We start from the raw sequence: 72,089 nt of genomic DNA on the forward strand, positions 1-72,089 counted from the left end.
AAATAATTGTAATAGAATATCAAACAAAATTAAGAAACCGTTAACGGTTAACATCGTGAAAAGGTGATGCTTTCAACAGCGGACGATAAAGGAGATGTGCAATAAGAGAGAGAAGAAAGGTAAGAAAGACAAAGTGAAATAGATGCCGGTTTAGAGAGGGAGGAGACAAGTAAGTATGCATACCCACGTTCCTGTGTGCTCACTCGCACACCCCACATGCACACACAAATATTTATTTTGCGTATGTTACTTTTCACTACTGTTCGCGCGTGTGCTTCTTACATAATTGCGATCATCAGAACGTCATTTATCAGAGATGCGATAATCTCTAAAGTGAACTTTAAGTTTAGGTGATAAAACTTCAGAATAACAAATAAGAAGGCAAAGACAGATAGAAAGGCTTATTAACAAACTAATGCATAGATTAGGTAGATGGGCATTTTGTCGGAAACGTTTTGCTGTCCCAATTGACGCTAATGGCTCAATTTTTGAACCTCCTTATATCTTGAATGTTTGTTTCTCCGTTTGTTTGCAATTTATTATTTAACAAAAATGAAGTTTGATGACATTTTAAAGACGGTTGGAGAGTTCGGACCCTACCAGCAACGTGTCTATGTGATCTCACTGATATTTAAGTTCACCGTTTCTTGGGCTACGATGATCTCAGTTTTCATGAATGCTTCCGTTGACCACTGGTGTGCGGTAAGACCATTGATGATTACCATGAAGAAATAATACAATTTTTGTTAGATTTTGTTGTTTTCGATATCATATGTAAAATATTATGAAATGTTCTAATTAGTATTATTCGGGCAACCCACATGCTTCTTAGTTGATATGATTTTTATTGATGAGCTGTCAACAAAATCTGTCTTTCCATGTGAGATTATGCTAGAAACAATTTAACGTAGTTCATTTCTGGTAGATTATACACAATATGGAAGTCCACATCCATAGGAATATTTAATGAAACCCTGATAATCACAAACATGACAAAGGATACTATTTTTTTACATGGAAGGAGCCGCAAGCGGTGAAGATGTGAGAGCTCCAGTGTCCTTGCACCCCCCCCCCCCCTCCATTTATCATATAATTTTGAACAAAAACGTAACAAAAATCGCCATGTTCTTTTAGTGTTAATTTTGCATGTTCAGCATATAGAATATATTGGAAAACTCATTTCAAAAGTTAATGCACCTTGCACATTGTACAGTATTCTGTCTTTGCTTCCTTATAGGTCAAGTCCACCTCAGAAAAATATGATTTGAATCAATAGAAAAAAATCAGACACGCAAAATGCTGAAAATTTCATCAAAATCGGATGTAAAATAAGAAAGTTATGACATTTCAAAGTTTCGCTTATTTTTAACAAAATAGTTATATGAACGAGCCAGTTACATCCAAATGAGAGAGTCGATGATGTCACTCACTCACTATTTCTTTTGTTTTTTATTGTTTGAATTATATAATATTTCAATTTTTACGAATTTGATGATTAGGACCTCCTTGCCTGATGCACAAAATGTTAAAATAATTGAATTCCACGTGTTCAGGGAGGAATGAAACTTCATTTCACATGACAATGACGAGAAAATCTAAATATTTCATAATTCATATAATAAAATACAAAAGAAATAGTGAGTGAGTGATGTCATCAGTTCCCTCATTTGCATACCGACCGAGATGTGCATATAACTGTTTTGTGAAATGAAGCAAAACTTTAAAATGTCATAACTTTCTTATTTCACATCCGATTTTGATGAAATTTTCAGTGTTATGCTTGTTGAATTTTTCTCTTTTTATTCAAATCAAGTTTTTGTTGTGGTGGACTTGTCCTTTAAAAGATACTGCAAAGTCCGTTTACTGAAGAAAGCAGAGTGATGTTTGAAATAGAGCAGCGATCTTGAGTACGAACTGAGACGGGTCACCATTTCGTTGAATGTATTATGCAAATAAATCAAAAGTCCAGTGAGATTACCATTGAGTCTAAATCTAAAATTAATTGTAAAAAATACAAGTGCGTTATAAAGTAATATGTACACACTACTTTCATGTTTCGGATAATGCCTATAATATGTATGATAAGAAAAAACGAGAAAACAAAATGTCAATGTATGCCAATGCACTTGTATGCACGATGTTATGTATTAAACAAAGGTTAAACTAATTGTGGCGTCTATTATTTTTGCAGAATAATTTGCGGAAGGTATTTAAATTTCGCTAGCACAATTTCTTCAATATGGATTTTACACGACATTTCTTACTTAACAGTCGATCAAGTCCACTTTGTAGTTCATCGTTGTCTGTTAAAGCAGTGTAGAAAAGAGTGGGAATGATCTCAAATATCCATAGTTGACAAAAAGTGAGATTCCCTCTAATCATGTTAACCTCTTAATCCATTCAATAATGGTCTAAATAACACAAGGATAGACAAACAGTCAGTCGGGCCTCGGCCAAAGGTCGGAATTATTTATTTTTGGACAATCTTGATTTGGTTTCACGATAGGGTATGTTTCATAAAACCTATCGATGATTATATAATAATTCCAATCCGTACCACAATCACTTTGTCATGACTGGCCATTAAAACTCAAAGGGCTTCTGCAGCTTTTAACAGTAAGTTGGGGAATGATTTTACAGAAAGTTTTTAGACATCTCCATGATCATTGACAAGTATGTCATAGTATTTTGATGGAAGCAAGACAATTTAAAGCTGATTTTATTTTCATACATGTATTTAAAAAATTCAAAATTAATATAACAGGCAAAATTACATTTTTTTTTCAACTCGTTCATCACTGAAATTAGTAATGTTTATTATTATTATTAAGTTGGTTATATGTTATCATTATTACTACTTGAGGACTATCATTCTCATTTTCGTCATTATTGTTGTCATCATTATCATTATCATCATACTATTATTTTAAACAATTTTTTTGGGAAGACTCCTGAATGGGATCCTGGATGTGACAAATATGGATTATCGGATGAAGCATGTGAACAAGCACAGAAGAACGGCAGCATCCCGTCCAACTATACATCAGATGGGGAGCTGGTCTACGCACAGTGTGAGAAATATAATGTGTCAGGAGTGGGATTCTGGCCTGGCATAGATCCGTCCAATTACAGCAGCGCAACGACGTCATGTGATGATGGATGGGTATACGATGATAGCCAATACGAGACGACGACAGTAACTGATGTAAGGTTTTGTTTCATTTCTAGTCATCTATATCGAATGACTTTAAAAAAAAACTGTAAACCTACACAATTAATGACTGCTTAATTCTGTAATCGTTTGTGAATAGTACACTTTCAAACTTAATTGCAAGTGCTAAATTTCGTAGTAGTCGGAGAAGTAGTAGTCGTAGTAGTAGTCGAAGTAGTAGTAGTTGTAGTAGTAGTAGTAGTAGTAGTAGTAGTAGTAGCAGTAGTCGAAGTCGTAGAAGTAGTAGTCGAATTAATCGTCGTAGTAGTTGTAGTAGTAGTAGTAGTACTACTAGTAGTAGTAGTAGTAGTTGTAGTAGTAGTAGTAGTAGTAGTAGTAGTAGTAGTAGTAGTAGTAACTACAAACCACAAGAAGGATAATACTGATGACAATATTGTTATAACAAGCATAATACTCTCCAGCGCCTCTTTGTTCGTAACAACAGTTTGATCTGGTATGTGGCAAAGGTGACCTCACCCAAGTATCTCAATCAATATACTACGGAGGTTTCTTGGCTGGATCTATATTCTTCGGAATCCTCTCAGATGTGTAAGTTCTTTCTTTCACTTTGAAAATGAATTCTCGCTTCGCTAAGCTATTGCATTTTACAGACTGATGTTAATATATTGTGAAGGGAAGGATGTCTTCGGTCGGATACTGAAAGCAAGCAAAAAGAGCCAGTTTCAATAGTTTCCGCCATTTTTGTTCAATTTTTTTCTTATAATAAACTGTTGATTATATGTCATCAGCGCTTACCAATATTAATATAAAGCACCAATAATGCGTTTTATGATTATTAGAATCATTATTGCGCTTAAATTATAGATAACAAAATAAATTGTCACTATCATTGCTGTCATTGGTGTTATATCTATTATGACTAATGTTTAATTGTTTTTATCATTATTATTATCATTTAGTTATTTTATTTATTAGTTTTATTACAGTTATCATCATAATCATTGTGATTTTTTATTATCATTATCACCATTTTCATTATTATTCCTGCAGAATTGGTCGCTGGTGGACACTCTTTCTTACTAACCTTGTTTCTCTTATATCTGGAGTGGCTATCGTCTTTTCACCGACATGGTGGTTCTTCGCCACGATGCGTTTCTTTATGGGTTTCGGAAACATTGCCTTCAACATCACCCTGTATGTGATAGGTAAGAACATTATGGTAATGGACAGAGAGTTGTCAAACAAAGGTATTTTCAGTATTACGGTTCGCGTTTTCCCCATTTACGATAAGGGCTATTTAGAATAAATAATACTCAACAGGGTTTGTTTTGTTAGACTACGTCTCGTGAATTTTCATGGTATTCATGGAACAGGAGAAAGCGTAGTTTCCAACGTATTGCTCAACTGGTGCGGCGCGAACGGTAAAACGATGCGCCATTGTGAGTTTACTGCAGTCAATATCATTGACGGAAGTTCGAGTCTTGCCCAGAACGAAATTTCAAAAGCCTCTCTGGTTATTAAAAAGGTTTGATTCCAATCTGGCACCATAAATTTATGTCCCACATATCGGCATATGCGGGGGGGATGGGGGGGACCTGTCCCCCTCCCCTAAATTTGAGGTGGGTTAAATTTTGGTTGATGACCTTTGTTTTGTTTTTTGTTTTTTTTTGCTTGTCAAAATTTTTTGCGATCCCCTCCTTACATTTAGGTTGATAATTTTTTTTTTTTTTGGGGGGGGGGCTTGTCAAATTTTTCCCGTGTCCATCGAAACATTTCAGGTGCCCCCCCCCCTAAATTTGTTGGCTTCCGCCGCCAATGCATATCGGCAAGCGCCCATCTCTTATCCCATGATCTCGGTACACACACACACACTCACACATATACTCAACCTCTCTCACTCTCACCCTCGCTTTCTCTCGCACATCGACCCACCCACAATTTCTTCCACGCCTGCAGATGCACAAAAAACTACTTTACCTTCTCCGCTACATCCATCTTTCATATCTATGTATCTATCGATCTTTCGCTCACTTTGTTTAATCTTTTCTTTCTATAAGTATTGCTGTCCTCTCTCTTTCCCTATTATATTAACCTTTAAAAACAAATCTTATTATCCATCTCTGTAATATGATAACGAGTTAGAGAGGGTGCGTTTAAAACAATGAACCCAATAAAGTGATTATATAAATAAAGAAAATTATTCATCATGATACAACCTCGGTCTGTATACTTTACACACACACAAACACCCTCGCCCACACATACACCCTCACACATATGTATATTGTGATGTCTTTATTTCAACTTTTTTTGCTAAATAATTAGTCTGTGTGGAGGCGTAAGGCCTTGTATGCTAGAATAAAATTGAATTTCAAATGTGAATAGCGTACATGTACATAGTGTCTCCTTTTTCTTATTTTGCATATTTAATTTGTATAAAATAACTTATTCCCTTTTACATATTTTTGGACCCCAGGGACGGAGTACATCGGACCATCAAAGAGATCCCTGATCATTCTCGTCTCTACCACCTATGCTCTTGGCTACATGTTCCTTGCCCTTCCTGCTTATTTCATCCGATCCTGGCGTCTTCTAACACTCATCTTGACGCTGCCTCTCCTATTTCTATTCATATGCTTTATGTAAGAATATACTGTATGTTTCTTCGCATGGGTGTGTTTGGGGGAGAGGTGGGGTGTGAGTGTGGGTGTGTGTACGCTTGCGAGAGGGACCGCGTCTGTGTGGAAGAGGTGTGACCGCTTACGTGTGTGTGTGGGGGGGTGTTTGTTTGCGTGTCTGACCATGTGATTGTGTAGGTGGGTGGGTGGGTGGGTGTGGCCGCATTCAATCTCGCCTTGGCGTCGGTTACCCAGCCTCGCTAACGGTACACTGTTGGCTGTAACCCGTTGTTACATCTTTATGATCTCCGGATATGCGGACGAAGAACTGTCGACGCCAATATTGGCCATTCCATTGTGAATTATTTGTCTTGATGAGGAAAAAGCGATTTCACCAGTCTTAGGGTGTATTGCAAGAAAATATATGCAATCAACATGATCAATTGCAAATATTATGTTGCAATTTAACAATTAAAAGATTAATTTTAACTGTAGAAAATCATACACTGCTTGTTTCGAGAAGCAGATTAGAAATCAATCGCATATTCGCAATTAATTTAGAAACTTATGATTGACTTAGGGACCAAAAAGAGACTTGCAATTGATCGCAAGTTTCTTGCAACGCCCCATAAGTGTATCATTTATCTTCCCACTGACTGGTTAGAAGTGAGCAGAAGTATTACGCGTATCGGCTTGCAAAACTGTTATTGGGTTCTTATTCAAAACAAAATGCTTTGTACATATTCGCGGCGCGATTAAACTTTCCCCATTTAGAAATGCGATGCTGCAGCAGCAGCTTGAAATTAATTCAAATCAAATAGACTAATAGTGAATGCATAAATTGATATTTACATCAATAAAATAAATAATGGAAAGTGCAATTTCAAGCTGAAGTTATATTCGTCTCCCAATATTCTATATACGTCTAAGATTGTAACCACTTACACATTTTCTTCTGAAAATATTTGCATAATACATTTAACTTTTGTTAACGTGGTTGTATTATTGCGGTTTTTAGATAAGTTAAACTTCCATGACAAACAAATATTTCATAATTGTGGTTATGAATAACTTTTGATTATAATTGTGGTTTATGTGCTGCACTTGTATGATTAATGAACCATTCTCAAAAAAGGAATTTTGAAAATAATTACTTATGGAGCGTGTAACATACGTAGTTTTTCCTATGTACTTTTATTTTTCCTTCATCTTATTCATTTTTTTCTGAGTAATCTACTTTTATCAATTTTATCAATGTTGATAATTCTAGCAGATACAGAGGGCCTACTATAACTTTTCATGATTAACGCATCAGTTGCTTAAAGACACAAATATATTTTTTCAGATTACCTAATATGCCTAAAGCTAAGATACCTCCAAAAATATACTAACCGTTTATCGGATATTAAATTCTTTTACTCCATTCGATTTCAGATGGCTACCCGAGTCTGCAAGATGGCTTATATCTGTGGGGAAATATGACAAGGCCGAAAAAGTTATCAGCAAAGTGGCCGAAGTCAACAAAGCCGAACTACCGAAGCCATTGTTTACAAAAGAATACAGGGAAGAAGAGGTAAAGAGAGAACGCTTTTCTTTGTCATTCTCTCTCGTGTTTTTTTATAGAATAGAGATCAAGGCGAATCTATATTAGATTACCCTTCTAACCAGATTTGAAAATCAACCCTTCCTCATCTAATTTTGTATTTGTCCCTGAAAGCACATATTGAATTATTTTTATATTATATTCGACACGCAAAGTTACACAATTGGCAGTCCATTGATGGTAAACATGGCAGCAACTCGGATGGCGATTTTGTCTGTGTGAGGGTGTTTTAACATTGGAATAAAACGACTGGAAGTGAACCTAGCATTACTGATGTATGGGGTTTTACGGGTTTTTTTTTTTCAACTACTCACCTTGCAGAAAACTTTGACTTGGATATTGGTAGACACAACTAGCCTCATGTGATCAATTTCGAGTACCAGCAGTTAGGTTTTCTTGCCGATTATAAGTTTCTTGATGAAATTAATGATAAGGTTAATGACAAGGTACAATACAAATGCCAGTCTCTTACCGTCGATAGCGTAATCACTGACAAAGCAATTCGAAAGGAAGTCAATATGCAAGCGCTTATTTTTTTGGGGGGGTGTTGTTTTTTTCCTAAGGGAAGTTCACCCTGACATAAATTTTATTTTTAAAGTATCACAACAACGATGAAAAATATTGGTGGATTTTTGAGGAAAATCAGTCAAAGAATAACAAGTATAATTTTGTTTTCGATATGATAAGTCATTGGCGAGCTCAATTCCACAATGCAAAACTATGTAATTTTTTTATTTTTTTTTTTATTGTACTTTCAGTATATCAACATGCAAATCATTTCACATCCACTCTTGAAAGAAAAAAATAGTTATCATAAACCACTAGAAGATTGAAATTTATGCATTTAATCATTGATGGATTTACCTTAAACCTTTACCAATATTATTTTTCTGGTATTTTTGCACAAACTTTTCTTCAGCATGTTCAGGGTGGAAAAATCAAGTTGCGTTGATGTTTAGAGTTTCGTTTGATTGCAACTATTTCTGCAAGGGGCACAGACCGACAAAGCTCTCGTGGTATTTTCAATGACTCATACCGCTTTCAGTAACTAGCTGGTCCAGACCAGCTCCGGACTAAGTCGTAACATTGTGAGCTTATGAATGCCGCGTGCTAAAATAGCCAACGCCAAACCGATGCAATGTTGACGCTGTTATTTGTAGCACCATACAACCGCCATCCCTTATCTGCCCGATTATTCGAATGGGTGATGGTAAAAGTAGCGCCGCTCTGCTATGTAGTTACTAAACGCTCAGTTGTGGGGACTATTTTATTGCGGGCCTGGTGCAAAAAATAGAGTTACTGAAAACGGTTATACGATCGGTTGGTTGTTAGTCAGTTTATTTCGTGTGATTTTTCAAATAAAGTCATTATATTCAGTCGTATAGCGTTTGCAATCTTTAAATAGTGGTCACTTTGGATATCCTTCCTTTTCCATGTTTTCCCATCAGGATCAAAGCCGCAAGGCACATCGACCCTCTGGTCTCGATCTGATCCGCACACCTAGAATGAGAATGAGAACCATAAACCTGATATTTATATGGTAGGTCATCACTGAAGCAAATTTAATTCATAGTGCACCCCCCCCCCCCCTCCTAAGAAAGATCTTGTCGGTATCAGCAGCAACCTAGCTCTCACAAACATTGTTTGACTAGTAAATAAATATATATATATTAGGCATTTTCATAGAAATAATCATTTCCAAAGAGCATTGGATCATCGGTACCCCAGTATTCGCTCGAGCTGCATTTCTTGCAGTTTTCAGTGCTCACTGCACTCACGTTTTTCCTGCTAGGCCTTTACAGGTTGATTGAAATATAAAGCAGAAGCAAAGATGCCAAATGATTTTATACAAATTTTATATAGTGTGTTGACTGAAAATAATCTATTGTGCAGTCACGAGCCATCGATTTCGATTATATATAGCTTACATCTTGTCAGAATGCTCTTTCCTTAAGAGTTAAGCGTAACCTAGAGTCACGCTTCAAGTTTTGAATACAGTATAAAAATATGTGTATACGTAATAATATCCTGGGGGTATTTCACATAAACTTAGATGTGAAAAATGTTGATTTGAATAAATAGAGAAAAATCAAACTAGCATAACGCTAAAAATTTCATCAATATCGGATGTAAAAAAGAAAGTTATGGCAATTTAAAAGTTTCGCTTATTTTTTACAAAACAGTGATATGCACAACTCGGTGTCATGCAAATGAGTCAATCGATGATGTCCATCACTTACTATTTTTTTTTTATTATACAATGTTTCATTTCTTACATATTTTACAATAAGGGCCAACCTTCACTAAACCATATAGTATTAAACAATGCAAATTCGGCATGCTCAGGGAGGAATTGATCGTTGTTTCACTTGACAATGAGAAGATTAAAATATTTCATATTAAATAGTGAGTGGATGACGTCATCAGTCTCTTCGTTGGCATACCGACCAGGATGCTTGTGCATATAACTGTTTTGTGAAATTAAACGAAACTTTATAATATCATAACTTTCTTATTTTACATCCGTTTTTGATGACATTTTAAGAATTGTGCTTGTTGATTTTTCTCTTTTTTATTAAAATTAACTTTTTGTTGGGGTGGTTTTGGCCTTTTTAATAACGCAAACGCACACGTGATATTCAGCGCAGTAAGCAGTAGCATACGTCCTCTGAGCATGATTTGAACTGGGCAATGAAATCGCCAAGCTAATTGCTACACTTTCACTCTTTGTGAAATACTACTGGACATCATCTCTCCTCCCTTTCTCAATCTTTCCCTTCTCTAGGATGGTGAATGCTATGGTCTATCACGGTCTGTCTCTGAATAGTTCAAATCTAGGCGTCAACGACTACGTCGCCTTCGTGATCACTGGTGGTATCGAAATCCCAGCTTACTTTATGGATATTTTCATCGTAGAATTCTTTGGTCGGAGATTCAGTCTCTTCTTCTGCTTGATGGTTGGTGGTTTGGCTTGCCTGTCAAGTGCCTTTATACGTAAGATTTTATCACTATCGTATAAAAGAAATCAACAAAATAAAGTAGTATTCATGATCCGACTGAAAATGAAGAAAAAAAGGCGAACACATTATTTCATGAGACGGGGAATTATATAAGGCACGTATTTTTGTTCTGTCCGCCCTGACTCAACCAATAAATATTTCCTTCGGGAATAAAGGACCCGACTACCAGAAGAGGTCTAGAGGACAAAATATGCATTCATAACGGAGATACCCACATGATTTTTTTTATTGCGAACGTCTGGTAACGGATCAGGTGAAGAAATTGTTTAAGAGATTGTAATGAAGAATTTCAATTTATTTAGATGCTAATGTCTTTCGGAAAATGTATAATAATAGGCGACATTTTAAAATCATGAGACTAATATTACATTCATCTAATACTCTATTCCTTGTAGCCTCTGGCGTTGCTTTGACAACTGTTGCTATGGTAGGAAAGTTTGGCATTACCGGTTCATTTGCAATAATATATCTATACACTGTCGAGCTTTATCCAACAAATATAAGGTAAGTACTACGTAACCATATCGCAACATAAGCTTCATTTTTACCAAAGTAAATTGTTATAAAGTTTTCGGGTTTAAATTGAATATCTGCTCAAAATGTTTTTTTAATTCAAAGTAGGCATGATTCGATAAAAGTTTTTCCAAAACAAATATAAATGACCTAGGTCATAACCCATAACCATGATCATGTTTGTTTTAGTTGATAGGTTTTCGGAGACAGGTATTTAAGGGAGATTCTTCATCCATAAACAACGGGTTGATATTTTTTTTTTTTTGTTAAATGTTAATGCGGCACACCGACATTGCTGGTATTCCTGGTGGTTTCTTGATTGTGGAAATGAAACAAAGTGTATGGTTTCATTTTTTTTTAATATAATAAATAACGACCACTTGTTTAATTTATTTGGTACGATCATTAATACCAGAAATAACTTAAATATTGTTCTTTTCTTCATTGCATAATCTTTGTCCCCCGAACCCAACTCCCCTCTCGAAATGAATAGGGGTGTGGCCATCGGCAACTGCTCCATGTTCTCCAGAGTGGCAAGTATTTCAGCACCCTTGGTACTCATCTTGGCGAAGTATTGGGACCCTCTACCCCTTGTCATCTACGGGTCTCTGTCTGTCATTGCTGCTCTGTCGGCCCTTGCTCTGCCAGAAACACGAGGAAGGAAACTACCGGAGACGCTAGAAGAAGGGGAACAATTCGGACTGAAGTAATTGACTTTATTTGATTTTATTTCTGTCATGTCTTATTTAATTGCAAACACGAAAATGACAGAAGTTCATTTTATTCATTTAGTTATATATATTTCTTATTCAAAGATAAAATGATAGACGAACTTCAATGGATTTGATTTTACAAATATATTGTGATTTTGCGTATAAAAGCTTGAATTCGATAGACAAGATAAGGAATATAGGTGGCGCCATCAGCTACTGTACTACTTGCCCCTTCTGAAATAATTAAAATCATGAGTATATTTTCAATACGGTGATATGGCTTCCTGTCATTTTATATACAATTCTAAGTATTTCAATTGAAGTTAACCATTTCCCTAACATTAATGAAGGAATGAATGTCTGACTACTGTTGCCTCACTGACTTGTTTTGAGAGGGGCTGCAATTAGATACATATCAATGTGTCATTTCTTGTCGAAATTAATAAACTTACAAAAGGTTTGAAAATTTTATAAAGAAGGAATATCACATCATCTCTCGGAAAGTTTTAATCTTTGGTGCATTAGAAATTAAGCTTCAATTATCACAGAAAGGTCTGACATAGTTTCCCTAGAAATTATATATCCGCCTAGTACCCGATTCCCTCAATCAAGCTTCTCTTAATTATTCTCTGCCTTTGCAGAACTACCCATGTTGATGAAAGCACTAAAGAGCAAGACCACGACGCTTATGAGAATGGGCTCACTCATAGCGAGAAAGGCATGATGAGTTCAGGGACAGCTCATCAGAACCCAGCATTCATTATGGAGGACGACAAATGAGGGCGCTACACCTAAATCATTGGAAATTCAGAGCTTCATTCGATTTAATATATGGAAAATTAATGGGGTAAAAGGATACTGCCAAAAATCAGGTGCTTATGTGACCTGTCATTGTCGAGTAGTTATTATTATTTTTTTTACATCATCATCAGCTATTTAACAAAAATCAGCCGATAACTATGGGTTAAGCCTGCCTGTACCATTTATTTAGAAATTAATAATCCGTCCCTGATATATTAAAAAAAATAATAATAATAAGGTAGATTACCGTGCTAAAGCCATATTTCGTTGGTCAAATTTGATAATTATACATGCATTTTTTTATTTTCAAAATGTAGATTAAACTTGCAATTCAATATGGAGTAATGGAAAGTATCCGTAATTTCGCTTATCAAACTAGTCTTGTTAGTAATTTAAAGAAAACGTTTCAGGAGAATGAAAGAGAAAGGGGTGAGATTTGAATTTTACAAACTGCCTGGTGGGTGTGAATGCAGTCGTACACTCATCTGGAGATTTATTATATATTTTTTTCAAGCTATGCAATAAATGAGATCCATTTGTATTTTCAAAACTGTTACGTAACTTAAGACCCAAATTCATAGATAGATATATAGATAAATGGTTTGTCAATAAAAAAAATCAAGACATCATTGCGGCTAAGGCCGAATTGCGATGTATTTACAAGGTAATAATGACATTAAAAAATGTTTAAACAAGACAGATAATTACAAAATAAATAATACGGATAAAGTATGGTATTGAAACTACTTGTGTTGTGGAATTCTATATTAACTGAAAGTAAATTGTATGTCTGTATAATAAATAATCGGAAATAATTAACAAATTAACGGAAACATTAAACAATTTGGCAAAAGGTATTTCAAATGACGAAAACATAAAATGATAAAAGACGTACAAACTATAAGATTCATGCATGTCCTATTATGAGTTTATGAAAACGTGGGTAGCGTCTGTGTTAATAATTCGTGTAGTATGCTGCCAGTTATCTATTAAACACAAACATAATAACATAATGAACAAATCCTTTTATCGGTGAAAAAATATGAAGATTATAGTCAGAAGCGTTTCCTGGTGTACAATCAGATTTGAATAATAGATATGCACTGGCGGTAAATTATAGTAAGTAAAAGATCACTCAAATTAATCTGAAACTAACCATTTCATTTAAGGACTACGAATATTACATTAAATAAGAATTTTTAACCAATATTACGAATTAAAAACTTATTGAATCATGACATTGTATATGTACAGTTAGATAATAATTGATTATGATAACTCAAGTCTATTTAGGCCGACCAAACTAACAGAGTCCATTCTTATTCAGTAGTCGGACGAGAAATGGTAGGGCGCTACTACGATACCTTACAGTCCTGCATTTGAGTTCTCTCAGTTTGTCACTGTGTCTCAGGGATATATGATATGTATGCGTGCTCTGAAGTTTAGGTAGCCAGTCACAAAAATTGATAAGGAGAGACTTGGCCAAATTCAGGCTGCCATTCATTCATTCATTTATTTACTGTCAATGTTTTGAGCCAAGCGATAAACTAACAGCTCGACAAGCTTTGAGAAGTGATCCTCGTCTATGCATGGGTGACTTAGGCATTTATGTCCAAAAATTCGGCACAATGTACCGTGCTGACCGGTATGATTGAGAAAGGGCGGGGCAAGCGCAACTAGTTGGAACTGAGCTGACGATAGCGGTTTGTTTTTGGTGAAGATTTGTTTATACCGGTATGCCATTTTGACAAGAGTTACGACAAACTTTTGAATATACTATAATTATCTTTTTCATATTAGAAGGATGCACAAAAAATATTTCATATATGTATACATCATATTGGTAATTAGATGAGATTTTATAGATAGAGTCAAAGACGACTCTAGTCAAATATGACTAATCGCCACTCAAACCAATATAATATAAAGAAGAAGTTAAGTAGATCGGACGAAGCTTTGTAAATTCGCGTGAGCAAAGATTGTAGAGGCAAGATCAAGAAGTGGCGTCAGCTAAACAGCGCCATTTATGAATGTAATTCATGGAATTCTATTTGAAATTTGACTCTTAATTGAGTTTGTGTGTATACATACATATATAAAGATATATATATATATATATATATATATATATATATATATATATATATATATATATATATATACATGTATACGTCAATATAGTTCGGCCACGTATGTATTGGATGCAGCATCGCACTAATATTGTAGGTGTGACAGAAGGAAAGAGGCTGCGGATATAGCTATTGGTTCACACTCCTTATTTATTAATTTATTAATACCAAGCTTTCGACCCTCTAACGGGTCTTCATCAGGGATTTCATGATCCAAAAGAATAAAATAAGTAGGCAAATAATACTGAAAATAATGAAGACATGCAACAAAAGCACATAATATATATATCCTTAGATGTCTAGATATACCGATGATTGTACAAAGTGCTCAATACCATGTAGCAAAGCATAATTTTCCTACCTGTTTGACGTCTGCACTAGAAACGAGATGTTTCTCGCTCTTCTAGTCCAGGATAGCTGACCAAACCTTGTTTTTTCATATATACAATATTTTTTGATGGTTTCTTGTCTATTCGAGGGTGCTGATTACGAATCTGAATGATGCCTTTGTGTAACCTTGAGCATTTTCCGCAAATTGGCAAATTCCAATATGGCCGCCAAAATATGCAAATTACCCATGAAAATCATAAAATTGCCCGCACATTGGTTATAAAATGTATGTATTTGTGTTGCAGGAGTGAAATACTCTCTGAAAAAACGATTTTTGACAAAAAAATTATTTTCTAGATATTCAAAATGGACGCCATAGACCCCTGTGTTCTATATTATGTACAATATGAATGGGGAAAACTAAATTTTACAAAAGTGAGCACTAATTGCAAGTAATTGTGATTTTTAGTGAAATAATGGATGAAAACATGATTGCTAACGAAATGTATCATTTGTTATGTCATTTTATGTAATAAATGAAGCATTTTAATATTAAAAAAGCCACCAAATGCCATGACAGTATTTATGTAAAATGTTCATGGGGACAAAAGAAAATCACAAGAGTGAGAACTAAAATGCATATTACTACTATTAAGATAAGCGAGTGGAATACTGGCTAAAAACATAATTTTTAACGAAATAAAAATGCAATTTATGTGATAAATGCTATATCTTGACATTCAAAATGGCCGCCATAGGCCCATTATACATTATGTAAAATGCGATTGGAGAAATTAATTTTCACAAGAGTAAGAACTATACAATGCATGTAATTGTGATCACCGAGTAACATAATGTCTGAAAACATGTTTTCTAGCGAAACATATTATTTCTTTTGTCATGCATGAGATAAATGCTGTATTGTGAAATTCAAAATGGCCCCTACAGGCCCTAACAGTATTATCTACAATTTCAATGTGGACATGTAATTTTGTAAGAATTTGGATTTACTTGATTATGAAATCCATAAAGTCCTGTTGTATGATAAAACATTATTCTAAAACATGATTTTTATGAAATAAAGCATTTCTTCTGCCATGTAAGTGTTAATTGCTGTATTTGGACATTCAAAATAGCTGATACAAACCCTAACTAAATCATGTTACATTAGTATAGGGAATCTACTTTGTACAAGGGTGAAAATCATGAAATGCAAGTAACTGTGATGCATGAGTAAAAATATTGTCCTAAACATGATTTCTAAATAAATACAACACATATTGGTCATGGAGGTAATAAATACTGTACTTTGGAATTCAAAATGGCTGCCATAGATCTTAAAAGTATTATGTACATTGTAATTTGGGACACTATAATTTTGACAGAATTTGGCTTTGCTTGACTATAAGTATTGCATATAATTGCGATGTAAGAGTGAAATATTGTCTAAAACCATGGTTCCTAACGAGGTATATCATATCTGGTGCATTTATAGGTGATAAATGCTGCATTCTGGAATAGAAATGACCGCCATGGGCCATTATTGTATTATGTACAATTTGAATGAGGACAGATAATTTTCACAAAAGGGCATATGGCGGCCATTTTGAATTTTGAAATATAACATTTATCACCTAAATTTTAGATGATATGATATATTTCGTTAGTAATCATGTTTTCAGACAATATTTCACTTATACAACACCATTTAGTCAAGCAAAGCCAAAATCTGTTAAAATCATTTGCCCCATTCACATTGTACATAATACTGTTGGGGCCTGTAGCGGCCATTTTGACTTTCAAAATACAGTATTTATTACCTACCTGGCATAAAAACTGATTTATCTTGTTATAAATTATGCTTTCAGACAATATTTTACTCATAGATCACAATTACGTGCATTTATGGTGCTCACTCGTGTAAAAATTAATTTCCTAGTTCGCATTGTACATAATGCAATCAATGTCTATGGTGGCCATTTTGAAAGTCAAAATACAGTATTAAACACAAACTTTAAACCTGAATGATATATTTCGTTAAAAATTGTATTTTTTAGACAGTATCTCATTTATTCATCACAAATAAATACATTTCAGTGCTAACTCTTGTGATTTCGTTGGTCCTCTTTCTCATTGTACATAATACTGTTAGGGCCTTTGGCGGCCATTTTGAATATCAAAATACAGCATTTATAACATACATGGCATATTAAATAATATATCTCGTTAGCAATTGTGTTTTTAGACCGTATTCCACTCGTTTCTCTTAATAATATGCATATTAGTACTCACTCTTGCGATTTTTGTTGGCCCCTTTGCCCTAGAAAATAATACTATTTGGACCAGTGGCAGCTATTTTAAATATTGAATACAACAATTTTCCCATACATGACATAATAAATGATATATCATGTTAGCATTAAAAATTTTCATATATTACTTCGTCCATAGATCACAATTACTGCAGTTTAGCGATCATTTTGTGAAAAATTAATTTTCCCTATTCATATTGTACATACTAGGGTATACAGAGGTCTGTGGCGGCCATTTTGAATATCACGAAATAAATGTTTTGTCAAAAAATGTTTTTTCAGAGAGTATTTGACTCCTGCAACACGATTACATACATTTTATAGCCAATTTGCAGGCAATTTTATGATTTTCATGGGTAATATGCATATTTTGGCGGCCATATTGGATTTTGCCAATTTGCGGAAAATGCTCAAGGTTACACGAGTGGCATCATTCAGATTCGTAATCAGCACCCTCGAATTGACAAGAAACCATCAAAATATATTGTATATATGAAAAAACAAGGTTATGCCTCTTCTATCCTGGACTATTCCTTAAGGTGATCTTCAGGCACACTGGCGGTATTGCTTATTGTGTGGTGTGGGCTGGCTGATCAATTTGAGGCTTTAAAGGTTTCCGGTTCGGTCTCGTTCGGTGCCTTCACTTTGAAATCAGCTCAAACCTTTTGTTTAGTGGGTTTCTGTTTGTTATGACGATTACTTTCTACATCAGGTGATGTCATTGGGTTTTCTGTAGGGTTGTGTCTAGATTAAGGGTGACATCCAAGTAATCTATAATTTTTAGGCTAGTTTGGACGCTGATGGTTAGGCCGAGATCAATGAAGAACTTTGTAATATCTTTTCACTCCCTATCCACCTTGCTCACTGATGCTCGTTGAAGTACTGTTCGAAGGTCGTCGCGATATAGGCCTACTGTACGTGCAAAGTCTTTTGTTTGATTGTGACAGATCCTATAATCCGACGATCACACAAATCTTGGCTCCGTTGTCGGCTCCCCTGGAGACTTCAATTGCTTTTGACCTTCTCTCCCCCACGCTTTAATGTTGTCGAAGAGCAATGTTCTTGCGTTCCATGCATGACAGTTTCCATATTCAATGACAGTAAATTTCTGGGCCCTCCTCAGACAGGTAGACAATAGCTCAATTGTGATGGAGGGATAAAAATCAATGATGTCAAATACAATAAACAACAATGATTCCTTATCTGGGAGCTTAACCATGTTAGTGAGCACTTTTAGAAATGTACGTCGACACAGAGGACTGGTACGAGATGACGTCATTTTTGGCCTGCCATATGCCTCAGGTCCTCACACACGTCCACTATCAGAATCGAGAACCTCGCCACATCCATTTTGCGGTTCTCCTAAATCATAGTGGACGTGTACGTGAGTGACGTCATTTTAACCGTTCAAGCCCAGCATGAAGATCAACCTTTCCCTTTTAAAACAGTTTCAAGTGACTTTTCACAAAATTAATGTAAGTTGTACGATGCACTATATTTATCATATTTCGAATTGCTTTCTGACCTCCAAAATATATATCGATATTTATCCTAACTCGCGTAAAAAGGAATCAAAGCAAGTGAAAGGGCACGTGTGCACAAGTTGCACCTTCGCATCACCCGACCAGGTCGCCAGGTGATGGTACGCCAGATCTTCCGGGTCAGGCAGCGGGTCATGACCCGCTGGTTATCGCGCTGTTTCACGTGGACGTACGTACACGTACAAGTCGAGTGAAATCTAAAGTATTCGCATCTGTAGTGAACAAGGGCAGACGACGACGTTGACTCGAACGACCAGAAGACTGCTACGTCGTTCTCGTTCACTGCCCCTAAACTGTGCTGGTCGACGGATGTGGATTTTTTTTTTCTGCCTGAAGATTGCCTTTAGGAAGAGCTTGAAAACCTCAGGTTGCAGATGTCCTACAGGTATGAATATTATACTATTACCCCCTGCTATATAGCATTGGCGGGCAAGGGCGTCGATCCATCTATTTCAGATTGGGGGGCAAAATCATGAATTCAACGTTCCAAGGCGCTCGATCACACAAACTAACCCACACGCACACACACATAGGCCTATATATATATATATATATATATCCTGCCCCCCCCCCCTAGACCGACGCCTCTGGCATTTCCAATATATGTTCTGTGTTCTTGAATCTTCCGTACGTTGTTGAGCGAGAACACCTTACTTTAACATTGCTATCAGGTTTGTACATGTATAGTGGGAGCTCGTGGTGTCGATACGCAATGGTCGACAAATCATCAAATAATAAAATATTTGGGAAAGTATTGGTGTAATAGGGTAAAGACTAAATATTATATGATTTAAACAATAAAAAACAAAAGAAATAATGAGTGACATCATTGACTCTCTCATCTGCATATCACTGCGTTGTGCATAGTTTTTCGAAATTCTGAAATGTCATAATTCCTTCTTTACATCCAATTTTGATGATATTTGCAATGATATGCTTGTATGATTTTTTTCTCATTTTATTCAAATCAACTTTTTGTTGGCATTGGCTTGTTCTATAAAAAATAAGTTAAATACAATTTAATTATCATAATACAACTTTAAAAATTGTAGACGAGACGATACTTGTTTTCTTTTCAGTAATCCTGTTGGCACAGGCTTTATTGCTTCGCAAATCAAAGTAATTTAAAAGAATTCACAGTCTTAGATTAATTTGTTTGGTGGTGAAAAATGCTTTACTAACTTTCGTGTCGTACCCGTCCAACCAACATTTGGTCATTTATCGTCCAACATCTTCTGTGTAATTTGATTCCCCTAATTCGACGTATTAATTCTTTTCCCAACTTCGATTTAAATGAACAAAGCCCGCTTCACTCATTTCCATAATTTGAAGAAAAAAAAGACCATGACTCTTTCACAATTGTTTAGATATAAACCATTCATTTTTACGGCCACTGCCCTATACTATTCTATCAGTATATACAACCTTCTGTCTAGAATATCTGCCTATCCAGATGATACACTACGATGTAAGCTATTAAATACCCTGTATTCTTGTTGTTTGCGTAGACAACCTAGCCGACCACACTTCCATCGAAAAAAAGTTTAAATCGTTATCCCAGCCCCCCCCCCCCTTTCAAATATAAAAACATCTTTGTTAACAGTATAATTATGTGTCATATTGTTTACGCAGGCCTATGTCAGCCTTACCAGTAAAAAGTCCGACATTTTCATGAAACCTAACCAAATCCACGGTGGCCGTAATGACAATACTAATATCGCTATCCGTAATTTACCTGGACCATCATGATTCATCATGTCCTTGAGGAAATGAAGGTTTTTTTCTCGGCCTAATCGTTGACTTTGATTGCAATTGATTTATTTACTGACAATTCGTCAGTTCGTGGTTTTCTAAAGACCATAATAAGACCATATACATACAAATAAATATTATCATATATTATTTTTTTTAATATTGAACTATTTTGAAAAAAAAAACACTTATTATTTATGAAAAGAATTGTATTACCTATTTCAATAATGGCTAAAGTATGGAGGTCATCAATCTTCCCCCTTCTTCCTCTCCCTTACTCTTCTCTCTATTCTTTATCTTTTTGATGTCTCTGTCTCTGATCGAGAGGTCGCTTCTTATTGCTGCCAAACACTTAGACATATTTCATTAGTCCACACGCCATAATATATTTGGGATATTCAGTTCATCTTCAGTTGATATCATGAACTATTACCCCCGAAATGTAGTTTATGTTTCCATTTTCATCGTTGCATTCATCCTCTACTCTATGTATCGTGTATATGTCGTTGTTCACCGCAACTCCATTTGATATGTCATTTGTGCGTCCCTTCCCATTAGCCTCTAGTGTGATTGCACTTTCTATATGGTTTTCCAAAGTGTCCCCATTGCACATGGCCCTCTCCCTTCCACTATCATCATGCTCGTCCTCCAGTGTAAACACAGGGTTTTCATGGCTGTTATCAACCGATATGACGTGTACGTTTTCATTATCATGTCCATTGTCGACGTCATCCCCGAACATTTCCTTCGGTCCCGGCTGTGACGTCATAGATTTAATGTCTCCATCACCCGTGTCTCGTCTTTGATGAGAGAGAAAAAAAAAGAAAATTTGTCCATTTCAGAGAGTCGTATATTCGTACAACGTATTTTTTTCAATAGTTATCTTCTACAAAGCAGAACTTTTCATCAATAAAAATAGATAAATTAAGATAATTAAGATAAATCAGCAATTAGGAAACTTACAGGCCGAATCGTTCCCCTTCTTCGAGCGTCTCGGGGAGTTTCTTCCCCCTGGTTTCGGGCAAGAAGAGGGTCGAAAGCGCAGCCATGACGGATAAAGAGCCATAGATTACCAGAGGCAGAGGGTCCCAATACTTGACGAGGATGAGTATAAGGGGAGCTAAGATACCAGCTATATACGAAAACATTGCACAATTACCAACGGCAACACCTCTGCAAAAAGATAAAATGAAAGTTAATCATAGAGATGCATTCTGACGATTGGTGTTTAATACTGGTCTTGCTGAATAAACACAGTGGGCAACGAGACTTCTTTGGCATTGAATAAACTTGGTTGGTATTCCATTTCCAGTACAATTTAGAAAAAAATAGAAGATAAAATAAGAAAATGAATACGAAATCACGAAATATCGGTAGTAAACCAATATATTGTTTTACTAATCGTGAAAATATTTAGCTACATAATATTATCCTAACAGAGATCTCATAACCATCTCCACATATAATTATATTTTGCTTAAAGGCATAATCGTATAACATTTAATGACAAGACAACTGATTCAATCCTTTAAAGGGATGCTCCGGGCTGAGAATAATATGATTTTAACAGATATAGGGAAATCAGACAAACAAAACACTGAAAATTTGATCAAACTCGGACTAAGAATAAGAAAGTTATGGCATTTTAAAGATTAGCATTATTCTTGTGAAAGAGTTCTAGGCATGTCTACATTAATATTTAATGAGCAATTTGATGTCATATCCCCACTCGCTCTTTTGTATTTTATTATATGAAATTAGGTTTATTCAATTTGTTTCTACCAAGAACCAAAAAAAAATGAATTGACAATTGATTTAGTACATTAAATATTCATTGCTGCAACTTATTTCACTTTAAAGGAGACATAATTATTCATATATATATGAAAACATGATGATTTCATGTAATAACATATGAAAAAGGAAAGTGGGGATGTGACATCATCAGCCCACGTAATGAATATTCATGATGACGTGTATATAACTATTTTCACAAAATGTTGCTAAACTTTAAAATTCAATAACTTCATTATTTGTTATCCGATTTTGATGAAATTTTCACCATTTTGCTTTGTGAATTCATACTCTATTTATTTAGATATAAATACTTTCAGCCCGGAGTATCCCTTTAACTACCATGGGCCATATAGCAAAAAAAAAAACAGACACGACCTACCTTATATTTGTGGGGTAAAGTTCCACAGTGTACAGATAAATGATGTTTGATGCCGCCGAGATCCCAAACTTGCCTATCATGGCAACACTCGTCAATGCAATGGCGTGTTCTGGGTTTTAGTAATATCATAAAACAAATATTGAAAATAAGAATATTTTTATAAAGTTTGAAGTCTGGTACCTGGAATAAGGACAATTGAATATATTAATTTTCCTTTACTAAGAATTACGCTTCTTCTAGCTTCTTCCTTGCATTTCACTATACTTATATTTTCAAATTGATTACGTTTTTATCTATTTTTTACATTATAATTCAATCGGCATGTGAACTGTCATCATGATCGTGCAACCATTCTTTTCAAATGAATATATATTTTGATCTATTGATACAACAGCCGTCCTACCAGAAAATAGAAAGCTCACAAAAATGATTTTATGTTACAGCAAAAATAATTGTGAAAAAAATCTCGAATCTTCAGCTTGCTTCCAGCAACGAATTAATCGCATTTTAAGATTTTTTTTTCTAGAATTCGTCGCATGTATAACGAAGTTTATTATTACAGTTACACCAAGGAAACCGACTCCAAATCGATCGTTGGTTTGTTATTGGAAATAAAGTAATAGCTTTGGTCTATCTGCAGTCCGTTTCACCGGTATGATGATGCAATAGAGTGCCGAAGTGTAACGTCATCAGTTTTCACCTTTTTATACATTTCAGCGTTGTTTATACCATAGTTTGGTAGAGCATGATGAAATACCCCCACTGCCAAAACTCGGTGAGAATGTCAATGTACTATTGGACTGGTTCTAAAAGTTAGGAATCAGGCCAATAATACATTGACTTCAATGGGGATGATTATGCATTCATGAGGTCATATCTCAGGCCCCCATAGACCGATTCTCGTCAATTTTATGCAGTGTTTTTTATCATGCACTACCAAAATATGGCATTAAAAACGCTGAAATGCAAAAAAAGATAACGTTTTTTTGTGACGTAAGCACTTCGGTAATCTTTAACCAACAGACAAATAATGTACAAGCAAACAAGAATGTAAATCAGGGACCCGTTTCATAAAGTACTTTCCACAGTTGTAATTGTGCCATAATGGCAATTACCATGGTAACAGGGCTCAGCAGCCAATCAAGGTTTCCATGATAGTTGCCATAATGGCAAAGTTACAACAGTTGCAAGTCCTTTATGAAACGGACCCCAGATCGTACCAATGAACGCTGTTGAGATACAAGCAACCCCGCCCAGCATCATACAACCGAAGACACTAAGTTTCCGACCAAAGAACTCAACGATGACGAAAGCCAGAATGTAGGCTGGGATTTCAACTGCAGCCGAGAGAGCAAAAGCGAGATAGAGATCAATACCAAGGTTTGAACTGTTGAGCGAAAGGCCGTGATATACCAACGAATTCACCATCCTGTAGTAAACAACAGTAAGTGAGATTAAATGAGTTAGTTCAAAAAATTATTTGGAGCATCTACTCTACAATCAGGCCAGAACGGCAAGAAAACCCCCTATCAAAATGGTTGCTTCTTTGCTTACTTTACTTTACCTTACGTTATTTACGTAATCCTGTTCACAAAGCTTCAGGGTTCTTATTTGAGGGGTCTCTTTGAATTTGATTTTTTTAGTAACATTACTAATGGGATTTTTATTTCAAGCTTTCTATGTGATAAAATAAAAGTAAAATATAAAACGAGTTCACCATCCTGTAAAATTATTAGGCATTTCAACCTCACTTTTTGTATTTTTCTTCAAATAAATCTTAAATTAAAGTCATTAAAGAATTAAAGTACGAAGTGCATATATTGATATTTTCGTTTCTATCCTCTTACTAGGATGCCCAATAATTTTAAATAATGATCTATACCAGTGGCTTACCATATACAAACAAGGTTGATTGTACGTAGTCTCATCCTAGGTGTTCTGATTAAGTCGAGACCATTGGGTTTCCGCGCCTTGCGAATTTTATCCTAGAAAGAATATAACATAAAGCATCAGGGGATCGTCTCATGAATTTGTTTGACTTTGCGTACGACAGGTACAGGTCTTTCTTGTATAAACAAAAATACCGCAAACTTTCCCTGTTTTAAGTCAATCGGCTTTCATTTCCTATAACTTCAATCAACTTTATGAAAATATTAATCTGGAGCTTGATTCCAAAAGAAGCTAAATCCACTTTTTACCAAAATTGATTTAATTTAATACAAATATATGTATCTTAGACGTGGGAATCAAAAGCAACATATCGCATTTTGAAATGTTTTTTAAAGGTTAGTAAAAATTGATTTCAAATTAGAATTTTGTTCCAAAAGGAGCTAAATTCAAAACAGTTTTGTTCCAAAAGGAGCTAAATCCACCATACGGTCATTCAAAATTGTTTTTTTATCCTATTTTACATTAAGTTATGGTTTCAGTTTTTTAGGTACATGTTGTGGATACAAGTTCACAACATCAGTGCAAATTCTGATGAAAATAACAGAATTTTACCATATTTATTAATATTTTTTTATTTAGCTCCTTTTGGAATTAGATGTCGGAAAGTCACCGTTCTGAGAAAAGATGACAAAATGTTTTTTTTTTCTTTTTGCAATTTTCAATGGATAAACATAAAAAAGATGTGAAATGTACTCTGCTAGTCATATTTCGTATTCAGTTTCCAATATCAAACATGTTTATATTGGCAAAAATTTACATTTTACTAAGGTTTTTCAAAAGGACCTAAATCCATGAAAAATAAATTTTCAAAAATTCTTTAAAAATTGATAATGAATGCTAGATTTTTTAATTATGATTTAATTAGTCTATTATGATAGTACTATCATAAATATCAAAATGCAACAGTAGTGGCTAAGGGAAAGCGGTGAATTAAAACAAATGATATACAGAAAAGTACCAAAAGTGTATTTACCTCCTTTTGGAACAAAACTCTTCATATATCGGATGTCACTTTACATAATGTGAATCAAAATGATTGGGAATCTGTTTTAGCAGTCCGGTTACATATTGTCACCAGTCATTAGCAAAGATGTAGTTTTATTTGTTTTACAATGGCTGGATTTACAATTTCAGAAACAAAAAAGAAAGAAAACCACTCACTTGTTCCTCGATGAAGTCTTTGCTAAAGACAGGCTTCGGTAAATCCACCTTATTGACTTTGGCAAACCTCTTTATGACCCTCTCCGCCTTCTCGTATTGACCCATTGATATTAACCATCTCGGTGACTCCGGCAGCCATCTTGGAATGAAGCAAAGGAAGTAAAAAGATAAATCATCTATTATTATATTTAAACCTACATCCATTTATCAGTTAATTAATTCATATTTATTTAATTTTCATTCATTCCGAATGCGACTATACCATGATTTGAAATGAAATTTAAAAAAAAGATTAAACTGTTTACGACGACTTGTTCCTGTGTCATCCTCTATTCAATCTAAAATTTTCAGGGTTTTTTTAATCTTTCTCAACTGAAATACAACAGTTCAAGTATGAATTGAAGAATATTGCTCAGATCTATTTTTAATAAGAAAACGTTTTGGTTTCGCTAAAAAAACCAGATATCTGTGTTATATTAAAGCCAAAAGATACGTCTTCATTTGTTCATTAAATCGATTTACCTGTAAGTATATATCATCGGTGTTTACAAACATACATGTATAATGTGTCGTCAGCGAATCGTACAAACTATTAAGAGGAGGCATAATTACCTATTAATGTCTCATTAATGTATAAAATAAATAAAAGAGGACCCAAAATAATCATTGTGGTACTCCACATTACGTCAATAAACGTTTGAATTGAAATTCGTGTATTTATTCTTAATGATATATGTGCAACACCAATGGCTAAATAGTTCGAAGAGTCCCTTACATGAAGAATATAAAAAGGATGGAAATGGGTGCAGTCATGACAAGCTGTAAGGTCCGCCAGGATCTGATGTAGTATGCCGGGAGTGTTAGTAACAGGTATCCAAGTGCATAGCTGATAGATGCTAGAATTATAACGTTCCTCTTCGATGGCCCAATATACTCAATACCTACAATTAATAGAAAGACAAAACAATAATTGTCGGGAGTTTGATCATTGATTTTACTTTATTTTGGTCAGGAGAGAAGAAATGAGTTTTGAAAAGAGGAATACTTTTTGATAAATGTGTATATAAACTTGAATATTTAAGTCATTATTTGGCAGTGTTGCACGTTGTTAGTTCCATTTAAAGAATTACGAGATGGTGTAAAAGCATTATGAAGACAACATAAACATCATTCGACAAGTCACATTCAGGTAGGAGAAAGAAGCACTTTAGAGTTTAGAGCATTATCATTATTTTATTTTATTTTATTCAATGTAAATATGTCCTATATCATATGATCTCCTTATTAATTACCTTACCTATAATATACAGTACTGTGTTCAGTGCAGTGTTACCAAACCCCATGAAGAAACGCATAATAGCAAAGAAGAACCAGGTTGGTGAAAAGGCAAGAGCTACACCGGAAACAAGTGATATAATATTACCGATGAACAACGCCAACCATCGTCCAAATCTGTTGAGGATGTTAAGAAAGAGAGCAGTTTTAAGGTCTCAGCCATTTCGAAGAACATTGAAGATGGGTGGATTGGAATATACTTGTACGAACTACGATTTATGATAATAAGTATGTTGAGATTTTGGCCTCAGCAGAATCTCAAAAAAGACGACCAATGCTCGAACTATTTCTTTCTAATTTATCTATGATCGTAATTCGATGACCGCAAGAATCTGAATAAAGATGACCATTGTTTGTACCTATTTCTTATTCATTACTTTATGATTTTATGTGCGATTATATTCATCATTCTGCAATATGGCAATTTTGATAAGTATGTTAATTTAACTACTATAATTATGCTGTGTTTGACGAGGCTGGATTATTTGATTGTACTAAGTGTCATTTGCTATTTTTGTCCTAGCTGCCCCTATCAAAAACAAACAATTTGTCAGCAGTTGTTATAGTAGTAATTTGTCTTAAAATTAGAGCATATCTGAGTTGAGTTTGAGTTCAATTTATTTACTGGTCGTCCCAATGCTTTGGACGTTTCTCTATACTCACCAAAAGCGTTTTTTGTGTTTTCAGCATGTTTTTTACGACACACATACATGTACCCCCCCCCACACACACACACACACACACACATACAACCCCACACCCTCGCGCGTGCACAACACCCAATCCCCCCCCCCCCACACACACACACCCTCACACCTATTTATGTTAGTGTGCGACTTGGGGAAACATACATAGATTAGATTTCGACTCGAGCCATGTTTCTATAGAACTCGGTTTCTTCATAGAGGAAAACATCGTGGAGTGATTTTTATGTGTTGTAAAACCTACCTGTCCGAAAGGACGCCAAAGAAAATAGAACCAGCTACAATTCCCAGGTAAAAAATAGATTGGGACATTTCAGTGAGATTGTCATCGTCGCATACCAGATCAAACTGCAATAGATAAATGGAGATAAAATGAAAATAATCAGTTATTGGTTGCACTGTTAGCGTCTGTTTTAAAGATATTCATCGCAAAGGTTTTGCAACTGTTGCTTGTTATGATGATGGTAGAATCAACAGAAGCAGTAACACAGAAGCCTAGCGGTAGGTGTTGCCTGTCATTACAGTTTAATCATATGTTTTAATATGTTAGGAATATATTCGATATTCACTCTTAATCATTTCAATTTGAACTCCAATTTGGAGGACGAAACCCCTGACCTAAATAAATTATCGTTTCTATATCTGTCAAATACGGGACATTGCCCTACTCCTTGAAAAGGGACACGGGCCTAGACATTTCTCATCTTCGCGGATAAGATAAAAGGAGTCGGGGGTATATAAATGTGGCTCGGTATAAAAATGGCAGAGGTAAACATTGGCAAAGGTAACAATTGGCAAAGGTAAAAATGGCAGAGGTAAAAATGGCAGAGGTAAAATTGGCAAAGGTAAAAATTGCAGAGGCAAAAATGGCAAAGGTAAAAATGGCAGAGATGTAAATGACTAGTCTTAAACCCCATGCAAAAAAAATCCAAAAGCCCCTCCTTGTACAGTAGATTAAATAAGAAATGTTCTGAGAGGAAAATAAGAATTATAATGTTGAACTTATGGAAAGGGTAACATTTTTAAATCACACTGTAGATGTTCTGCACCAAATTGATAACACTTGAGTTCATATTTCTTATTTTTCCGAGACTTACATGCACGGCCTTCTCACGTCAAAACGCTCCTCTGATATTCAAGTTTAGTGAAGCACACTTTGGATCCCAAGTATTGTACTTAATTCATAAAAGGGAAATTCCCCCTGACAATAAACTTAAGTTTATTGTAGAAATAGCAGAAAATAATTAAAAACAAAGGTGATGAGGGTTTTAGGGAATCCATCAAAGATTTAAAAAGCTATTAGAATTTCATATTTTAATGGTGACGTCATTTGCGAATAATTTTTCCCCATATATGGTGTAATAAAAATATCAATGAAATGTCCTTTAAAAATTGTTTTTATTGTACCTTAAGTATATCAACATACAAATCATTTCACATCCGCTCCTGAAAGATTTTTTTAGCAACCATGACACACTGATTAAAAAATGGAAAAGTATACATTTTGGTGCATAAAATACAGGACAGCTACTCGTATATCACGTCACAGATAAAACACTAACATTCATAATAACTTTCTTAATCTTTGATGGGTTTTCCTTAAACCTTTACCAATATATTTTTCTGCTATTTTTACAGTAGACCATTTGTCAGGTGAACTTCCCCTTCAAAACAGGTCGATAGAATGGTACCTAAGAAACACCTATGATTATTTATACCTCTTCCATTATTAGCTCTGCCATTTTTAGCTCTGCCATTTTTACCTGTGCCATTTTACTTCTGCCATTATTACCTGTGCCATTTTTACCTCTGCCATTTTTACCTCTGCCATGTTTACCTCTGCCATTATTACCTCTGCTATTTTTACCTCTGCCATTTCTACCTGGCACTATCACCATAAATGTTTACTAGTGACACTAGACAACAGCTGTTTGTATATGGGACTTCCTCGAAGGATACGATTGTAGATACAAATGATCGACTCTGCTAAATCCAGTCATGATCCGATAAACAAACCTACCTACTTTGAGACCTATTTTTAGGTTAAATGGTATAGTCCCTAAAAGTGCTTGTCATTACTCCATTTAATCCCCACAAAAGAATGTTTAGCTCTTAAAACACGTATGATTTTACATGAACAGTTCTTTTCGTGTGCCCGATCATTTTTCTTTTTCCCAAGTCCTTTTTTTTTTCTCTCTCTCTCTCTCTATTATGATATATTTGTAGCATTGTCGAATTAGATAATACTCCTCGAAGAAAATTACCGTGTACCACAGCTTTAGGTATGTTAGGTAGGCTCTGAGGCTCTTAATTTAACATTAAAAGCAAATTAGCCACACCTGTAATAAAAATAGATTGCTTTCGCGATAAATATGTACATTCATTTTATTTCATTCTATTTTGGGGGAAAGGCGCGGGGTTCATTATTTGGAGGGGTTTTTTAACATCAAAAGCAAATGGGCCACCCCTTCAATTAAATACTAAAGATGAATACACGAATATTATCATTCCTTCCCCCAAAGAAACAAATCGATTTATCATACGATGATTAAATTAATATAGCAACCAAGCACCCATATAATAGCGAATATAATGGCACCTTCCTCATTCCTATTGAACGTTTTTATTTATGACATCTCAGAGAAGAGGATGGTTGATCTCCCACATTCGACAAACAGTCTGCACGACAAAAAAACATTTGCTCAATTTATACGGAGCCTAAAGAATTTCGACCTTGCCGGGTTCTTTTTTTCTTCTCCTTCCAAACATTTGCAGTTGCATGCGACGCAGGGGACAAATATGATATTCGCTGGATTTGAATAGGAACTCGGTTTCCCCTGAAAAAACTTCATGTGTAATCGTATTTATTTTTCAGATCATTAATGCAAACTAGATTCTTCATTGAATATTTTCTATCCATAGTAACCAGAGACTGAAGGACATGTTTGAGATACGACACAGATAGTTGATGTAGGTTCATGAATATGATGAAAATGTGAGTCGGCAGTTTTAGGGTTTAGAAAATTTTACACAATTTGGGGGTTGACTCAGGACTTAACTTTTGGCACATTAACGGTCTTTTCTATTTTGTTAAAAAAGTATTTAACATATCTTATCGTACATAACACCGACAGACATGTATGTTAAAGATAAAAGAAACACATTCAAGAAGCCAACTGAATAATGGTGAATGGTGAATATTAAACCTAATAAACAACAACAACAGCCAGCTGATTATGATTAATTCTAATCTCATAAATCAGTTGCATTGTCTGGTTCACATAATTAGTATTGCCCCCCTCCCCGTCAGATACAAGTTGAAGGAAAAAACTTAGTGTCTTTTCCCTTTTTAGGGGGCATTTTATATATTAAGGTATGCAAAATATGTAAATATACCAAATGGATCGTCGATTACTTTTTTAATTAGAAATAGAAAGAATAATTGTATTGTTTGCAGTTGAATGTTGTACTCTCTCTCTCTCTCTTCTTTAATACATATTTAAACACATGTTTAAACTATGTTTCTTTGTTCGAACATATAAATAAACTAAATATTGGAAATATTAATACATACATATTACTCGTAATTTCGTAATACTAGTATCATGACAGAAAACATTATTTTCTGTGAAATTGAATATATCAAATGTGGAATATTTTCTCACTTAAAGCCAGTCTAAAACTGTGGAAAGTTCAGTAATGTGCAGGGGCGTAACAGCGGTCAGTGGCCGGGGGGGGGGGGGCAAGAGCCAAGAAAAATCTTGGTCTTAATGGTATGAACAGACAGTGGTGTAATGAGGAACAATTTTAGAGGGGGCCAGATATGGTGTATTGGACAAGATTTTTTTTTTCATTGCGAGCGAGCAAAATTTTGATTTTTTTTTTTAATCCTATTTCGTGAAAGATTTTGACAAAATATTCAGAAAATAATATCATATTTCACCCTTCTCTCTTTCTTTTTTTTGTCTAAACGCCACTGTGAACAATATTCTTATTTTACGATTGTGCGCGGAGCTCTCTGCAACAGTAGCGTGAAGAGTAAAAAAAAAGGGGGGCAAAGTATGGCGCACGTGTCAAAAATTGCTTAATACAAATCCCGAGAGAGCGAAGCGAGCAAGAAAAACTAGCATTTTCGAGAGAATCTAACTTTGAGATATTTTTTCATTATAATCAGTAAATAACATAACATCTTACCCTTTTCATTTGCTTTTCTTTCCTCCTTTTCTTTTTTGTTCTTGGTTGTAGAACTTTTGTTGACTATGGCCCAACCCTTCTTTCTGTACACAAAAGTATGCGGCTGGGAGCCCCCAGAACCTCTTGATATCAAAGCCATTTTAAAGCATACAGATTGCAGCTATTTTTAATCAAATTACGGGTATATACAGAATATAGAATTTACACAAAACATTAATTCAACGCAGTTGAACCAAATATAGCAATGTTAGGAAAATTGAAAGAGTTTAGTTGCAAAAGGGGTTAGGTCTGCTTTGGACCATTCCGAGAAAAAAAAAAGTTTTTTATTCTCACTTATTGCAATATTTATATGAGAAACTAAATTGTCATGATGTACTTCCCTATCATGTGAACATAAAATTGGGTATAAAAGAAATCTACCTATCTTCAATTTTTTTCTATATAGTTTTAAAAAAATTATCACTGTGGACCTAATCCCTTTTGCAAACTGAAATGAATCCAATCCCTTTTGATTCAAAAAGTGATTTTTCTTTGCCACTTTCATTCACGTTTTCTTTTGAAGTTCAAATTTTCTTTGGTCATGTTTGTATCATCAGGGCGACTACAAATTTAGAGGTTTAGAGACAAAAAACAATAAAATTTCATTCGTGTCACGTTAGGGATGTATTTGGATGGAATTGGGTTGGATTTTTGCAGGCATTTGAACAATTTTGGGAAGTCAATTATTATTGGCATAATGTTCCAATTTGGGACCTATTCCGAACCGATTCGGCTCTAATTGTTTTTATCATAGCCATAGCTTTAGCTAAAGAGATCAATTCATGAGCCAATAAACATGATAAAGAACAATCACTGAAATGATTCAGGTCACCGTCAACCAAGGGACGACAAAAACATGAACATAGTTGTGCAACATAGAGGTACAGACATGGACAACTTTTTTCCGACATAAAAACCATCCATATACCCTCCTTGTGTTTCTGACAGGGGACAACTTTACCTAGGAAAGAAATGTGACCCCTTGAATTGCTTTGAAAAAAAAGTAAAATGCTGGGTTTTTTTTTGAAAGTGGTATGCACAGGATTTATATATTTGCATAAATTAGCATTTTGAACATGATAACCTCCTCTGGTAGCATGGAAAGTCACCAATAATGAATGAATTGTGTAACAGTGTCTCATTTTACGCAGTGTTGTGCTGGTCTATCGATTCTAAACCTCGAAATAATTACGATAGTTCATGTGTTTTGCACAAATTTGCTAAAATTTTGCATAAATTAACATTAAAAGCCGATACTCATTCCGCAATTTTATAGAAATCAATCCAGATTTGATGCCCCATCAAAATAAATCCCAAATACAAAGTAATAAGCTTCTAGAAAAGTTTAGATCTGTAATATACATTTACAGTAATTTACGGCGAATTGTATGAATTGTGTGAACCAGTGACAAATGTGGAAAAATAATTGTGATTTTGACAATTCTATATGTTGAGATATCATAAAATATACGCTTTTACATATAATTTGCATACAATTTGCATAAGTTAACATTTACAAATGATTCATACTCCCCAATTTTATTAAAATCGACCTACAATTTAATATTTAGCAAAATAAGACCCAAATACAAAAAAAAAATTGGCCTTCGAAAAATTATTTACACTGAGATGTAGTGAATTGTGTTTTTTTCATAAAGTTTACATAAATCAGCATTTTGAAATAGGGTGTCATTCACCGATTTCGGGGCACCCTATCTAGAATTATTTTTTTTTATACCACCCACATGCAAATTTAATGATCTATTAAACAGATTGAGTAGGGTGTAGAACTGACAAACGAACTTGGCTTTATGAATGTATGGATAGCTTATTCCAAGCTTATCGAGTTTTTTTTGTCTTATGTTTACGGACACCATGATCAGTATTACCATTTCTTTAACATAAAGATGATAAAAACATAATGGTTTAAAAGAAAATCTCACATCAGTTACTGTTGTCGTCTGGTATTGGCTGTCATTGTAGACCCAGCCACTGTCACAATACATCGTCTCGCTGCTGTAATTGCTTTGATCGGTCACGGGCCAGAATCCCACTCCCGACATGTTGTATTTCTCACATTGTGCGTAGACCAGCTTCCCATCAGGGGTATGGTTTGACGGGATACTTCTTTCTTTCTGTGCCAGCACACACGCCTCGGTATCAGTTAACATGCCATTTTTCTCACACAACGAGTCCAGCTCGGGAGTCTATTGAAAAAAGACGGATGAAGCAAGAAGCTAAATAATTTTACAAGTATCAAGAAATGAAATTCGAAAATATAGAAATATAAGTGGTTTAAAAGGTCATAATTTTCATTTGTAAAAAGTATGTGAATGATCCATCTCATCTGAATACTTCAATTATCGTTGAAAATATACCAGATCAAGGTAGCTCACTTTTTTGTTCATTCTAAAGTTTGAAATAGGACTGCTTTCAGTAGTTTCCATTCTTTCATCCACTAATCAATTTATTTTTTAATTGTCAATCCTGATAGTTGGTATATATAACATTGTTTTGGTTAAGTTAGATACTTAAGATGAATACACGAATATTATTATTCCTTCCCCAAGGAATCAAATAGATTAATCATACGATGATTACCTTAATATAGCAACCAAGCAGCAATGTAATAGCGAATATAAATTTTGAATATTATATCTATTATATCTTTTGCGCGGAGATGTGACAAACTTACTTTATTTGCTTTCATCCAATTCATATTACATCATCCATCTGATCTGCATTCATGCACCTTATAGAATTACCATTGAGCAAAACAAAATCAAGGCAGTTTACATTGCTTTTTTACGCTTTCAATAATTTGTCGATGCAACCACATCTCGTCAATATCAATCTATTTTTTGTGAATTTTAATGAACCCCCTTTGATAAATTGATTTACAATATGAATATTTCAAATGTTTTACTTTTTTTATCTTTTGGTCGGAAACCAGAAAAGTGATATTACTCTTATTCAAATAATATTAAATGATCTACCTGATCTGAGTCTTTCAATTACCACTGAATAATACGCAATCAAGGCAGTTTACATTTTTTTAGTTTACGTTTTCAAATTTTGGTCATGCTTTCAACAGTTTGCCGACGATTCAACCTCTCACCGATCTCATTTTTGTAAAGTAACTAATTCCCCTTGATTATATTGATCAAGTATGTCTGTTCTGGTTTTGTAATTTCTAATTTTATTGTGCAAAAATGTGATATTTTATTTAAATGTTCAAGGTTTTTACTTTTACATTTTGTTATATATCTACAACTGATAATTCAAAATTCGAACCTTACTTATATATACATATATATATATATATATATATATATATATATATATATATATATATATATATATATATATATATATATATATATATATGACGATATTACGTTCCGCGTGTTGGACATAGAAGATATTAATGAGGCAAAGTGGAAATGCATTGTACTTAGTTCCAACAAAACTGTCAAAATAAACTGTTGGAACTAAGTACAATGCATTACCACTTTGCCTCATTAATATATATATATATACATCTTACATTTAATTTAGTATCTGTCAGAATATGTATTATGTGGACACAAGCAAAGGGGACTGTGGAGGTATAAGTGAGAATGTGCTTTGGTGAGTACATGTAAAATGTAGCCATGCACCATCATCGTCGAACTTTTAAAAATGATGATACGTTTCTCGATCAACTGGACCCCATATTGCTTTTATCAGGCATATTAACCTTTTGTTGGTATTTGGGAAGGAATATAGGATACACCACTTACATCTCCGACAATAGGTCTAGTAACATATGAAGGACACCTCTGTGAAACTTGATGAAGAAACGATTGAATGGGAATCAGTTTGTTTTAAAACATTAACACCGATAGCCATAAGCACTTGAAAATTCATAAAAGGGATACGAGACATATTGTTTAGACATACTGTTTAGCCTAAGTCGTCTTGTTTTTATTTCTAATTATTTTATTATCAATTAATTGCATTGTAAACAGCTGAAACACAGTAGAACAATAAACCCGAAACGATGAAAAGACACAAATATATCTTTTAGTATCCTCTTACCGCGCACCAATGGTCAACGGGGGCTTCGATGAAGATATGAATGAATTCAGCCCAGGAAATCGTAAACTTGAAAACATCAAGAATAAGGTATAGACGGTGCTGATACCTTCCAAACTCGCCAACAGTTGCTAAAATGTCGTCGAACTTCATTACGATATCAAAAAGAACAAGTGATGCTGAAAAGTATTAAAATGTCAGAGACGAAAACGCCTGATGAGTTCATCAGTGCTGCCTTCAAGAATGATCATCCTTTTTAATGTCGATTGCTTATATTCTCGGCTGAACATGTTTGATTGGCTCAATCTCTCGTTATCATAACATGTGCTCCTATATTTGATATCCTTGAAGAGTTTGGTGGAGATCGCGTCCAGAGGCGGGACAGGCCTTAGTTTGAAAGGGGTGGGGAAGTAGTTTAGCCAAGTCACCAGGGCCCTGTCTTACAAAGAGTTACGATTGATCCAATCAACCACAACTATGGAAAGCCAGCAACGTCAACTTCTAAAATACATGTTTGTTCAAAATATTTTCTAGTTATGATGTATATTCATGCATTCATTCATTTGGAAAATATGTTTCAAAATGAAAAATAAGATCTCTCAGTAATTTGATATTCATCATGTTCATGCATCGAGAAAGTGGAGATTGAAAAGGGAGAATGGAAAGAACGGTCTTAATAACTCACTACACATTTTTGTTCTTCGAATTTGTTTACCCCTCTGCTTGTTCTCCTCTACTATATAGGGTGTAACCAATTTTTGGTTTGATTTTTTAAACCAAGTTTATATGAAAATGAGGTTCCGCGCCCTAAAATGCCTCCTTGGGTGTTTCAGGCTGGTTATACAACCTACTATTTGTTTCCTTCACCTTCCCATTGGTGTATGCTTGCGCTATGACTCTCACGGTATTTGTATTTCCTGATAAAATATACTTCCATTCTCCTTTTCGATCTTCCCCGTCTACCTTCCATCATGTCTATTGCCCATGTAAATATTTAATACCGGTCGTATTTGGATAAAGAATTACGCTTTGAAGGATCGCACTTCGTGTATACATTGCAAATAAAAAAAGAAAACATCTCATGATATCGCGCATCAACTCCTGTTTTTAAAGAAATTTGTGAAGATGATGTCACTGCACTTCAATCTTATAAACACATTTTACATTCATGTGCACTTATTATAGCATTAGATGTCAAGCATACCTTTCTCGTCTCCTTTATGTTAGGAAAGGGTATGGGATATCAAGGATAAGTAGTAAAGTACCTTATTCACTGTAGTTTCGTTTTATCAACCACGTACTTTATAAAAAAGCAAGGGTTAATTTGAAATTGTTATATTGCACATTTGACTTGTCATCTCAGTAACTAATATGAAAGGTGTGTAATGTAAGTAATATATAAGTATTATAGCAATATTACAAATATATGTGCGGTGACCCGATAGTCAGCAGCCATATTTAACGTGTTTTCATGTGATCGGCTTTTGGTTCAGAACCAAAAGCCGATGCAGAATCGGCTTTTGGGTTTATCTTGCACCGCGTTTACACGCCGCATTGGCTCGCAGTTCAGAATCGGCTCGCGTGTCAAAAACCTGAAATGATCCGCACACCAACAATATACGTCATAATAAAGACAACGCTGGTTCCGTGCGATTTGAAGTACGTCATAATGGTATAGTAAATGAAATTTCCGATGCAGAATCGGCTTTCTGTTTACACGTAGTAAAAAAGCCGATTCTGCATCGGCTCGCGGTTCTGAACCTACTACTTTGGTGGTGCAAAATTGCCGATTCTGAACCGAGAGCCGATGCAAGTTAATTTACATTGATCATAATTATTCTCAGTTTACATCAATGAATTTGTAAAACTTGTTTTTGGTCATATATTTCGGGGGGGGGGAGAGTAATCTCTTGTCTCAATCATAATGTTGGCTTTTCAGCCGACATGTATAGGGTCTAATCAACTTAATTTATATGCCAATCATTTTGTATACATGCATGCTAAATCATTTATTGCACAGCGCCCTCTTCATTCAGATTGTGTCAATCTGGGCACGTGCTCACATTTAATTATTATTCGAAATAAAATAAAAATTCTCGTGAGCTCTACTTCTACCCAGGTTGACACTTCTTCTTTTTAATTCTTTATTTGATTCTAATTTAATTTGTTGTCATCTTCAACAACTATATAGTTGTATTTTACTATTTTGTAGTACATGTATGTATGTTATCTTTGTAAAGTCACATGGATTGGAAAGGAGGACCTTCGGGTTATAGTTATTTAGTTAATCTTTTTCCTCTCCCGGCATCCATGTGACTCTCCTATTCCTATTGTTTGTATATGTTGTTTATGTATTTGATTATGCCGAATAAATAATAATAATAATAACAATAATAATCGCGTTTACACGCAATGAAAAAGCCGAACCGCGAGCCGATGCAGCGTGTAAACACGCAGATACACACACATACTAACACACCGCGCATCTCTTCCCCCTTCTCTATACGTCTAACTCTCTCTCTCTTTCTATCCTTAATGGAACCTATCCCCATTAAACAGAGACATAGTAAAGCTTCATTTCCTTCACACTGCACATGCGCAGATAATTGTATGATACCTTGGATGAAAATGTAGGCAATTCGAGAATTCTCACCTTTCTTGCAGAAATAAAGGATTTAGAAATAAGCTTTAGAAATAGGCCTACTTAAATTGGGTTCCATCCATTATTTCAAATCCGGAATATCAAATATCTTTCATTGTTAAGACGTATTAAACTACAGATTAAACTTGTCGGAATCACTTTTTAGTGAATACCCATTATCATTCTGCATTTCTGTATTGACTTTTATTCACTACAGGGTATAGGACCATCGATTTTTCTATTCTTTTTTTTCCAACCATCTCACAGTCATCATGTTCATTTTGTTGATTTTAATTATGTTTACTGAAAAAAGGAAAATGGGAATGAAATGAATGAATATCAAAAACTTATTTTGATATGCTCTCTGCCTCATGTTATGTTAGGATGGGCGTCAATTTGGCATCTTTTTCCTTACTACTTGTAGATAACCATGGGTTAAAATGAAGGGCGTTTGATCTCCAGAAAACAAATTGAAAGGGCAAACAAAAAAGGGGGTCATCACTCAAAAGTCCATGCACCGTTCTTTACCGTTCTTACCGCATCCGGGTTTTCGCTTCAGCTTTCCCGCCCAACGTTCCCTTGTCTTCAAAGGAACGGCCGCCATCAAAGGCCCACTGATGCCACCGTCCTTTTGTGCGTCTTTCCTGCATGTCTTAATTTCTGTCGAAAGACCTAAAAATCTATTCTAAATAGCTCCCTCTACGACCAAAACAAATGCGTGCCTTCATATTGACTGTCGGATCGGAGAGTTCGGATCACTGTTCTGAACTGTGGTTTGCATCTATAATGGAAGTTCGGGTGCATTATAAAGCCACGGTAGTTTAATAAAAAATCACGCACGTGTCATAAATCGTTACTGATCTTTCGAATTTGCTGCAATAACGATGAAAACCTCTTTTTTTGCAATTGGAAGAGAGTCAATTCATGATGTTTTAGGTGGGAAAATAAGATTCCACAAATTTTCGTTTCGTAGGCCTAAGCCATTCGTAGAATTCACGTCAACTTGGAATATTCATTTTTACTCGCATCTGAAACAAGTGTCGGGAGCCCTCCCCCCCCCCCCCCCCAATAAAAAGAGAAGGAAATAGAATGATAAAATAAATATGACCGGAACAGCTTGGCACTATTAGACATAGATAGATCAAAGATTTATTAGAAACTGTTTTGAATAGTTTTTTTCATTTTTTTGGACGGGCAACCATTTCCCCAGGATAACATATTGTATCTTAATTTTCTTTATCTCCTTGTTTTAAAGAAGCGGGACCAAAGGGAAGGTGAAAAGAGGAAGAAGAAAACTAAGAAGTCATAGGGAGAGAAAAGGAAGGGGAAACAGAGAGAAAATAATAAAATAATATTGGGATGGAAGAAGAGGAAGGATGAAAAAAATATGGAGGAAAAACAGTTGAAAGAGAAAAAAAAGGGAAATTTGAGAGAGGAAGAAATTTAGGATCGAGAATCAACGGGAGAAAGGGGACAAATTGGAATATGGAAATGAATAGAGACAGAAAATAAGGGGAAAGAAGAAGAGAGAGCTGGTGGACGATGGGGGAGAAATAAGGGGGGGAGTGAAAGGGGAACAGAGGGGAAGACATGCAGTGGCCATGCTGAAACGGTCTTTATTCTTTGTTCATTGTTCATTGAGGTAACAAGAAGAGAATGAATAAAAAATGAAACCGAAAAGCTCGGAATTAAATTGGCCGCAACTTTAATCTGATTCCGAACCCCTTCTAGCAATATTTCATGAAATGCTATACAGAGCAAAATAATTATAATTTATGAGTATTTTCATGTCATTTGAGAGCAATAACCTTTATTTCTTTTTTATTAGTCTACAGTCAATAAACCAACCTTTCCTCTATTCAACTCAATTCATCCCTACATTCCCCATTTTTTCTACTATCAATCTTCACGGATAAGGGCAACTCTTTATCAAGTCCACTCTTTTCAATCAACCACACCTTCATATTTCCATTCAGTCAATTCAAAATTTTCAATGAACAATTTTAAATCAGTATACAGTTTATTATAATTATAAACTTAAAAGCTTTAAATCATAAGGTAGGAATATAAGCGGACACACTGCAGTTCAAAAAATAAGAATAAATTAAATAGGAGACCTACAAGAAGCATTAATTGTGAGTGAATTTTATTTCATCAAAAAGTATGTTTCTTGGTATTATTCATTGAATGTGTGACTTTCGTAACTTTCAGTATTTTCATTTATTATAATCATCAAGGCTACCGCTACCACATTTACTACCACCACCACCATCATCATGAGTGTTAATTATCATCACTATCATTATAGTCAATCATGTCAACAGAACCATCTATGTCATTATCGTAATAATTGAAATTTTGATAATTTTGGTAAGGAAATAATAAAAATGAGAGAAAGGTTGTAGCGGGAAGAGGGGGTGATTTTTTTCTTAAGTAAAATCAATGTGAGTAGAATTAAATTAATGTTTTTATCTATATTGCAGTGATGGTAAACATCATTACAATACTAGGATGCCATGATGTTCAATAATTTAAGCTTCAAAATTCAGTACTTCACGGCGGTGAAGATTATGGGGCCGTAAGCCGCAGGGAGATATGTAGAATAATATTAACATTAGATCATTACTCTAAAATAGATGAAATGTAATTATTATTTATAATTTTTAGTAGTTAGTACACTTACTGGCCTAAAAGCAAAAGCAAATAGGGCCATGATATAGTCTTCTCCATCAAGAGATTGAACATTATTGACCTTTCAGGATTGCTTGGCATTGATACTCATCGAACTGTTCTTAGTCATTGCCCAGGCCTATGATCATGAAATAGCAAGATCACTCACCCGTATAGTAGAGAATCATTGACAATAGCATGCTCAGCGGGTTCGCCACAGAAAACAATGGGAGAGACGCTCACAGACTTTAATTCCCCATATCCGCTGTCGGGATTATTGTCGTAATTTCAATAGATGAACCTACTTCAAAAGACCGTTGTCCCGTCTGATGGGGAATCTTTTGTAATAATATAGTGTATTAAAGTACGTGTATGCACTAACTACATGTACCGTCCCGACTTCTTTTGTGCTATTTAAAAGATTTCTTTCACCATCATCGAGTAGCGATTAGCGTGTAAAATCGCATAAAGTATCTCACATAACGGATCTAATGGTCATGATTACCAGCATCACCATAATCATTACTATTATCTTTCATATATTTTTAATTATATAAAATATAAAATTGATACTGGAGAACGATTGGAAATAGATAATGAATGAATGATGATGGTGATGATGGTAATGATGATGATAACTGTGTTGATAGTGATAATGCTATATCCGTATGTTAAAACTTTGGTCTCAAAAGTTTCGCGAGACTTCAAAAAAACATAGTCATAAAATTTTGCGGCGCTATATTTTTGCGTTTTGGAAACATCGTGCGAAGTGTCGAGGGGGGGGGTGGGGAATCATGCCCTCTAGTCCTTTAAGGGTTACGTTTAAATAGATGGTCAACACGGTCTGTTCTTTTTTGTTTAAGGTGCCGGGTTCGTGATGTATTATATTTCTTTTTTTACATTTCAGTTTGAATTTATTCCTAATAAATGCTTAATATTACAGCGCTTTACTGCAAGTCTAAACTTTTCAGAAATCTAAACCTTAAAGGAAAATGAAACTCTTGGAGCAAGTTAGCTTTTGTGAAAGCAGAAAAATCAAAGAATAAGATCAACAAAAGTTTGAGTAAAATATGACTAGCAATAGAAGAGTTATGAGCATTTGAATGTCGAGATCACTAATGCTATGGAGATCCTCCAATTGGCAATGCGACCAAGATCTATGATGTCACAGATGAACAACTCTCCCCTTTTGGACACTGAAAATATACCCCAAAACATCTCTTTTTGCTCATTCTAATCATATGACAAACGATTCATCAATGATATAATGTTGTGAAACCTCTGTACTTGTCCTCTCATAAAGAGAACACCTCACCTTGTGATAGACTCTATAAAAGTGAGAATATAAGTGAAATAAGTAATAAAGTAATGAGGGAGTTGTACGTTTGTGACATCACAGATCTTGGTCGCATTGTCAATGGGAGGATCTACATGGCATTAGTGATCTCAATATTCAAATGCTCATAACTTTCTTATTATTCATTCAATCTTCCTCAAACATTCAACAATATGTTTCTTTGATTTTTCTCTTTGATATGGATTCAGCTGGTTTCAAGGGTTTCATTCTCCTTTAAACGCTGCGCGCTCGCATACCAGTGCCAAACGGGTCGCGCCAACGATCACGCCAATAAAAGTAAATTATGTATACGCATATTTTTTTATTACAAACTCACTTTGAAATATAGTTTAATTTCCAGGGCCCAAAAAGAAACTTCCAACAATTTTCACTGTTTGGACTCCCCCTTGAAAGAAACCTACAAAAATAAGCTTTGCGCGGTTGATTAGGGGGGGGGGGGCATTTTGCGCCCTCTCTCTGTATTGATGAAAGCTGGATCCGCCCTGATAAAAATGATCCCTTTTCAAGCTCGCAATTCACGCTTGCATTATTTAGTCTGATACTTACCCTCTCGATGACTTTGAAATATTTTGGCTGTAACTAAATCGAGTATAACATCTGTTCTATGAAACTTGATTTTGTAACATTTATTATAAAGATGCTTATGAACAAATCATATTTGGTTTGCATATTATAAAGAGCCTTCTCATATTCAAATTTTACCTTAAACGTAAGTATTTTATTTTCAAACGAAATCTATGAAAAGGGTGCAGTTAGGTTTTCATTTTGATGCCAAATAGTCTCATAATTGGGATTAGTTGCAAACATGGTTTTCGAACAGAAGACACATCGGGGAACATCAAAGTATCAAGACAGTTACCCGCGCTGACAAAGAGGTAATCTCCCATTGAAATACCCCCGCCAATCAAGGGGTCATCTTTCTATTGAAATCCGCCACCAGTCAGACCACCTCTATGTTCAAGAATATAGGGTAATTTCCCCAATCAAGAATGGGGTAATTTAAATCTACCTTGACAATTGGGTAAGCCGATAAATACAGCTTGCAATGCGCTGGCCCGTGTCATTTTCAACGTCCGGCTTTCGGGGAATTAAAATGAGCATTAAATTGGTAGTTTTCTTGTTCTCTTTTTGTCCCCATACTAGAACCTTGATTTTGTTTCTTTTCGTAATGTGCATTTTAATATGGTTTCCATTATATTTCTCAACATTTCGACATTTAATGTAGTTTAATACTTGCCTTTATAAAGAGCAATATTACATAAAAACTGTTTGGCCAAGCAGATTATAACAACGTTCGAGTGATATTTTATCAACACATTTTTAATTAACCATGTAACTTCCCTCTGGATAGGTCGACTCTTAATATGAACATTCAAGTTATATTCTTTGCCTACCATCTCTCTGTGCATTTTAATAACCAAATATATTTGGAAAAGGGGTGTTTACCAGGCTAAAGTGAAGGTCATCACTTGTGTATGTACGACATATTCTCATTAAAATACATGCTGTGAGTTTGTTGTTGTTGTTGTTTTAGCTTATACGGCGCGTATCATTCATTAGTGAATATTTGCGCCTGCATAATTTGCGGTAATTTTTTTATATAACTTTCAAACGGGGCACACTAGTCTTGTGTAAAAAAAAAGGCATATTTACATTAACAAAATTGATAATGGCTCTCAAGGGGGGGTGCACGGGCCGGATACCCCCCCCCCCCCCGGATTCACTACATAACTGTACCCTCCAGGTGCAGAATATAGACACACTGACTTCTTTTAGTAGAGGTCACAAAATAGACCACATACTTTTAAGAGCCCAACTATTATTCCAAAAAAATGCGGCGGCTATTGGATTGTATTGTGTTACTCCGGCAGGATCCGCACCAGCATGCACTCCATCCTTGTTGATTTAGAATGCAAAATACCTCGGTCACATTTGTTCTATGGCAAGTCGAAAATAGTCGTTGTAACAGTTTTTGTTGCAGCTAAATATAGGAGATTTGAGTAAAATGAATAAAACGGCTGTTTTCGACTCGCCGTATGGCCGCCGTAGAGCAAATGTGACCGAGATATTAACATTTCCTGTACGTTTATTGATTTTTTTTTTGTGTGTAAAAGTATTTAAATTTGCAAGCTATACAGAATGCAGCTATACGATTAAGAGGTGAAGTACAAAGTTGGAAGGGAAACTAGGCCAAAGATTCGTATTACTAACTTTACGTCGGTAAATTATGTTTACCTTAGACACTGGGAATCTAATTTGCAATAATTTGACACACACACATTGCAGATTAATTCAGATATTTGATAGGAAGAAGAAATCAACGGCAATATACACGTATTGTACAAGTCAAACGTGAAGGTTTAAAAAAAGAGAATAAGTATAGAAAAGACTTAGAAAAATACAAAGAAAGAAATAAAGTTGGATGAAAAAAAAAGGAACCATTAGAATTAAGTTGACAAAATTGAATATTGTTAGTAGAATTGGAAAATTGAACATAGTAGATCACAGGGGAAATTTATATAAGAGAATAAATACGGATCCCAGGTAAAAAGATAATATAGGTTTTCCTGTCCAATATCATGTCGGAGTCACTTAAATGTGTTAATTTGCATTTTAATTCACGCGATATTTTTCATCGGTCATTCAAAGTTTAGAATGTGATTCATTAAGGCGACCGCACACCTTACGACTGGTCTGCGACCCGATTTTGGAACAAATCGCATTTTGCTCATTTTCTGAAGATGTGAATGGAACATATCATTTTATTTGAGGTTAAAATTAATTGAAATAAAAATATTATAACCATTTTGAAAGATTGCAAGCCCTTATTTTGGAGTAAAGACCAAATTAGTTTCAAATCGTAGCCAATCGTACGACTGCTATGACGTCATTACGACTAGATATTACATTCGCTTTTATTCTAAGAAGGATGATAGCATAGTCACAAATTTGATCATAGGTATTCTTACGATGATCTAGAACATTACAGAGTAAGATATTCCAAGTCTCAATATTAGCATCAAATTCTACTACATTTTATTCTGAAATCGGGTCGCAGACCAGTCGTAAGGTGTGCGGTCGCCATTAGAAAACGCTATAATTCCTTTATAAACACTAAACTCAGTTCATGGTCAAGACTACCTCAACTTTGATAATTTCAATATTTATTTGTTAAGTGCTTTTTATTTCGTTCGAAGGTAAAGATGTTTGTAATGGTCTTACAAAGTAACGAAAGTACTTTTAGTTCAGAATTTCGGGCAATGAAATTCAAGAATTGTGCGTTTAATCTACAATGACCGATATGACTGCTTGAGCATCCAATTTAATATTACAGTTCAAATTGATGATATTTTATTCGTTTGTTTTGCACGGCATCTGTATTATGTGTGAATATATTAGTTTCTAACATGTCAATTTTTAAACATGTATAATATTAAGAGTAAAATTGATGTGCACTTTAGCTAAATTAGATAGAGGCCTAGTTTTAGCTCAAATTTGAATTTCAACGATGCCCTTAGTGTTCATCCTTTTTTCCACAAAAAAAAACCCTTGCATTTTATGTATTTTTTTTTTCATAGTAGCGTTTCAATGTATAAATTTAAATGCCGTCATTTTTGGACCCAGGTATGATTTATATTGCATCTTTTGTGAGGGGTTTTGCATTTCGTTTACAAAGATGTTAAGGACAATTCCATATTTTTCCTTTTCACCCGACAATGCTGACTGTGTGGACTCAGTGTGATGAAAAAAAATCTTACCCGCGCCTGAACAATTACTTTTAGAAAGTCAATATCTTAACGGTATATTCTTAAAAATAAAACAAAATGCTCGTGCTAAAGGGCTAAAGCTTAATTGTTCTATAAAAGAAATGAAATCTAAATCTAATTGAACTTTGTCATATACTGAAACTCGAAACGAAAAATTATCAAAAGAAATTGTGAAAGCGTAACTTTGGAAAATATATACCCCACTGGACTAGGCACTCCGATACAAGGACACAACGATATTCAGATCAGTGACTAGACATCGGGCGTTCAATAGTTTGCCTAAAACACCGATATCGTGGACATAGAGGGCGCTCATGCAAAAACATCTTCTCGGAGAGCCAACCGGGGGGTGTCAAAAGAAAAGATAAAAGCGCACGCTTCCGTTTTCGCTGCAAAAGGGCACGCTGGCGTCTTGAATGGCAAGAGCACTGACCCGTAGGAAAGAAAAATGGTCAATGGCACGGTCAGCGGTTCGCCGTAGAATATAAAGGAAAAGACGCACACACACTTTTGACAAGACGCCTAAAGACAACGCTGGATCCGTGCGCTTTGAAGTACGTCATAATGGTATAGTAAATGAAATTGCCGATGCAGAATCGGCTTTCTGTTTACACGTAGTAAAAAAAGCCGATTCTGCATCGGCTCGCGGTTCTGAACCTACTACTTTGGTGGTGCAAAATTGCCGATTCTGAACCGAGAGCCGATGCAAGTTAATTTACATAGATCATAATTATTCTCAGTTTACATCAATGAATTTGTAAAACTTGCTTTTGGTCATATATTGCGGGGGGGGGGGAGTAATCTCTTGTCTCAATCATAATGTTGGCTTTTCAGCCTACATGTATAGGGTCTAATCAACTTAATTTATATGCCAATCATTTTGTATACATGCATGCTAAATCATTTATTGCACAGCGCCCTCTTCATTCAGATTGTGTCAATCTGGGCACGTGCTCACATTTGATTATTATTCGAAATAAACATTTTTTCTCGTGAGCTCTACTTCTACCCAGGGTGACACTTCTTCATTTTAATTCTTTATTTGATTCTAATTTAATTTGTTGTCATCTTCAACAACTATATAGTTGTATTTTACTATTTTGTAGTACATGTATGTATGTTATCTTTGTAAAGTCACATAGATTGGAAAGGAAGACCTTCGGGTTATAGTTATTTAGTTAATCTTTTTCCTCTCCCGGCATCCACGTGACTCTCCTATTCCTATTGTTTGTATATGTTGTTTATGTATTTGATTATGCCGAATAAATAATAATAATCGCGTTTACACGCAATGAAAAAGCCGATTTCTGCATCGGCTCGCGGTTCTGAACCGCGAGCCGATGCAGCGTGTAAACACGCAGATACACACACATACTAACACACCGCGCATCTCTTCCCCCTTCTCTATACGTCTAACCCTCTCTCTCTCTTTCTATCCTTAATGGAACCTATCCCCATTAAACAGAGACATAGTAAAGCTTCATTTCCTTCACACTGCACATGCGCAGATAATTTTATGATACCTTGGATGAAAATGTAGGCAATTGGAGAATTCTCACCTTTCTTGCAGAAATAAAGGATTTAGAAATAAGCTTTAGAAATAGGCCTACTTAATTGGGTTCCATCCATTATTTCAAATCCGGAATATCAAATATCTTTCATTGTTAAGACGTATTAAACTACAGATTAAACTTGTCGGAATCACTTTTTAGTGAATACCCATTATCATTCTGCATTTCTGTATTGACTTTTATTCACTACAGGGTATAAGACCATCGATTTTTCTATTCTTTTTATCCAACCATCTCACAGTCATCATGTTCATTTTGTTGATTTTAATTATGTTTACTGAAAAAAAGAAAATGGGAATGAAATGAATGAATATCAAAACCTTATTTTGATATGCTCTCTGCCTCATGTTATGTTAGGATGGGCGTCAATTTGGCATCTTTTTCCTTACTACTTGTAGATAACCATGGGTTAAAATGAAGGGCGTTTGATCTCCAGAAAACAAATTGAAAGGGCAAACAAAAAAGGGGTTCATCACTCCCAAATGAAGGTCTTTTGGATTCTTCTCTCTCTCCCCCTCTCTCTTTCTGTCTGACTCTCTCCCTCTCTAATCTTGCAATTTCAAGGGAGGCACCCGAACCTTTTGGTTGTTGGGGGCTTCTTTTCTTAGAAAACATCAATTTTTTCCTGTTTTTTTTTTCACCGCAACGCATTTTCATGAAGTGCCCAAAATGACCTACTAAGAGTGCAGAAAGATCGAAGTGGTGGAAAGACGTCTAATTAAACATTATGGAAATTATTATCGAGGGTGTGTGCACAAATATACATGACGTTGATCACCCCCCCCCCCCCCCCCCCGCCCCGCCAGCCACTTATCAAGATCACGGGACTTCCTCAAACATGATAATGTTATATTGACTATAATTCATTTATGACATCATAAATCGTATAATTTTATTTACAATTTATTGCATATTGTAGGTGAACTGTACCGTTGATTTCGGTTGACTTCTCGTCCATTCAATCATAATTGAAAGTGCTGATTTTTTTTTTGCAAAATAGACATAATTACAGGGTACACATTACAAGGTTCTAAAGTGAGGTAGTTGTAAGTCGATAGAGCCAGCCGTTCTCATATGGCTTTAATTTCATGACAAAATATCATGACCCAAAGCTACTTGTAAATACAGACCCATCGCAGACGTTTGTTGTATCACGGTCAACTAGTGGGTAGTATTATACCATGGTGTTGTCAAAATGGTGTGGCCGACATTAATAATGTTAATATTACAGAACAAGGTTTACGGTAGTGTAATGGTGAGGTTCCAGGTCCCCCACCCCCCCCCCCCCAAAAAAAAAAAATGCTTAAATCTCCAAAAGGGTGGCAAAACTGTCACGATCATGACAATCCATTTCCCAACATCTGTCAATATGAACTTTGTCAGGTATTATGCTTGACCGTTGAACATGATCGTGAAAGCATAGGAAATGAATCAGATTTGAATCAGTGAGAATTTCAAGGAGTGTCTTTTATATGAATTTCACTGCCAAATATAACTAGCTACTGAATCCATTGGTGGGCTGAGAACAAACATTCGGTGAAAATATCTGACAAGACGCTTCATGAGACATCTTCCTGGTATACCTAAAGGTAATATAAGGCGGAAGGGTGGATATCGACTTAACACTTAAAACGATCAACGTCTGCTTTATAGTTTCCTTCGATAATTGGATACATATATGAACCACCCTCGTCATTAGTTTATTTATAGCTCACTCTCGAAAAATCTGTGAACTGTCATCATTATCATCGAGGGGATTTATTCATAAATGAATTGTTGACGGGTGCAGTCGAGTGTCTTCCTTGAGCTTCACCTACAGTTCTTTCAGCTATTATGGGTATATTTAAACTTGATGATCTTCTCAAGGATCTTGGTGAGTTTGGTCCTTACCAGAGGAGGGTGTTCGCCATCACCTGTTCCATAGTCTTCTTCTCGTCCTATGTGTCGATGATACCTGTCTTTCTGGCAGCAACAGTTGATCACTGGTGCGAGGTAAGACTTTTGGGATCCATAGGATTAAAACTGAAATATCCCAAGCTCAATTTACGAAAGGGGTTTTCTTCTCCTAATTCTTCTTCGTTACCGAGGGGGAAGAAGGTACAACGATCGAATTGATTCTCGACGGATTTCAAGCATTTTGTTTTTCATAGGAATTTTAAAATGATTTGTTATCACGTTGTGCTTTGATTCTAGGGGACACATCCAGAAAGATTTTAACAAAATTTCGTATTTGTACTCAATGTACCAGATGAAAGCATCTGTGAACTTGTATAATGTTTAAAAGTTTAGATTTTTTTTCAACCTTAAGTTTTTTTCAACTAGTTTCGTAATCAAAATATATATGTATATATAGGTATACGTATATATATATATATATATTTATATATATATATAAATATATATATATATATATATATATATATATATTATATATATACATATACAGCGCGTCCCAGAAAAAAAAAGAAACCAAAATTCAGTTTAATTTTGTACTATCATGATCATACATTTGCTTTTTTAAATGTATATAAAGGGAAATATATGCTTCTCTTCTTTCATTTAAAGCCCATCTCAACGGTCATAATGCATGCATGACTGAGTTATAACAATGGAAAGTTGTGCTAGCAAATTTTAATTTGCACGATTAAATTACAAATTTTAGTGGGTTTTCTGGGTTTTACTGCTATGTATTCGGAAATATTAATATTCATTTTTCTGTCATCTTTCATATGAGACGTCGTGCATAAAGTATGATTGACGCATCGTCGAGAAAACAAAGTTGTATGAAAACATGCTTGATTTCCACCTATTGCATGGACGGATCAATACAAAAACGAGCATTTCCAACAAAGCGGCATACAATGGGCTGATCCTGATGGAGCGAAGATGTTCCGTCACTCTGTCGGCAAGCCTCCTTTTCGTCTCTCCGATGTAAATCACCTTGCACTTGGAACAGTAATTCTTGGTAACACATGTGAAAGAGCCGTGGATCTGCCAGGTACCCTTCGGTCCGGATATCTCTGTCGCTGGTGAAATGACCCTACACGTGTTGCAGCGAGGTCTTCTTGCATGGTTTGCATCCGGCACCATCGATGTAGCATTGATCGAAGTGAGCTCGGATTTCGCACGAAGCTGGCGTACGTTCCTGACCTTCCGGAACGAGCTGAGAGGGGATTCATATAAAATTTCCGTAGTGGTAGGATGCTCGGTTGAAATATGAAAGTTATCCCTAGCCGACGTTCACTAGTGGGATGGTAAGCACGACTAACGGAATCCTTTGTAAAGCGTTCTTCTTCTGCTTGGGCCGAAGGAAATCCGCACGTGTTGATGCCTCGATCCTCTTAGCTGCCTTAGCCAGGATCTCATCCCGGTATCCTCGTTGTTTGAAGAAATGTCTCATTTCATCTGCTCGTTGGTTGTAGTCATCTTCCTATGAACAAATGCGACGGGTGCGAGAAAGTTGAGAAAATGGAATTAAATTCTTGCAAGCAGGTGGATGGGAAGATATGTAGTTCATGTAAGCATTGGAATCTGTAGGCTTGTAATGCACCGACGTGGTGGTACCCGAGCCTTCGATGGTGAATCTGAGGTCCAGGAAAGCCACGCTGACGTCTGACACTTCGTCGATAAGTTAAACTGAAGGATGCATATTGCCAAGTTGTTCAAAGAATTCCATAACTTCATCCTTGGAAGACACAGTAATTCCAAGATACGTGTAATCATGAATGTATATCCTTAGACGCAGAGGTTTGGGCCCTTCGTGATTGGACAAGAACCTGCTTTCAAATGAACAGGCAAATATAAAAAGTCCCATCTTAGTACCCATCTTCACGCCCTTCTTTTGTTAGTAGTATTTACCATTGACGCTGAATGCTGTACGTGTGAACGAGGTCAGTCAAGTGTATTATAGTGTCCTCGTCAGGTCTGTTAGCTGATAGATGACTCCGTAGAAAGAAACGAATAGCACTGAGGCCATCAGATCCGGGGATGATGGTGTATAGCGACTTGACATCTAAAGTGAAAAGACACTTGCATGTTCTGGGAGAGTGATTGTCTCAGTAACCCGGATCATCTCGGATGAGTCTCGTACGTAGGTCGGAAGAACCTTCACAAACGGATAGAAGATGCTGTGCAGATATTCACTGATGAGCTCGGTGGGACAGTTTATCGTAAAGAAAATCCAATGTTTTTTTCGAAGCATATAGAAGACAGGAGATTCTTAATTCAATTAATTCAATTTATGTTATCTCATGTTGACTTAATAAATTGTTCAAAGGGGGTACCCATCTTTGTTGTTGGCTTAATAAATTCATCATTTCCTGATGAAACTTTGATAAAAACAATTTACGGTTGTTTTGTTCACCTTTCATTTTGTCATATATATATATATATATATATATATATATATAGTGAAAGAAATGGATGAAGAGAACAATGGTAGGCGTAGCTTAAATCAAGGTTCCCCAGAGCTATCTACCCTTTGAAAAAATTGGTGATTCCGAAAAAAATGTCTCTGCCGGGAATCGAACCCGGGCCCCCAGCTTTGAACGCCGGTGCCTTAACCACTAGACCACAGAGACGGGTTAGTGGCTAGTGCGACCCCGATCTGTTTGACCGTCAGATAGACAGATTTTTGACACTATACCAATCATAATTTCCCTTTGTCGGGTGTAGATAGGTTTTGAACAATGACAAGCCGCCATGCCTCAGCTGGATCAAAGCTATAGAACAGTTCGTAGTTACTCATGGACAATTTTCGGTCAAATGATCTTTCATTTCTTTCATTATGATAGGCAGATTTCAAAGCAAAATATTACATAAGCTTGCCTTACATAGCAGGATGAAGAAATTGAATAGACCAGGTGACTAGAATAGCACACCAATGAACACTATATGAAGGTATTTGTTGCATTCCTACTTTAAATGCATATCATAGCATGTTGCACAATGTACTTGGCAAACTGTGAAAACCAGTCGTTCGTGGACGCGTTGTTGTTTTTTGTGGATGTAAATGAAAACCACAATTCAAAAGAATATATGAATAATCAAGACATCAAAGTTGGTGCTTATCTCATTAGATTTTAAACCACCATGTCACTTTAGTACAAATGACCTTCCTCTGATCATGCGTATAATATTTTGATCATGCGCAGAAAGGAACTACGAACTGGCTTACACGTATGGGAAAAAGGGTTCGATTCCCGGCAGAGACATTTTTTCGGCATCACCAATTTTTCCAAAAGGTAGATAGCTCTAGGGAACCTTGATTTAAGCTACGCCTACCATTGTTCTCTTCATCCATTTCTTTCACAAAATATTTAAATAGGAGTTGCCAAAAGCTGTTGTACATGTATAATTTCACACATGTATATATATATATATATATATATATATATATATATATATATATATATATATATATATGTGTGTGTGTGTGTGTGTGTGTGTGTGTGTGTGTTAGTGTATACGGGTTTATTTGAAAGTAATGTTCAGTTTTCTTTTTTTTAACTCTGATTTATGTTTCTATGGCATATAATGTGTATAAATCAGTAGTCGTTCTGGTGTTTTGCTACTATTTTGTGCACCGAATAGTATGTTTAGCAGATTCAATTCAATATTTCCATAAAATTTCTACCTTATCCCTGCTTCCCTCTCCATCTCCTAATTTCTTTTTAACATTCATATTCGACAGACGGACGATTGGTCTTCAAAAGTTTGTGAGGGCTCGGGATTGTCCGTAGAAGAATGCCAGATTGCCAAAAAGAATGCCAGCATCCCATTTAACTACACATCAGATGGAGAGCTCGTCTACGCTCAATGTGAGAAATATAATGTGTCAGGAGTTGGATTCTGGCCTGGGATGGATCCGTCCAATTACAGCAGCGAATCACTACCGCAGATTATCCCATGTGATCAGGGATGGGTCTATGATACCAGCCAATACAAATCTTCCATAGCTACAGACGTGAGTTGAGTTAAAAAAGAATCCCTATCTTTTCGTGTTTTCAGTTATGTGTGTGGGGATATGAGGGTGAGGACGTGAGTGTTTGGATAAGTTTGAAGAAAGTGTACGTGATCGTGTTTATATTGGCATTATTATTTTGTCACATAAAACGTGCTCCGACACTTTACCCCCTTTCATTTGAAAAAATTCCATACGCTATGTATACTAATATCAACAATGCTTGTAACATTTCATTGATGAAGGTTAAACAAGACCAATATATTATTAAAAACATGCAGAATATATTACCAATTTTAATGTGCTCGCATTTTTATCGGCATTATTATTTGTTTTCCTTCGATAAATTGGCTATCGATATTGTCTCTTTCTTTTTCTATCTCTTTCCATTCATCCCATTTATTTCATTCTGCTTGTATATGTTAAACACATTCAAGATTTGTGAGGACATTCTGTCTAATGATGACGAAGATATTGTTTGATCACTATCATTTAACTTACCTTCTGTATATAGTATTGTCCATGTTAACGGTGTTCACGTTGTTGTAAACAAATATTAGACACTTGCTGTAATCTTCGAAAACTCATACGATAGCCATAAACTTAATTTTTGAATTGCTCTTGAACGTGAGAGTTTTATCATTATTATATCTCACCATTGGACGGAGAATTCATAAAATTGTTCATTCAACAATAGGGATATAAAGTAACGTATTGACTCGTTGACTCTTTGAACCGTTCACTGTGATAGCCACACTATATTTATGACGTCATAGAATCTATATTCATAACCAATTGGGTATTCAGTAGGCGGGTTTATTGAGGCAGTAAATGTTTTTGGAGATATTGATCTTAAAAGTAACTCAGTATATGAAGTGCCTTATAAATTTTATGATGATGGTTACTATATTATTATAATTCAATGGGCTATAAAGGGGGAGTTCATCACCTGCCGCATCTTGCAATTTTTATTAATACTTCATTATCAGATGATAATGAATTTAATCCCTAAAATCATTTCAAGCAGATATAATCACTAAACTGGCAGTGATATATGATGTGTTTCGCCGAAACATGATATTAACTTCATTTTTAAACAACAATATAGTAAATTAAACCCGCAATCTGTCATATCCTGCAAGTTTACAAATATTTTCAGACTTGATTATTTTTTAATTAAATCTCTAAAATCAATTTAAACAGAGAAAATGACTTGGGGGTAATGTTCTGCTAAATGTTTCCCAGAAACATGGTATTTATTTTATGTTAAAACAGCATGATAGTCAAGCATTAATATCTTGTATCCTGCAATTATATCAACATCTAATCGGAGCCAGTTATCTTATATTTAATCCCTGAAATCATTCAAATGAGAGATAATAATTCCGAGTGACATTGATCTGTCATGTTTTTCCCCGAAACACTAGCTGTCCTTTTTGTTCAAACCGCACACTAGTAAATTTAAATCGTACTTGTAGTTGATTTCTTTAAGGACTCTAAACGACCCATTATTTGAATTGATTTTTTTCTGAGGAGTATCATTTGGGGAACGATCGTAACGATCGTTTTTTTTTCATGTTTATGTTCTCTAAAGTGAAGATATATTACAAATTTTGAAAAAAGGTTCTAATGATGCGTCACTAAAATATGACTAAAGTTAAAAATTCTATAGGATACCCCCCCCCCCTCCCGAAATAAAGGGGGTTCAGACAAGCCGATGTTTGTTATGTGGGGATTGCATAATAAGCAATAGGATATGATTTAAGATTAAAGTAATAATGTAATACATCAGTAATCATAAACGATATTAAAAATGAAAATGCTAATTCGTTAAAGTGATAATTTCACTTTGTTCTGATTAAAAAAATTCTCCTTTTGGTTCCTGAAAATGGGCTAAACATGAGGCTTATAGTGTAAAAATACCAACCCAAAAGTTTCAAAGTATTATATTTACAGGATCAATTTTATAACCTTGGAGATGTAAACCAAAGTTTGAAATAATTGGGAGTTGGTTTCAATGACTATGTGTATACAGGGAATCTGTGCACAACACATTAATTCTAGATGAACACAGCATGACCTACATACAGTGTGTACAAGGTATACACTGAATGTACAGTGCAGCTAATAGTGTGTGTATAGGAGATACACACAACAGAAGGCAGTCAAAATAGCCAACGGACTTTTTGAATTGGAGAAAACTGGTCATAAGCTGAACCCGTCTACTAGACGGTTCTCAAAATCAGGCTAATAAATTGCTACTTGTATGTAAATTAGAGTTTTTCATCCTCTATTTTGGTCTGTTTCAGGGTTTTTGAGGACAAATACAGGCACTCATACGCACGTTTCAACTCAGTTTGAGAATTTTTTTAATCAGCTGCTCACAATGTTAAACGATCCCTTTAATATTAAGAATATCAAAATAATCAAATTAAAGAAGAGAAAAAAAAACACGATTTTCCAAAAAAAATAATGATTGAAGTAAAAGTCATTATCCATTTTCCAGGATATCATATACATATAGTTCTTATCCAAATAATATTGAATTTTCTTTAAGATTGCTTTATCACTTCGAACCTAGGTAAATTCTTATCAATATTGTACCAATATAACCGTTATTTAATTACAATTAGAACAGGTTGCAATAAAATCTTTTGACGTTTCGTCACGCTCAGGTGAAACATAAACAATTGACATACAATTTATTGATACCTCTGCAGTTTGACCTGGTGTGCGGGAAAGAAGATCTTACTCAGGTATCCCAGTCACTTTATTTTGGAGGATATCTGCTTGGATCTCTCGTGTTTGGCTCCCTTGCTGATGTGTGAGTATCTTTTCCGTTGTATTAATACTTTCAATTTTTTTTCATTTATCACATTTTCTTATAATGGCTGTGGCATGATTAGTATTTCTGTACAATTACATGTCGTGCTCAGCTGAAAACTGTAAAGCGAAGAAATTTGCAGCTTGGTGAAGATCACTAAACTTTGCGACTGCAATTTACTGTGCAGTGAAAGAAACGCATTAATAAATGCATGATTTTAGCATGCTCTAACAACTGGTGTAAATTGCGGTATTTTATAGTGGATTGAACATTAAAACTACAATGATGGGATCTACCCCATCCCTTACAATCAATATTTACCCCTTATATTCTAGAATTGGACGATGGTGGTCTTTGATGATCTGTTTGATCGTACGGCTGATCACCGGGTTTGCCCTTGCCTTTTCTCCATCATGGTGGGTGTTTTCTACCATTCGATTCATCCAGGGATGCGTAGCAATCCCAATATACATCATTGCATTCGTCTTAGGTAAGGCATGTGGTTTATTTCCAATTCGTCCAATCGCCAACTCCTCTATTATCATTTGGTCTATTATCAGTTTGTCTACTCACCACATGGTCTACTTTCATTTAATCTAATGCCATTCCGTCTAATAACCAGTTAGTCCAATAGCCATTTAGTCCATATACCATATGGTGTAATTAAACTGACGTGTTGATTGTGCAAAATGAATGAAAAGAAAATGGGTATTAGACCAACTGGTTATTAGACGAGATGGTAATAGACGAAATGGTGATTAGATGAAGTGATGATTGGACCAAATGGTTATTGGACCAAATGGTTGTTAGACGAAATGTTGATGGACAGAATAGCATTAGACCAAATGAAGGTAGACCATGTGGTGAGTGGACGAGTTGGCCGTGGACGAATTGGAAATTTACCAGGCATGTTATAGTTTATCAAGTTAACTACCCATTCCATTGTGTTTTGTTGGATGTTGCTTTCGCTGATTTTACTGGCTAGCGTTTTCAAGGAATAATTAAAATTTGAATGTACAAATAATAATAATATTGTTTGTCCCCCAATTCTCTGTTGGCCACGCCTATAAAGTATAGATAGGCCCATTTACCGTTATCTGTCGGTGATAAATTCCACTCACAACATTGGATGTCATCAATCGGCACCACATACGCGGTTGCAGAATAGTTTTTGGAAGAGGGAGGCTGAGCAGAAAGTAGGTGGACGGACTATTCGAGAGAACACGTTAACATGGTAATTTTACGTTTTCCCAACGTTAACTGAAAAGGTTGGGTAGGTACTGTAACACCCTCAACCCCCTCAGCCCCCTTCCGCTGCCCCTAACATAGTATGGCTGTATACATTTTCTCCCTGGCATGTATAGTCTTTCACCCTTCCTTCATTATTTTCGGTTCTACATAGTTGTGGAACAGTTCAACATTATTTGAAAAAAAAATGTCGAACCATCTGATCTGTCACTCCCAGATGTCATGAAATCCTCGAGCTTTCTCTTGCTGATAGTGTAAGTTTTCTACCCCAATACCTCCATGCTTCCTATATGACATACTTTCATCTTCTACCCATGGACATGATGGAGCTATTAATTAATAGCTCCGTGTTCTAACCGTCTATTTGGTTCATATCTCTCTCATTCCAATGATAGCTAATGAATTTGCAGGCACGTCTAGACGTAACATCACCGGGATACTCTTTGCTGTCCCTTTCGCTACCGGGTACGTCTCACTTGCACTGGTTGCCTATTTACTACGCCACTGGAGGACCCTTGAGATGGTCGCCACTGCTCCTACATTTTTCCTCATGGCAATAATGTTGTAAGAAACGAACATAATCAATTTATGTATATTTACATGTATGGAGAGGATGATCATCATGAAGTAGCAAGAATGTAAAGATGGGCTTTTGGAGCATCCGAAATATTTTTTTGTGCTGATAGTGAATCGAAACAAAAGTCTCATCGGTATAACAACAGCGTAACTTTTAAATGCCTCCCCCCCCCCCCCCCTCTCTTCCGCTGCGTCGTAGAATGATGACTTTTCGTCTTTCATTTTTACCAGGCATTATACGATCATTATGTCGTTACGCTCTAAAATAAAGGATACTTTTGATTTTTTAGTAAGCTAATATGTTAAAAAAAACATAGTATTTCACAGCAATGACAGCACATTAAACTAAGGCATAGTCCTTTCTTTTCGGAGGAGCAATCATTGATATTTACCTCAAAATATGAAAAGATTCCTGTCAACATTGATTGCATTTGTTTTCGTTTGTTTTAAGGGGCTAGATTCTTGTTATTTCTAGAAGAAACTTTTCACTTTCTAATGTGAATTCTCTCAAGTTTCTCTTTAACAAGTAACAACTTCAGGTTTGAGTAAATTGTTTTAAGAATGAGAGCTTTTATAATCCTGGAAAAAACTACTTAATAATACATCCAATTTTAAACACCTTTCGAAATATATTATATAACCCTCTATCTCCAAGGGAAATAAATGTCAATAAAGTGATCCACCTCTCTGAATCACCATTCTTTCTCTTTTGATTTAGATTTTTACCCGAGTCGGTGAGGTGGCAGATATCGAACGGTAGATATGACCAAGCAGAAAAGACACTCAAGATCTTGGCTAAATCTAACAAGAAGACACTTCCTGAACCACTCTTCACTGATCAAATCAAAGATGAAATGGTAAGAGAAACCGTACTTATAATCAGAATCATGACATAAGAAACCATTACGAAATTACAGCGATAATGATGCTTTATATTCTTATGAAGATAATGATAATGATAATAATGATAATAACAACAAGAGGGAGAAAAAGGGGAGGAAAAGGAGGAGATTAAAAAGAAAAAGAACGATATTAATAGTATTAAGATAATCGTAGCATTTCCCCCCGAGAACTATAATCATGCAAAGGTCTTTGCTCAAGGACAGGTAAAGGCTTTTATCGATTATCCAACCATCAGTTAATGAGACAATAATTCCAGGTTAGTTTGTGCAAAAGAAGACTGGCATCAGTAGTTTCAGATTGATGGTGGTCAATTCGTCCACTACCTTTCGGACTTTGATATTGTCTAAAACACCAAGCCTTCAGTAAAGAAATCTCTAATCTTATCAACAAACCACCTGCAGAGATTGCGTCTTCATATATTGATGGTGCAAGGAACTTTTTTTGTGGGGGGGGGGCTTTTGCCAGCTTCTCCCCAGTTTACAATCTTTGTCTTAAAATGTTTGTTTGGAGTTAAAAATGATATCCATTGCCATGAGCACAACGTGATGTAAAGCTACTTTATGTTTAATCACTGTACACGATAATATTAAAAGTAAATAAAATTATGTTGACAGTCCTTTCATGGATACTGATCATGACATTAAAAAAAATCTTCTTTATTTAATTGTAACTAGAAATCCAAAGATCCGGGACATCAGCCATCGGCCTTGGACCTATTCCGAACCCCCAAGATGCGAATGCGAACTATTAATCTCACATTTACCTGGTTGGTATATTTCATCACAACTTATTTATGTTTTCATTGCTTTAGTGTTATTCGGTAACTAAAATACGGCTAGTCAACGTTATCAATGCTAGTTTCGAAGGTTCTTCCTATTTTCATTTTCCACCACAAATCAAAAAAAGAGGAAAAACTACGAGATTTATTATCTCTCCAGAGTATTCGATATCCGAGTTAGGGACACTGGGTAGGGCTAGATCTAATTCAAATTCAAAATCAAATTCAAATTTATTTATTTCACTGACCTTCCATCAAACAAAAACAAATTGTAAACCATATATAACCATAAATATTTGTATCCGTTGCAAAAAAAAATAATAATACATATGTTTAAAAAAATAATAAAAAAAACACTTAGACAATTTGGGCAACACATTGTAGGTTTTAAATATGTATACTATTTTTCAATAGAAATTAAATTAAGATGGAAATGGAGGGACCCACTAAAAAGCAATGCTTGTACAATGTGGGCCCCTCAAAAAATAGATAACACAACAAATAACAAAATAACAAAGTGCAAATACAGACATATGTAATCAAATGAGAAAAAAAAATTAGAGAGAAATAATATTCACAAAATAAATACAAAGTTAACAAAAAATATAGTTTGATATAGGACAAAACAACCCGTCCTAAAATATATCCACCCTTCCCCACGCCACCCTCCCCCCCCCCCCAGAAAAAGAGAAGAAAAAGGGGAGAATGCCCTGAGAAGATGGATGGGTGCTGCTGAACGTAGGTAGAACATATGCCATCGTGGACTCAAGCAAACTGGACTCAATGATGTGTATAAAAGGAGAAAAAATATGTAAAATAACCTGGAAAGAATATAATGCACGAAAAATGTGATTGATGCCGTGAACAAATAACCGGTAGGAAGGTGGATAAGCGGACAGGAAGGAAAGAGAAAATAGAGGAGAGGATAGACACAATAATGTATGAGGTTCAATGACGAGCACATCTGAGAAGGACTTGTGTCACATTTGTTTTTTTTTTCCAATAAAAAAGGATAATATTATTTTATGTTTTAATTATAGTCTTTATAGTAATAATGATGACTTGACAGAGATGATGAAATTAGACTTAATTTGGGAGTATATTATAAGATTTTAATAGAGATAATTAGAATTTAGTCTTAAAAGAGTTCAAAGATTTTGCAGTTGTTATATCATTATGAAGTGAGTTCCATAACTTCGGTCCATCATATATAAATGTGTTCTGAGCCAGCAAAGTTCTTAAAAGTGGTAAATGGAATTCACACAATCGCCTTTTTGGAAAGTTATGAATGGATTGATTTTTTGGAAACATTGAATTAAATACATTTGGGAGGTTGTTGTTGTTATAGTTATACATAAACTGACCGAGATTAAACAAATATAAGTCTTTAATTTTCAATATTTTATGTTGAAAAAATAATGGGTCAGTATGAGACAAATATGCTGTGTGACTTATGATACGAAGAGACTTCTTTTGTATTAGGAGTAATTTGTCTAAGAGTGTTTGTTGTGTATTACCCCACGCTAAAATTCCATAATTTAAATAAGGCAATATAAGGGATGAATATAATGTAAGCAGGGATGATAATGGTAAACAAAATTTAAGCTTGTTAATTATACCAATGTTGCGTGAAATAGTTTTACGTATGTTATCTATATGGAATTTCCATGAGAGCTTATTATCGACTGTTATTCCAAGAAACTTAATATGGGATACATTTTCCAAGGGAGTTCCATCCAAAATAATATCAACAGGAAGTGTATTTATAGAGTTGCTAAACAACATATATTTAGTTTTTTGAAGATATATTGACAATTTATTTGCTCTTATCCATTGGGTGACATTTTCTAGTTCAGAGTTGATTATATTAGCAAGGTGAAGAGGATTTTTATGTGAAAAAAATAAGTTAGAGTCGTCCGCAAAGAGAATGAAAGAAAGAACATCTGATGATCTACAAAAATCATTAATATAAAAAAACTATAACCAAAATTGGGCCTAAAAGACTACCCTGTGGAACTCCACAATTAATTTTTTTCATTTGAGAATTGCACCCGTTTAAAAAGACATATTGCTTCCTATTCAAGAGGTAGCTCCCGAACCACTCCAAGGCCCTCCCACGCACTCCATAATGATGTAATTTGTTAAGTAAAATATCATGATTAATGGTGTCGAAGGCCTTGGAGAAGTCCAGGAACAAACCAATTAAATGTGAAGATTTATCGATTGAATGTGCCGCTTTTTCAATGAAACTCAATAATGCATGTGTAGTGCTATGCTTTTCCCTAAATCCAAATTGGGAATTTGAAAGTATATTATTTGATTTGAAAAAAATTATAGTTCGTTTATAAATAAACTTTTGTAGTATTTTCGACAATGTAGATAACAAAGAAATCGGGCGGTAATTATTAACATCTAATTTGTCACCCTTTTTAAACAAAGGAATGACCTTTGCTATTTTCATGCTCTCGGGGACAATGCCGTTAAGAAGTGACAGATTGAATATATGAGTTAGGGGATCCGCAATTGAAGATATTATCCCCTTGAAAAGAAAATTATTGATGTCATCATGTCCTGTACTTTTTTAGAACTAAAATCAGAAACAATATTAATTATCTCCTGATTATAAGTTGAAGCGAGAAACATTGAACTAGAATTTGGTGGGCCTAAAAATTCAGATAAGTGTTTTGTTGCGGGAGGAATATTACTTGCAAGATTTTCCCCAATGGAAGAAAAGTGATTATTCAGGATACTACAAATTTGGTGAGAATCTTCAAAAATTATATCGCCAGATCTAATTTTTGTAATATTAGATTTGTTATTTGATATATTCATTGCTTGTTTTAAAACTTTCCATGTATTTTGCACATCACGCTTGTAAAGTTGTAACTGATTAGTAAAATATATTTTATTTTCTAAACGTATAATCTTTGTCAATGTATTTTTATAACAAGTATACTTAAGTTTGGATTGCTCAGAGCGTTTCATTTTGTATTTATAATATAAATTATTTTTTATATTTATCGAACGCAAGAGCGATTTAGAAATCCATGGAAGCTTCGGTGATTTTTTGTAGTTGATGGCTTATCTCTAAGTTTCGGAATATGAGTGTCAAAGTGTAGATTAAAAATGTTAATAAAATTTTCAAAGGACAAGTTAACGTCATTATTATCAAAACACAAGACCAATCAACATCGTCTAAAATAGCACCAAGACGAGCTATATTTTCGTGCGTTATTCTTCGCTTTAATGGACGGCTATATATGTTATTGAATCTGTCTTTTAAAGAGAAATTAGTCGAGACAGGGAAGTGATCTGTGATATCAGAAAGTAGTATGAAGCAATCGGGTGGGGGAAGAACATTACAGAAAATATTATCAATAAGAGAAGCGGATTCATTGACTATGCGTGTGGGTTTAGATATTAAAGGTAAGTAAGAAGCGGATATAAATATTTCCAAAAAATCTTGTGTAACATTATTTTGTTTTAATAAATCAATATTAAAATCGCCCATTATAAAGCAATTTTTACTATCAAAAATTTTATTTTTAACCAAGTCTGAGAGATGATCTAGAAATGATTTGATATTCGAACTCGGAGGCCTGTATATAACACCTTTGATAATGTTTTTGCTGTTAGGGATAGTAATTTCAATAAAAAGATATTCAATTGTATCAGTCATGCTGTTAAAGCTAAATGATAGTAATTGCAGTAAAACGCTAATTTCGTGAGAAAGTCTGTAAAACTAAGGTTAAGTAAGACTATATCATCGTGAATCTAGATTTGGTACAGTTACATAAACTGAACTTTGTGAAATCATAAAATCTAAGCTGAAATACGATCACACTGAAAATCGCCAACACAGATAGGCACACGTGGGACAGTGTATTATTATTGCTGGAATAAAGACCCGACGGAAGTGACCGAATCCGCGCTTATTGTGCTTATTTCTCAGCAATTACACAATTTCTTCCAGAATCCTTTGGCACATATTTTTTATTCATACAAACAGACACTTGGGTGGTCATTATATTAGATTCTGTAAAAAGTCATTTTGAGATCGTTACCAGAACTGGAATTTATCTTTATGCTCGTCTCGAACTACATAATCATAAGATTGTGAAACGTATAACGCAACGCTCCCACCCACCCTATTTTGTATGTTGTTAACTAAAAGATCACATCCATCGAGAGCGAATGGAAGGCTTGAATCATGAGAATAACCTACTACTGAGAAAATTTGCATGGTGGGATTATTTAAAAGTAACCGTAATTCATCAAAGTGTTTGATAATGCTCCTAACATTAAGGTGTATAAGAGAAAAAGAGGAGTTATCATATTCCTTAACAACATTATTAAACTGGTTATGGGTGACGTATTCAGAACATGGACTTTGAAATTGGTTTTCAGTGTCAAAATCATAATTCAACTCTTGTGACGATGAATTAAATTTGTCTGTAACATGATTTTCAAAGGAAGTAACATAAGGATTTATGTTCATTCACTTTCTACTAAGGGTGGTCTAAACAAGTCAAGAAAGTCATCATCGTTAATTGAATTGAATGGTGTATCTACCGAATTTGCCATATTAAAGAGAAATCAGAAAACACATTGTTTTAGTTGACATTAAAATGTCGATAACAGGAACAGTGAAATCTGAAATACGAGTCTCGGTCAGGAACAGATATACAACAGTCATGTGCATGAATGAGAAGAGGTACTGAAGCTAAAACGAAAAGAAAGGGAACTTACAACATACAAAGCACGATACACAAAGGCGGTTCAAGGAACCTATGAGCATGATGAGAGAAGAGGCAAAGGAAGTCCGCTTATTGTGTATTGAAGGGTGAACAAGCCGTAGTTTTTAGCATGTACATTGTCCGTTGCTTGAGCCCACGAAGGCACCTGTAGAGGACAGAAGGGAGCAAAATAATGGTAAATGAAAATGACGTATCATGTAAGGGAGGTTCAAGCGAGAACCCGATTTCACAAAATGAAAAATGTATACTTTTTTGAAATAACACCCTGTTATAAGTATGGAACAAAAAGGAATTAATGTAAATCATACGCATTCAATTAGCAAAGTGTTTAATCATATCTTAAGAAAAGGGAAAAATAAGAACTCTGGCTTTGAAAATAAAGTTTACGTCAGATGTAAATGGATAAAGTGGAAAAAGCTTAACAAGAATCGTACATGTCTGAATATGTTGCATTTAAATAATCAAAATGTATCTCCTTAAAATTAAAGTAACATTTGTATATATATTGGTTCTAGCATGCATGCAATTATTAACGACTTAAGTTATTACTTATACATAGTATGGAATCGTGTGTAAAAAAGCTTACCCACAGTTAAGATGCTGTTTTGATGGGTACTGTGTATACATAGTTGGGTGTGAGCGGAGGCCGTAACAACTCCAATGGATGAGCGATTTGTATAATCGTTGAAGACTTCATTGAGAAGGAATTAGTAGATTTGATAGAACAATACACTATAGGTCACGACCCAACAGGGTCGCCTAGTTCTCAATATCTAAATTATTTGGAAAGCGAGAACCAAACGACCATGATGGGTCATGATCAAGAGTGAATGTATGAAGTAATATGCGTAATAACAAGGTTGCAGTGATGCGAGGGATCGCATGGAGGCTACCCTCTATTATTAAGGAGGATTAAAGTCCTCTGCACATTGGGCTCGAAATCAATTCCTCATGAAAGGAGAGTTTAGAAAGAATAGCATTCAAAAGGAAGGATCATAAAATAACCAGTGAATGTGTGAAATGTAATGGTGTTAACCTCTTAGATCCGTCCCCAATATATTGTTTAAAAAAAATCCTGAACGAATTCCAGATTGGTATGAGCCTGAGGGCAAAATATGTGGGAAGGAGAGAAAGGTTAATACAAATAATGTGAATACAACAATGACACTAACAGAAGACCCTGGTTCATAATGATCATTGTATGAACGCTCTGATCTATTTAGCGTTAATTGAGTTATTTGGGAGGAACAGAGTCCCCCTTTATCAATTATCATATAGACAAATGACTTATCTAACCAAATGGCGCCAGTTTGAGGCGTGAATCGAAGCAAATTCTTCATGGGAATATCGGACAGTGTATTTGCATAGAAAAGAAAGGAAAAGATCGAGATTTGACTGTTTGAGGTTACGAGAAAATATTTGTATCGTAACTAATCGGTGCAAGGTGGTACCATTATTGACACAATAATACACTTCTGAATTATGCAGTGACTGTTTTAAATCAGGCCGTGCAAATATAATATAGGGAGTTGGAACTTTTTTTTTGTTTCTCCGACTAACATTTACCAAAACCATTGACATGATTGATAGTGTATTTTGGAGAGGAAGCTTCACAATATAAACACGCAATGTAGCAAACGAATTTTGTTGAGATTTACTTACGGTTTAAGAAATTTACAAAACAAAAAAATAAAGATTTTCCAATTATGATTACCTCTGATTAAGTCACCCTTTTCTGCCATTCGCTTCAGGATGGTAAACGCAGTCGTGTATCATGGACTGTCTTTGAATACTTCCAATCTTGGTGTCAACGATTACCTGGCCTTTGCAGTCTCAGGAGCGGTCGAGATACCAGCCTATTTCTTTTCATCAGTATTGATCGAGCTGATCGGTAGACCCAAGAGTCTTTGCGGTCTCCTCCTTCTCAGTGGTGCATCCTTACTCTCTACCGCCATTTTTCGTAAGTCACTGGTTTTATTTTCCTTTTTAAGCTTTCTATTAAAAAAGTGGCACGTCACTAGCGACCGCCTAACGTAACCGTTGACAACAATCATGACAATGTGATAGCTCCAGATTAAGGATAAACATTCAAATTGACTAGATCATTAGGCAGCTGGGTACAACTAATGTGTCTTCTCCAAATTCTGACGTATATTCTAGTCAGAAATAACTCTGTTCTAGTAAAATACGACTAGAAAATAGTCAAATATGACTAGAATAACAGTTCCAGCCATCTGACTCGATTATCTAGTCATTTTGACTGATTTCTTTTGAGAATATACGCATTATTTGAAAGGCCAGTGTATTATTAGGATTGGATCCCTCTTCGTTGGTGTTAAACTGGTCTTATGGGTTAGGCGGGAGTCACCGTATTTTACGCCACTCTTCCGATACTATATAACCACCATTGGACAGGCCACCAACCTGCCTTTGTCAGAGGTAACATTATTAATAATATGCCTACCATAGTAGCCATAGCAATGGACACTCGAACATAAATTTGGTTTCGAGCCCGGGTCACCAAATGAAGACAGCCCTCTGTAATGACTGAGCTCATATCCCCTCAAAATGTATGTTGCTACTCAGTTGCCTCCTCGTGAAAGTGATATCGTTGTTTCGTATTCTGAACTTATACTGTTGATAATAGCAAAGCAACAGTACACTGGTGGAAATTACACCAGGGCCTCGTAGCACAAAGCTTTGCGATGAACGAATAGCAAATATGAAATAACACTTCTGATTGGTTCCTGGTCAGTATTTTGCGCCATTTATCCCTTGTATAACTGGTCTTGATTGATCAGTTAGCGACTGATCGCTAATCATTGTGTTAGAAAGCCCAGATCAGCAAAAGCTGTTACGTTATTATCAATGACATGCCATCGGTCGGTTTGGAGTTGCTTCCGTTTGGTGTGACTGAACAATAGGCTAAAGATAACGTCGATTTTGATTATGCATAGTACCAAGCAATTAATTTAACAAACTGATAGATGTCACACTTAATTCAATTTGCCCATTGTGTGTGTAGCTCCTGGGACAGCACTGACGGCTGTTGCTATGGTAGGCAAATTTGGAATATCTGCCGCATATGCAGTCATCTATCTGTATTCGGTTGAACTATACCCGACATCGATAAGGTACGAGCTCACGCGCTTGTTCTCGCCCCCCCCCCTTCTCTCTTTTCCTCTTTCTCCCTCTCTCAAACCCTCTCCTGCTCTCCTGTTCCTCTCTTTCTCTTTGATATATTAATGTTCATTGAAGTTATATTAAGCAAAGTTTCACGAAACACGAAAACACCATGGATTGTTTATAGGCCTAACAAAATAGTCAAAGGACATCCTCTTTTCTTTCATAGCCATGGATCAATGAAAAATCAATTTCCAAAACAATACACTGGTGTAACTGAACAACAATATCAGAAAGTGATAAGCATCATTGACAACTTTGCTGCTATATATGCACAAATATTATCTGGATACATGATGATAACGGGCCTAAATTCAAAAGATGTTTTAGGGACCACCATATTCCGTTCATTTTATTCTTAAGCTTTTCAACCCTGCGCGTCTTTTTTTAATTCCATTGGCCGTGTAGATGACAGTGTTTGGACTGACCCAAGTTCATAAAGGTTTAAGTCAAATACCGCGATAATGCAGCCATATTGCAGTATTCCTAGGCGTAGACTCTAATTACCGTTCAATCTACTCAAACTTCATTTTGAAAAGAAACTTCTCATTATCAATAAACGATGTTTTGATAAATCTGTTTAAATTCTAAAGTGTATTTACAAAGATAAGAATTTTTTCATAAAAACGGTATTTTTAAAAGAAATTACGAGAATCCTCAATTAAAAGAAAAAAGACATTCAACCAACCGCCGTATTATATCAGAAATCTTATTTTCGAATTTAGTCGTCTTTTTTTACCGAAGTAAAATGAAAAGAGTGCGTGGTTTTGAATCATTAACATTATATTGAAGTATTGGCAAATATGAGCTGATTTAAATGCACGTTAAGCGTAAACGCCTCCGTTTGCCTTTACGTTTATTGTCACTCTCCGAATACTGTAATTCAGGAGTGCTGCGATGGGCGCCTTTTCAACCTTCTCACGCATCGCTGGTATCATCTCCCCCCTCATGCTCACACTCTCAAAGTATTGGAATCCCCTTCCTATGGTGATCTACGGAGCAGCAGGTGTAGCCGTAGGGTTATCCACCCTCCTCCTCCCTGAAACACGTGGAATGAAGCTACCGGACACGCTGGAAGAAGGAGAGAACTTCGGAATGTAAGCGAACTATAATTATTAAAAAAAGTAAATTATTGTTATCATCACCTTCATCATAATTAATTTGATAAATGTATATAACTTACTATTATTATCATTACTATCATTATTTACTATTTATTATAGGTGGTAATAGTATTAGTATAGGAGTAGACCGAGTTAATGATGATGATGATTATTATTATTAATGTTTTTATTATTATTATCATTTATTATCATTATCGTAAGATAACCTTTAAAACAGACTTACTGAAGCTTTTCGACATGCACTCATCGAAGTAAATTCGCATGAATGACTTAAACGCCAGAGCAAAACAAAATATCATTCTATCATTATATATTACTTTGCTCTAGCGTTTTAGTCATTTATGCGATTTTACTCCGATGAGTGCATGTCTAAAAGATTCATTATGTCCGTTTTTAAGGCAATTTTACGATTTTGCAGTACCAAACACTATTTAATTATTTATTTATTATTATCATTATTATTATTATTATCATTATTGTTGGAGTCACCATTATTACCATTGCTATTTTTTGTTGCCGTTGATGCTGTTGTTGCTTCTTTCAAATTTTGTACGATTGTATCATAAGTTACAACCTTGCATTCATACGTTATTACCTTTGTCATGATACGCTCACACTTTTTTCACAAACAGGACAAGTGTGGAAGAAGAGAAGATGGATGTAACATTTAAGGAGGCGTCTGTGCAAGTCACCCTGCCCGAGAAAGAGAAAGAATCATTTGATTAATTTTCGAAAGTTTATTTTCGGAAAAAGTACGATTTATATGAAGTACGGGTCTCCCTTACTCGTGTTACTTTTCGGATATATCATTGCAACTATAAAGACCAGTGCTCTTGGAATATTAAAGGAAACCAAATCCCAATGAATCAATCTGAGCAGAAATAGTAAAATGGGAGGAACAATTTAAATCAAATTTCATCAAAATCGGTTATATAATAAGAAAGTTATGGAATCTTTAAAAGCCTTGATTTTCTATGAATTGGGGTCCTCAAATCGGCAAACATGATTCAAAATGGCAAATTTTTAATGTAATTTCTGCACATATTTCCCCATTATCTGTCACATCGCATAATACGTATATGAGCATAGCAAATGTTATGAGAAAATACATTTCGCACCACATATATCACGGTCAGGAAGAGATAATCAGAAATATGTAAAAATAAAGTGAAAAATCTTAAAATATGTGTACAAAACAAATTTAGAGTCAGTTCACAAAATCGGCCATTTTGGAGGATGTTTGCCAATTCAAGGATCGCTATGGAAAGTGTTGCAAGACTTTTCAAACTTGTATAACTTTATTATGTTATAGCCGATTTTGACGAAACTTGTTTTTTTTTAATTGCTCCTCTTTAGTAATTCTACAAGTTTTTATCCCAGATTACCATTTATTTGGTAAAGGTTCACCCTTCTGTTGTTAAAGCCTATCTTTAGGTTTGATAAATCCCCCAAAAAATGAATGTCACTATTAATTTTCATTACTAGATCATATCGATCCATGTGCTCCAAAACGGTTGTGAATTTATGGTTATAAACTAAAATGTGTTTTGTTTGATAAATGTACAGATTTTACATCACAATCGGGTGCCAAATCAACATAACAATGTCTGCATATTTTTAGTTATATGAAATACCTTCTCAATCATGGAATGGGCTGAGAATTTTAGGACATGATGTTTGTCAGTGCATGCAGCTTTCTATCAAATTATACCCCTTTCATAAACCTATCCTCCAATTAGCCGCCTAATAGTAATGCGGATAATTCAATAAAAATTGCGTTCACAAACTCCCAAAATTATCCGCATTATTTTTACGAGCGCCCTTCCTGAAAAAGGCGGATAATCGTCATGACAACTGGACACCCCCCTCCGATGCGGTTGTGTTGGAAAAGGGTGACCTTGTGACCGCACCATGGCAATTATCCGCATTATTTGGAACTACGTTCATAAACTCAAAATCTTGTCCCGATGCTGCTATTATGCGGATAATTGCAGCATCAAAATAATGCGGATAACTCTGGTCCTCCTCCGATTTTATGACCAAATTATGCTGCTATTAGCCGCATAATTGGGTTTATGAAAGGGGTATTAGTAAATATGTAAAATAAGTGCTCCACCCGCTATTCCAAATAAAAAAATACATTAAAGCGTTCGCGTTCTTCCAACGAAAGGTCGGGAATATCGATCCATGTACGGTCTGTATGCGCCCAATATACGCGTAGCACGTCGGCAACGCGTGATGCATTCGTTGCAAGCCCGTTTAGCGCCTTTTCCAGATTCCTTACAAGAGTTGGGCGCACAACGACGCACCTATCTGGGTTTTTTTCCATTTTTGACTGAAATTCAACGCGCGGGCCGTGCGTCGGGCAATATGTGACCGGGCCTTAATCAAGAATATCAAAACTGAATAATAAAGTTTTGGCATTTTAGCCCCTACTGTATAGGTATTGATCAATATCCTTTATTATATGTAGCAGATGCATTGTGTTACTAAGAACGTTTAAAGGCTGGCATGCATGGAGATTGGCGTTCCAATAATCAACAAGTTTGTTCAATCAGATGTATGTTACTATATATGTAAGCACAATA

General features: G+C 35.3%; 3 protein-coding genes across 5 annotated transcripts; 2 read left to right on the forward strand and 1 right to left on the reverse strand.

The window, feature by feature from the left end:
• Nucleotides 1–255: 255 nt before the first annotated feature.
• Nucleotides 256–13,183, forward strand: LOC129258406 (organic cation transporter protein-like). Its single transcript, XM_054896685.2, has 11 exons — nucleotides 256–702; nucleotides 2,948–3,205; nucleotides 3,657–3,760; nucleotides 4,223–4,377; nucleotides 5,649–5,814; nucleotides 7,225–7,363; nucleotides 8,842–8,933; nucleotides 10,179–10,387; nucleotides 10,809–10,917; nucleotides 11,420–11,632; nucleotides 12,281–13,183. The coding sequence occupies exons 1-11, from the start codon at nucleotides 553–555 to the stop codon at nucleotides 12,417–12,419; spliced, it is 1,734 nt and encodes a 577-aa protein (XP_054752660.2). The 5' UTR covers nucleotides 256–552; the 3' UTR covers nucleotides 12,420–13,183.
• A 6,645-nt stretch (nucleotides 13,184–19,828) lies between these two features.
• LOC129258405 (organic cation transporter protein-like) lies at nucleotides 19,829–36,457 on the reverse strand. 2 transcript variants are annotated; one of them, XM_064098941.1, is made up of 11 exons: nucleotides 36,151–36,457; nucleotides 34,007–34,270; nucleotides 28,075–28,178; nucleotides 27,089–27,243; nucleotides 26,567–26,732; nucleotides 25,792–25,930; nucleotides 24,574–24,665; nucleotides 23,901–24,109; nucleotides 22,681–22,789; nucleotides 21,468–21,677; nucleotides 19,829–21,304 (listed from the first exon to the last, which is right to left on the reverse strand). In XM_064098941.1, exons 2-11 carry the CDS (start codon nucleotides 34,232–34,234, stop codon nucleotides 20,914–20,916), a joined length of 1,803 nt encoding a protein of 600 aa, XP_063955011.1. In that variant the 5' UTR covers nucleotides 34,235–34,270; nucleotides 36,151–36,457; the 3' UTR covers nucleotides 19,829–20,913. The 2 variants fall into 2 exon arrangements, with proteins under 2 accessions (XP_063955011.1, XP_054752659.1); XM_054896684.2 differs by having other exon boundaries at nucleotides 36,144–36,385.
• Nucleotides 36,458–49,479: 13,022 nt separating this feature from the next.
• LOC129258954 (organic cation transporter protein-like) lies at nucleotides 49,480–71,941 on the forward strand. Of its 2 annotated transcripts, none has more exons than XM_054897204.2 (11): nucleotides 49,480–50,138; nucleotides 53,839–54,111; nucleotides 56,829–56,932; nucleotides 57,268–57,422; nucleotides 58,576–58,744; nucleotides 59,475–59,613; nucleotides 60,334–60,425; nucleotides 66,946–67,154; nucleotides 68,220–68,328; nucleotides 69,265–69,474; nucleotides 70,134–71,941. In XM_054897204.2, the coding sequence occupies exons 1-11, from the start codon at nucleotides 49,980–49,982 to the stop codon at nucleotides 70,225–70,227; spliced, it is 1,713 nt and encodes a 570-aa protein (XP_054753179.2). In that variant the 5' UTR covers nucleotides 49,480–49,979; the 3' UTR covers nucleotides 70,228–71,941. The 2 variants fall into 2 exon arrangements, with proteins under 2 accessions (XP_054753179.2, XP_063954523.1); XM_064098453.1 differs by lacking the exon at nucleotides 49,480–50,138 and adding an exon at nucleotides 51,264–51,400.
• The last annotated feature ends 148 nt before the right edge of the window (nucleotides 71,942–72,089 follow it).

This window comes from Lytechinus pictus, chromosome 4, assembly GCF_037042905.1.
Source record: "Lytechinus pictus isolate F3 Inbred chromosome 4, Lp3.0, whole genome shotgun sequence".
NCBI classification, from domain to species: domain Eukaryota; kingdom Metazoa; phylum Echinodermata; class Echinoidea; order Temnopleuroida; family Toxopneustidae; genus Lytechinus; species Lytechinus pictus.

Excerpts from the sequence above, each read along its gene's own strand:
- LOC129258406 (XM_054896685.2), top strand. The coding sequence starts at position 553 with ATGAAGTTTGATGACATTTTAAAGACGGTTGGAGAGTTCGGACCCTAC. Across the intron at positions 4,378-5,648 it reads CATCACCCTGTATGTGATAG|GGACGGAGTACATCGGACCA; the intron begins GTAAGAACATTA and ends TTTGGACCCCAG. Across the intron at positions 11,633-12,280 it reads GGGGAACAATTCGGACTGAA|AACTACCCATGTTGATGAAA; the intron begins GTAATTGACTTT and ends CTGCCTTTGCAG.
- LOC129258405 (XM_054896684.2), bottom strand. The coding sequence starts at position 36,293 with ATGAAGTTCGACGACATTTTAGCAACTGTTGGCGAGTTTGGAAGGTAT. Across the intron at positions 25,931-26,566 it reads ATCCTTTTTATATTCTTCAT|ATGGCTGCCGGAGTCACCGA; the intron begins GTAAGGGACTCT and ends CTTCATTCCAAG. Across the intron at positions 24,666-25,791 it reads AAGACTTCATCGAGGAACAA|GATAAAATTCGCAAGGCGCG; the intron begins GTGAGTGGTTTT and ends TATTCTTTCTAG.
- LOC129258954 (XM_054897204.2), top strand. The coding sequence starts at position 49,980 with ATGGGTATATTTAAACTTGATGATCTTCTCAAGGATCTTGGTGAGTTT. Across the intron at positions 59,614-60,333 it reads ATCAAATCAAAGATGAAATG|AAATCCAAAGATCCGGGACA; the intron begins GTAAGAGAAACC and ends AATTGTAACTAG. Across the intron at positions 68,329-69,264 it reads CTATACCCGACATCGATAAG|GAGTGCTGCGATGGGCGCCT; the intron begins GTACGAGCTCAC and ends ACTGTAATTCAG.